Here is a 72,089-nt window from a genome sequence, read left to right on the forward strand (position 1 = left end):
CTGAAATTCCCGACTGTTGGGCCAAAGATATTTTCCTTTCCAAATTTGGCATTAAAATCGCATAGAATAATTTTAATGTCATGGACACGTCAACGGTCATATGGTTCTTCTAAGCCCACGTAAAGTATATCTTTGGTCTGTTCGTCATTGTCTTCAGTGGGAGCATTAGCGCAAATAAAGATGATGTTGAAGAATTTTGCTTTTAATCGAATTGCAGCGAGTCTTTTATTCACTGGGGTGAAGCTGGAGACCAGATGTTTTAATCTCCGACCAACTACAAATCCGCAACCAAACTCATGTTTTGTGTCATGGCAGCTATAATACAGTGCGTCACCTTAAGGTGTTGTTGTGACGCCTTTCCCATTCCATCGTATTTCCTGTATGGCAGTAATATCGGCCTTGTACTTTTCACGTACGTCTGCCTTCTGCACCTTCTCTGTAAAGAGTGCGAATATTCCAGGTGCAGATTCGGAGATCATGGTCCTTAAAACGTTTGCCGGGTTCGTCAACTTTAGAGGGGTTTGTTTTTCTTTTCTTTCCTTTTTTCATAGTAGTCTGTTTTTTCTAGTGGAGGAGGCCCAAACCCAAGTTTTTAACGTTCTTATAGGTGAACGCGCGGCACATGTTAGCTCACTACCTTTAACGCGTGTTAAAGGCAGTTCCCCAGGTGACACCACGGGGAGGTCAGTGTCCACTTGAAATGAAAGAGGGACCAAGATAAATCCTGGGCTTTGCCATGTTAAAACCGGTCAGGACCGTTCCTTGGTCACGATAGCTAGTATCATTTATACCCTTGATGAGGCTTCAGTGTTCCTTATTTCTTTCTATGTCATCATGGTAGAACAATATAAGGTAACAGCAATACCCAGTTGACTGAACTGGGCTGTAATGTTAGTGTCAAATGCCGTACGACATTTTGTATATTTTTTTCTATTTTCGGTGTATATTAGTGATATACATTTTTTTAAAGAAAAAATATATCATTCAGAAAAAAACTATTTCTCATAAAGAGTTCTTAATATCGATGAATGTAACCTCCTCCAAGTCCGAACGACGTGCCACACACTATAAGACCACTTATAGCGGCGGTACAACATTTGTTAATATGTGTGGTATTTGGTTAAATTTGAAAAAATAAAGCCCTAATAAATAACATGCCCTTTTTTGATTTCAAAACAAAAATATTGAAACAGCTTCTTCTTTTTCAATGAATTTTTAGCACATTTTTGCACGAATTCTACTTTCTGAGGAAATTATGCATTTAATGGAATGATACGGAAATATTCAAATTGAAAATGTAACGAATTTTCGTTCATGTTTTTTAAAATATTCAATCAAATGTGAATAATATTATTTTTTTAAATTCCAATAATTTATAGACTTTTCCATGTTTTGTTTACAAATACCTGTGACACTAACGTTACAAATAAAATCAAAATTATATGTGGTTGTTGTTGAGTTTTATTTGTTGTAGTATTTACTTTACCTTATTTGTTCTACCATGCTATGTCGTCATAATAGTCTTGCGCAGCGAGGTCAAATTAATTCAATTTTATTTTAAACATTTTGAAAATTAAGTAATTTTTGTCGGCTTGATACATTATACGATAAAAAAATACATTATAAGATATAAAATGGACAATGTTGTCCAGGTCTTAGCGGTCTAAGCCACTGCTAACCTATCATATCAACACTTCTTGATATGATATCAATAAAAAAACTTCCGAAATGGAGGGCATTACAACTCATGAAGGATGACCCCCCCCCCTTCGATTGTACATGTGTATGTGTTGAAAAAATGATTCCTAAATAAGACACTAGGGTGACTTGATGTAGAAAAAAAAAACTTCAAAAAATGTTTCATATCTACGTCTAGCCATTTACATTCAAAATATGCCTGATGAGCTGGCTTAAACCACCAGCGAAACGATCGTAGCATAGTAGCGTCAATACAAGTTGCTTAGGCCATGTTAGATTGATTAATTCAAAAAATTATTAATTTTTTTTTTCCGAGCTGACGATTGATGTTTGGGTATAAAAAGTTTCTTGTTGAAGAAGTTATTGACAAATAACTTCGGTGGAGAATATCCACAAACAAGAAACAAGGGAACTGATGAGATCCAGTGGCGTGGATCGAAACTATTGTATTGCCTGCCTTACCCCTTGGCGAACAATGCCAAATCTTTTCCACTAATAAAATAGTTGTTTTAAAATATTAAAACAACAACAATGGGATTAAGCCAGACTATTTTGAAAAAACAAAATTGCAAACGCTATCCCAATAAAAAAACGCCACAATGCTTCACATTAAAAAATTTTCGTAAATAATGGCCTTCGTCCAAAAAAGACAATGATAAATAAAAACGTTTACTATTTATGTATACATATACAGTTGTTTTCACTTGCTGCGTTTTGGTTTAGCTGCCCAAGTTCGTTTTTCTTGCATAGAGCAAATTTGCTATTTTATTTCAAATTAATTTAAGATAACTGCATTTTTGGCCTAAGTGCACAAACATTTTTGCAATTTTTGTATGTGCTGGTAAACGAAAACTACTGTATAGGTCGAATTGTGTTGTCAGTTTGTGATTCGAATGCTCGATGGACCCAATGTTATTATGGAAACACAAGGAGTCTTAGTGAGTGCATGTAAAACACTACCGTATAAATCAAATATTCCCCCAAATAGCTATTAATGAACCTCAAAATTAGACTAATGTAGCCCAATAACACTTCTTAGCTATTCTAATAACACTATGCAACACTGAAAATACAAACAACTTCTAGTGTGCATTTTTTGATAGAACATATTTAGACTACCAAAACCCTAGTAGGGTTTTGTCCTGTCAGATCCAGTTCGTATTTTATGGCCGCATCTAAACCGGGCTAAAATTACACTTTTTTGCATTTATCGGGCCTTTATCTCAGAAACGATTAGGAATTTGGCCTTGCTGTCTTAGGCAATATTGTAGCCCTGAACTAGTAGAATTTATCCTTTGAACAGACCATATAGGAAAAACTCCATCTAGGGCATCAAAATCTATAAAATATAGAAAATTTTACATAATTGCTGATATTCTGGTCAGTATCGGCTAAACTATTGGAAGTTGAACCAAGTAACCTTTTGCAAAAATCTTCCAAATAATGTTCTCAACAATTCTTTAGAACATTCTGAAACTCTAAAATATTTACTTCATGTTGTTTCAGCGGTATTTTGTATCATATCTTTTACAACACGTATTTCAAACACGGTTCACACCAACAGTTTATTTTCGCATTTCAGATTTCACTGCATTATTGACAACACAACAAAACATTGTTCCACAACATCCCATACGGGACAAGGGAGACTTCTCTCATATCAATGAGTGCACCCCGATTCATATTTAGCTCAATGATATGGGACCTACTGTTTATCGCCGAGTCCGAACGGCGTGTCCTAAGACACCACTTATAGAGAAGTTTTTCAAGGCTGAAATACTCAGGAAATGTCGCCAACATTACTGAGGGGTATTTTGCCACCGTTGAAAAATGTTTGGTTTTGCCTGGCCGGGGAATCGAACCACCGACCTTCTGCGTGCAAGGCGGGCGTGCATACCATTGCCCCACGGTGCATTATTGACATTTCTATTAAATCGTCGTTGAAAATGTACTGAAAACAACGGCATAGAGGCATTTTACAACAATGACATGTTCTGAAGAGTTGTGTATTACATTCCAGGGAATATTTTTCCAAAAGAAAATATTCAGAAAAAATTAACGGTTTTGGAGATACGGTGTGAAATGTATAAAAATTGTGGAATTTTTGCATATATTTTGAAATTTAAGGCAATAAATGTAGTTTTTCGAGTTCATTATTTCTCCAAATATTTTATTCTTGTTCTTATCTACAAATTTGCTTCAGAGGTCAGAAGAAGATTCGCATTGGTTTCAGAGATATAGCCTCGAATTTCTTTAAAAACTCAATATTTAGCCATGTTTAGATGGGGCCATAAAATCCGAGCTGGATCTGACACAACAAAACCCAACTAGGGTTTCTTATCGTTTGCGTCTGTACTTCCAAAAAATCCTCACTTCGAATTGTTTGCACAAGATCACCTTAAAAATGTTGCACAGTGTAATAAATAGAAAACATTGCAAGGTTGCGTTGTCTTTTCACTGACTTCAGCAATATGTTCCAATTTATGTATTTATACAGGTGCACTTTATCCAATGATGATGATGAGACTGGCACTATGAAGCCCCCATCTAGGTTTTTTTGCAACTATTTTATTTATTATTGTTGCTGCCGAACGTAAAATTAAGTAGACACACTTCTGCTCTTGGCGGTTACTTTATTGAGAGTGAATTCAATCATAATATTTACAACTTACATGCTAACTATGAGAACTTAATCTAGGTCTATGTCAGAGTGAGGCAGAGAAATTTTTGGATCTCTCTTGTGCTCTCAATGAGCGTAAATTTGTTGTTGCTCGCAACGTGTTAACATCTACACAAGCTGTGAGCGATAACCAATTTACCCTCACTTAGAGCACATTGGCTCTCTTGTGAGTCACAATGCCTTCCACTGGTCTATGTACTCGCATACTTATTTTTTACGTACTCGCATACTTACACTATGCAACACTGAAAATGCCAACAACTTCTAGTATGCATTTTTGAAAGTACATATTTAGGGTTTTGTCCTGTCAGATCTAGTTCGGATTTTATGGCCTCATCTAAACCGGGCTAAATCTACACTTTTTTGCATTTATCAGGCCTTTATCTCAGAAACGAATAGGAATTTGGCCTTGCTGTCTTTAGCAATATTGTAACCCTAAACTAGTAGAACTTATCTTTTGAAAAAAAAACACACAAGAAAAACTGCATCTAGGGCATCAAAATATATAAAAATATAGACAATTTTACATAAGTGCTGAAATTCTGGTCAGTATCAGCTAAACTATTGGGAGTTGAACCAAGTAACCTTTTGCAAAAATCTTCCAAATAAAGTTCTCAACAATTATTTGGAACATTCTGAAACTCTAAAATGCTTACTTCATGTTGTTTCAGCGGTATTTTGTATCATATCTTTTACAACACGTATTTCAAACACAGTTCACACCAACAGTTTATTCTCGCATTTCGGATTTCACCACATTATTGACAATTTTATTAAATCGTCATTGAACAAGTAAAAAAGTGTCAGTCGGCTTTGCCGACAGATATATACCCTTAGCCAATGTGAAGCGAAACTTTTACCTCCGGACAGATCGAATGTATTTCAGGTCTCTTCAGAATTTTGTGGCCCTTTTTGGACATTTGAACTTGCCGACAACAATGTGGAATAGGAATTAACTGCACTAAGACACAAATGTTGAACTTTTGTAGGGACTCTTAGGGAGGACCGATATGGGCTATTTTAGAAGTTAAACTAAATTTTGATAAAATATTAGGAGATCCAAAGCTTGGACCAAGTTGGTTGCCCCCATTCAAGTGATATTGTCCTAGCATTTTAGTGACATTTTTTAAATATTGGGGAGAAGTACCGAAAATTGTGGACCGGTATTGCCCATGTAACTAAGTTTGGATATAATATGACGAAGACCAATGTTGGACCAAATCGGTTAAACAGTTCGAGAGTTATCGTGTTCTCCGACCGCCACATATGGTGACGTAGGGGATTTTACACTTTTCGGGATGTTTTCACAAGAAATATGGACTTGCCCCTGAAAAAACTTTTACCGTTGTAATGGAGGTAACGAATGCAAATCGCTTCAACAAAAATCAAAGTGATTCGAGAGCAGGTCTTAAAGTGAACTTATCCGAAATTTTGTGTGAGAGGTACCAGAAGGAGTAGACAAATATAGTCCATTTTCGAACCTGATCTATATCTGTAGATATATTAGGATGTGCAAAGTATGGATTACATCGGCCACTCCCTTCAAGAGTTATCGTGCGCAACATTTTTCCGAACATTTTTGAAGTTTTGTGGGGGAGGTACCTGAAGGAGTGGACCGATATAGCCCATCTTCGAATTTAAACTATGTTTTGATAAAATATTACGAAGGCCAAATTTTGGACCGAATCGACAGATCCGTTCGAGAGTTATCTTGCGCTCCTACCATAAACAAGGTGTCATAGGGGCTTTTTGCACCTTTCCGGCCAATTTCTCAAGAAGTATGGACTTGCCCCTGATGAAATTTGTACCGTTGTATGGGGGGAAGTGAATACAAGTTGTTGCACCAGCCAGGCAGACGGACGGACATTGCTAAATCAACTCCAAATTGTCTGAAACACATTTCGTCCAAACATACTTGGGGTCTAAAACCATTATTTCGATGAGGCAAATTTTGCCCGTATGAAAGTGTATATACCTTTTCTAGCCTAAAGGCTGAGGGCATAAAAATGTACTGAAAACAACGGCATAGAGGCATTTTACAACAATGACATGTTCTGAAGAGTTGTGTATTACATTTCAGGGAATATTTTTCCAAAAGAAAATATTCAGAAAAAAAAAACGGTTTTGGAGATACGTTGTGAAATGTATAAAAATTGTGGAATTTTTGCATATATTTTGAAATTTGAGGCAATAAATGTAGTTTTTCGAGTTTATTATTTCTCCAAATATTTTATTCTTGTCCTTATCTACAAATTTGCTTCAGAGGTCAGAAGAAGATTCGCATTGGAATTTCTTTAAAAACTGAATATTTAACCATGTTTAAATGGGACCATAAAATCCGAGCTGGATCTGATACAACTAAACCCAACTAGGGATTCTTGTCGTTTGGGTATGTACTTTCAAAAAATCCTCAGTTCGAATTGTTTGCACAAGATCACCTTAAAAATGTTGCACAGTGTTATTTTATCATATTCAGTTACCGCACATCTTGTGCTGTGTGGTGCAAAGGCTGAACATACAAATTCAATAACTTCAATAGTTTTTAATACTTGGAACCTTAGATATTACGTCAATTTCTCACTCCGTTGCTTCTAAGATCATTGAATCCTTAATCCATAGATTCATTAACAAAAAAACTTTATAATCTCTCAATTAGAAAGCACTCAGTATTCAATTATGTTCCGGTATTCCTATCTTTAATATCTAAACTAAACATATAACAACATACGAATAAATCAATTCAAATTGTTATATTATTCGGCGTATTTATATTGAATACTTTTATGGGAAATTCGAAAATTGATAAGATTAAAATTATAAATAAGAAAATAGATAATAAATATTCTTGCAAAAAACGTCATAATAAATGCTTAGAACAGAAGTCAAGAGTAATTGAAAATAAATCTTATCGATTGACATTTGATTGTCAATTTATGCGTATTTCGGGAATAATATAGAACGAATAAATGTGCCTGTTCGATAACCTAGCAGGTAAAAACTATTTGCAATTTCTTGCAAGTACTTCTCATTTCCCTTTTTACTGAACAAGTTTGTTATCGAACAGCATTTTTTAAAAGTTTGTTTTCAGGTGACTGAAAATGTCAATTTTAGCGTTGAGGCTAAAATAAGATCCAAAAAGAAATAATATTTGTGAGGCTAAGGATATGGAAAGAGCATTTTCCAAACTGTTGGTATCCAATAGTAGCGAAGTCGACGAAGATATCACAGATCCAATCCCAGAAGATGGTATTGAATGTATACCACCCGGCCAAGATGAGGTAAAGACACCAATAAACCGGCTGAAGAATAATAAGGCAGCAGGAGCCGATCTGTTTAAAACCGGAGGCGACACGCTCAGCTAGTTAGCTCCATCTGGCAGGAAGAACGCGTACCCGACGAGAAAGGAGATACGACTTTATGCTCCAACTATAGGGGCATAAATCTTCTCCCTATCGCCTGCAAGATAGTATCAGGGACATTGTGCGAACGACTAAAGCCCATGGTCAACGAAATAATTGGACCTTACCAATGCGGCTTTAGGGTGCCACCGTGGTGCAATGGTATGCACACCCGCCTTGCACACATAAGGTCGTGGGTTCGATTCCCCGGCCAGGCAACATCAAAACACTTTTCAGCGGTGGCAAAATACCCCTCAGTAGTGTTGGCGACATTTCCTGAGTATTTCAGCCATGTAAAACTTCTCTACAAAAGTGGTGTCTTAGACACGCCGTTCGGACTCGGCGATAAACTGTAGGTCCCGTATCATTGAGCTAATATGAATCGGGGTGCACTCATTGATATGAGAGAAGTCTCCCTTGTCCCTTATGGGATGTTTGTGGAACAATTACTTACCAATGCGGCTTTAGACCTGGCAAGTCAACCATCGACCCAAGAGATGCAGATCGACACCTACCACCTTTTTGTCGATTATAAAGCAGCCTTTGACAGCCCGCTACGTTCAAAGGTATTCCATTTGGTATCCCCGCAAAGTTCATTCGGCTTTGTAAAATGACTATAACTGACACAAGATCTTCAATTAAAATAGGAAAGAACCTCTCCGAAGAGTTTTGTACCAAAAGAGGTTTCAGGCAAGGAGACAGCCTTTCGTGTGATTTCTTCAACATCCTGCTGGAAAAGGTTATACGAGAGGCAAACGTCAAAAGAAGTGGCACAATCTACACCAATAGCCACATGTTACTTGCTTATGCTGATGATATAGACATCATGGGACGATCAGTAAAAGAAGTAACTGATACATTTATGAAGTTCGAAGGAAAATCTGCTAAAGTGGTTCTGGCGGTAAACGGAGAGAAGACCAAGTTGACGGTGTCGACGCGCAATGCGTCCATTGAGCTCGGACCAACCGTTGAAGTTGGTTCCTATAATTTTGAGGTAGTAAAAGACTTCGTATACCTCGGCACCGCCGTAAACACAACAAACGACATCAGTTGTGAAATAAAAAGAAGAATTGTATTGACCAACAGATGCTACTTTGGCTTAAGTAAGCAGTTTAAAAACAAAGCCACCTCTCGTCAACCAAAAAATAACGCTGTACAAAACACTGATACTACCCGTGCTGATGTATGGCTCCGAGGCCTGGGTACTTGCGCAAGCAGACATGGCAGTGCTTGGTGTGTTTGAGAGAAAAATTCTTCGAAAGATCTTCGGACCAATCTGCGTTGACGGTGAATATCGACGTCACATGAGCCACGAGCTGTATCTGCTATACAACGACATCAATATAGTTAAACGTATCGAGATAATAACGATACAGGTGAATAGCAACATCGGCAAAATTACTATAGTCCAATGCTACGCCCCGACGGAAGTCTCAGATCTGCAAATGAAAGAACAATTTTACGATGATCTAAACCGAATTCTACACAACGTCGACAAAAAAGATATTCTTATCTTGATGGGTGATCTAAATGCACGTATTGGCAATAACAATTCCGGGTTCCAGAACATAATGGGCGATAAAAACACAGCCCGGGCGATAAAAACACCAATGGAGAATTGTTTCTGGAAATATGTTCAAAATTCGACCTTGCAATAGGTGGCTCCTTATTTCCTCATAAAAACTGTCACAAAGTAACATGGCTATCACGAAATACACGTGCCCCAGCAGAGAGTCAAATAGACCACTTTTGCATTTCCAAAAAGAATTTTAAAATGTTGCAAGACGTAAGAGTGCTACGAAGTGCCGACTTCGCCTCAGATCATTTTCTCCTAATAGCTGAACTAAAAATCACGCTCAGGAAACAGAAACGTCAATTCATAGCCACAGAACCAAAACGCCGCCCTTACAATACCAACAAACTTCAATCTGAAGAAACAAAGCGCAACTTCCTGACCGGGTTCTCAAATAAATTCCCGCAGACCCCATTAACGCAAGCGTCGAATATTAACATAGAAGATGAATGGAAGAAAATTAAAAACGCACTATGTGAGACTGCTTTTGAAATAGTGAACTTCCCCCGGAAAGAGCACAAAGAATGGTTATCCCAAGAATTTTGGAATCTCGTAGAGGAGCGACGTAAAGTCAATACGATATTATCAGAAAAAAATTCCCTACAAAAATCAGAACTACAAGCTAAACTATCACAACTTGTAAAAAAAGTGAAGAAACAAGCCAGAAACGATAAGCGAAGTTTTATAAATGGTATGGCTGCCGAAGCCGAGGCAGCAGCAAGTCGTGGAGACTTGAAAACAGTTTTTAACATTACGAGAAAACTTTCGGGGAATAAGCAATGTTCAAATATACCGGTTAAAGACAAAAACGGAACCATTCTCACAGACACAGACGCACAGCTTAAAAGATGGAAAGAACACTTTGAGGATATTCTAAATCGCACTACTGAACCAGCTACCAAGTCAAATAACGACAGAGGTCAACACAACACCAACAACCGCCCTGCGGAACATATAAATTCAGATATCCCCTCAATTAACGAAGCGGCAATAGCGCAATTAAAAAATGGTAAAGCAGCAGGTATCGACAATCTGCCTGCAGAATTCTACAAATGCGACCCTCAATGCGACCCTCAAGGAATGGCTTTAACACCAACGATATGCAAAATCTTTAATAGAATTATACTCACCCGCATACTTGACCCACTAGATAAATGTCTTCGCAAAGAACAAGCAGGGTTCAGGCCTAACCGTTCCTGTGTGGACCAAATAAATAGTCTACGATTAGTAATCGAGCAGTGCAACGAGTTCAACACGCCATTGTATTTAACCTTCGTCGATTTTGAAAAAGCCTTCGACGCTTTAAATAGAAATAAAATCTGGGAGGCACTTGAGAACAAAAGTGTCCCTACCAAAATAATAAACCTGATAAAAGCTCAATATACCAACTCAACCATGAGAGTTTTTCACAATGGTAAAATAAGCGAAGCATTCAAAACCATCAGCGGAGTTAAACAGGGATGTCTGCTTTCTCCTCTCCTTTTCATAACAACTCTTGACGAAATATTGTCATATTCATCCAATCAAAACAAAGGCATCCCCTGGAGGCTACATCATAACCTCGAAGATTTGGAATATGCAGACGACATCGTGCTACTTGCGACAAGCAGAGAAAATATGCAAACTTAAATTAATCAACTTTCCGAGCAAGCAGCAGCAAAATTCGGCCTGTACATAAATGCTGAAAAAAACGAAGAGTATGCTTATTAAATCAAACCAAAACCCTTCATTCTTTCTGAACGGGAAACTAATTGAAAATGTCAATAACTTCTGCTATCTAGGTAGCAACATCAACCCTAGCGGCGGAGCAAATGATGATGTCGACAACCGCATTCAAAAAGCCAGAGGTGTATACTGCAGCCTAAAAAATATTTGGAACTCTGGTGCATATTCTCCAAAAACGAAACTGCACCTTTATAATGCCTGCGTCAAGTTAGTACTACTGTATGGATCTGAAACCTGGCTAGTGAACGAAAGAATTAAAAATAAACTGCAAGTTTTCACTAATAGATGTCTTCGCAACATTTTAAAAATATGGTGGCCAAGGACTATCTCAAATGAAGACCTCCTACAACTGGCTCAGCAAGAAGATATTAACATACAAATAAAACGACGCAAATACAACTGGATCGGTCACACACTCCGTAAGCCTTTTGATGATATCTGCCATGAAACACTGAGCTGGAATCCCCAGGGTAATCGCAGCAGAGGACGGCCAAAAAGCGAAGAACCATTTCCAATGAAACCGGAAAAACATTCAATGAGTTAAGATACATTGCATCGGATAGAGTAAGATGGAGATTCTATGTGAATAGTTTATGTTCCTGATGGAATATGCTAATAAATAATATCGAGATGCAGCGATTGTGTTGGTTAGACCATATCATAAGAATGGGCGAAGATTAATCCGCTAAAAAGGCGTATAAATACGAACCGCTTGGCGGTGCACGCAGAATTGGCAGGCCAAGGAATAGATGGCGGAAACAAGTTGATGAGGAGATGAAAAGGCGCGGTATTCCAGAGTGCGAAGCAACAAATAGAGAGAATTGGAGATCTTTTCTTAGTTCGGCCTATGGAACAAATGTTCTGTAATGGGCCAGCTAAGTAAGTAAGAGTTTCTCTCTAAACCACGACAGATGAGGATAAAGAGAACATATGTTGTTGTTGCAGTCACGTTAACGTATATGGGTGATCTTCGCTGAATTCGAACCTTTTATTCTTTTGCCAGAGGGTGCCACCGTGGTGCAATGGTATGCACACCCGCCTTGCACGCTGAAGGTCGTGGGTTCGATTCCGCGGCCACTCAACAGCAAAATACCCCTCAGTAATGTTGGCGACATTTTCTGAGTATTTCAGCCTTGTACAACTTCTCTACAAGTGGTGTCTTAGACACGCCGTTCGGACTCGGCAATAAACAGTAGGTCCCATATCATTGAGCTAATACGAATCGGGGTGCACTTATTGATATGAGAGAAGTCTCCCCTGTCCCGCCTGGGATGTTTGTGGAAAAATTATATTATTCTTTTGCCAGAAATAACTCAAGTGATGTACTGATGCCTTTAGAAAGTGAGGCATAAGCTAGTCAAGGCCAAAAAAGTTAAAACCACCAGAGATGAATGGCGTGATTAGTGCTCAAATTAGGAACCCATGGAATGAAGATGGTTCAGCCAAGGAGATATAGCCGGCAGACAAAGATGGTATGTGAGCCATTGCGGAGAATAATGCTGGAGCAAATTCAATGAAGCAAGCAGGAGCAACAATTATAGAAAAAAGCCGTCGCCGAGTCCTCATTTTGAGGACAAAATTAAAGGTAATTCCCACTATGCGGATGAAACACTGACATTTAAGGAAGAGTCCGAAAAGAAACAGCGTGGCCTGGAAAAGCAATTGCGGAGTATTGAAAGTGCATTTAATGTGAAACAAAACCTCTATGAAGAGGTGAAGAAATTTTAATCAACGCGTAAAGTTATGTTTCTCTTCTTATTATTATATTATTGCAGATCAAAAAAACACAACAAGACATTAAGTAACCCTCAATTCAATGTAGTTTCATGTTCTTAACACAAATTTCAAAAAGTATTAGCTGGATGATTCTAGGTTCGATATTTTTTGAATCGATTTGATTCCCAACTATGAAGTGAAATAAAACAACAACATTATCCAAATTTCTAAGTATTTCTAATTAAAATCGAAAGGAATTTACAGAATTTAATAAGAAATACCAGTTTTGCCCTTAATCCATTCCAAATAGCTTGTAACACGTACAAAACCGGAAGGATAACCAGCGGTACAGCCAGCAGCAGCAACAAATGATGTAACACCAACTAAAACGTTGTTGGATTCCAAAACAAGAGGACCACCAGAATCACCTTGACAGGTAGAGGTACCACCGGGGGTCGAAACACAAATGGTATTATCCGTAACTACGGCACTACCATAGGTGCCAGCACAGACGGTATTGGAGATGACTTGCAAACGAACAAAATTCAAATTGGGCGAAACAGTAGAATCTAGAATTTTTTTAGAATGATTATGACACACTCAAAACTGATAAAACAGATAACTCTATACATACCATCCGAAGTACGGCCCCAACCCGAAGCTATGGTATAATCACCAGCATAGGTAGAATAAGATGATGAAATAGCAGGCAATTTAACGGGTTGTATAGAACTGCTGAAAGACACCGAGGGTATCTTAATCAAAGAAATATCATTGGACAAATATTGGGAATTGTAACCAGTGTGTTGATGGATTTCGGAAGATTCAACAGTATAGCTGACTTTGGGACTGGTACGAACAGTGCTGCCCAAGTAGACAGTAACACGCATAGCACCAGTGGTACAATGAGCAGCAGTCAAGACCCAATTTTGACCAATCAACGAACCACCACACCAAGACGAAGAGAGAAGACTCTTTTGCAATGATAGTCCAACCTGCCAGGGGAATTGATCTTCAGCAGCTGCATGACCATTTGTAATACGTCCACCCAAAATATCATCGCTGGCTCCAGATTTGGCATCCATCAAGGGGACGGGTTCCACTTTTGGTGGTGCGGCCAAAGCGCCGCCAATAAGGCACAATAATATAACCACGCTAGTCTTCATATCACTACTACTACGGAATCGTCGTTTGATACTAACATGGATTTTGACCACTCAACAATTTTTATACACACAAAATAATGTTCGAAAAAATAACCAATGCGAAGAAAACTCCTCATCAAGAAGTGATATAAAAGCACTGATTGCCAATCAAATGATAAGATAGGCAGGAATGCGAAAAATGGCTAATCATTTCTTTTCGTTTTTTCAAAAGACAATTTTAATAGATGTCTTAAATAAAATTCAGAATTATTCGAGGATCATATGAAAAGGAAAGTAGAAAACAAAAAACAACAACAACATACATTTTAATATACTTTTGAGCGATATCATTGCCTAGCATTTCTTCTTAACGCATCGAACAGTAGTATCAGTGGCCAAAAAGGGAAAATCTAAAAAAAATACTTAAGGAAAATGTTCTGTCAGCGAGGCAAGAGGCAGTGGCGAAACCAAAATAATTATCCTTAGTTACATTTAAAGCCCGTAGGGGTTACAAGAATCGTTGAGCTACCTAAGAAGGGAACCCCATCTTTATGCCTTTAATTGCATCCATGACTACATTTATAATACCAGGTATTGATTGGGGTCCGGCACATCCTTTTTATACCCTCAGCATTTATGCTAACGAGGGTATATACACTTTCATACGAGCAAAATGTGCCTCACCGAAATAATGGTTTTAGACCCCAAGTATGTTTGGACGAAATGTGTTTCAGACAATTTGGAGTTGTCCGTCTGTCTGTCTGGCTGGAGCGCACGATAACCCTCGAACGGATCAACCGATTCAGTCCAAAATTTGGCTTTCGCTATATTTCGTCCAAACTTAGTTTAAGTTCGAAGATAGGTTATTTCGATCCACTCCTTCCGGTACATACCCCACAAAAGTTCGGAAATGTTCGGAAAATTTGTGCGCACGATAACTCTTAATGGAAGTAACCGATTTGGCCCATACTTTGCACATCGTGAAATTTCTACCAGACTTAAATGAGGTAGTAACATGGACTCAATCGGTCCACTCCTTCGGGTTCCTCCCACACAAAATTTCGGTAAAGTTCAGTTTAGGACCTGCTCACGAATCGCTTTGATATTTTGTTGTATTCACTGTCTCCCATACGACGGTACAAGTTTCATAAGGGGCAAGTCCATAATTCCTGAGAAAATAGCCTGAAAGGTGCAAAATGACAACGTGTGTAGTTGTTGGAGCGCACGATAAATCTCGAACGGATCTGCCAATTCGGTCCAAAATTTGGCCTTCGTAATATTTTGGGGATGGGGATGACGTAGGGGATGGAAGATACCAAGCAACGTTCCTGACCGGCTTTAACATGGCAAAGCCTAAGATTTATCTTGGTCCCTCTTTCATCTCAAGTGGACACTGACCTCCCCGTGGTGTCACCTGGGGAACTGCCTTTAACACCCGTTAAAGGTAGTGAGCTAACATGTGCCGCGCGTTCACCCATAAGAACGTTAAAAACTTGGATTTGGGCGTCGGGTTAGTAACCCTCCCCTAGAAAAACAGCCTACTATGAAAAAACGAAAGAAAAGAAAAACAAATCCGTCAAAAGTTGACGACCCCCGCAAACGTTTTAAGGACCATGATCTGCGAATCTGCACCTGGAATGTTCGCACTCTTTATAGTGAAGGTGCAGTTTACGCATTGGCAGATGTACTTGAAAAGTACAAGGCCGACATTACTGCCATACAGGAAATACGATGGAATGGGAAAGGCGTCACAACATAGCTGCCATGATACAAAGCATGAGTTTGGTTGCGGATTTGTAGTTGGTCGGAGGTTAAAACATCTGGTCTCCAGCTTCACCCCAGTGAATGAAAGACTCGCTGCAATTCGATTAAAGGCAAAATTCTTCAACATCAGCTTTATTTGCGCTCATGCTCCCACTGAAGACAAGGACGAACACACCAAAGACATTTTTTACGAGCGCTTAGAAGAAACTTATGACCGTTGCCCTGCCCATGACATTAAAATTATTCTAGGCGGTTTTAATGCCAAAATTGGAAAGGAGAATATCTTTGGCCCATCAGTCGGGAAATTCAGTCTCCACAGTGAAACATCTGACAATGGTATGAGGCTGATAGACTTTGCAGCTGCAAGAAACATGGTAGTTAGCAGTACCAGATTTAAGCATCTCCATATTCATACGGGTACCTGGCTGTCGCCAGATCAAAGAACAAGAAATCAAATTGATCATATTGTGATAGATGGAAGACATTCATCGAACGTGTTGGATGTACGATCGTTCCGAGGCGCAAACATTGATTCGGACCACTACCTTGTTGCGGCAAAGGTACGTACCAGATTAAACGTAGCAAACAAAGTGCGAACAGACACAACACGGAAGTTTGACATCGGTAAGCTGCAATCACAACAGATAGCCACAGCATATTCCACTCAACTGGTCCAACTGCTTAATCAAAGCACTCCTCGTCCCGACAACATATCAGGACAATGGCAAAACATTGCCCACTCCATGCAAACAGCCGCAAAATCAGTACTTGGATACCAGAGACCTTCACCAAGGAATCCATGGTATGACCAGGAGTGTCGTGCTGCTAACGAAAAGAAAAATGCGGCATATAGGGCTACTTTACAATCAGTAGCAACGCGTAGCGCACGAGAGAGGTATCGGGAGAAAAGGAGAGAGGAGAAACGTCTTTTCCGCAGGAAAAAGAGAGAGATGGAAAAGCGGGAGTGTGAACAAATCGAGATATACAGGAGACAGAATGAAGTCCGAAAATTCAACCAAAGAGTGAAACATCAAACTGATGGCTTTGGAACTGGCACATCCTCCTGTAGAGACCAGCAAGGTAATCTGGTAACTGATACAGATAGTGTGCTAAGGATATGGAAAGAGCATTTTTCCAAACTGTTGGTATCCAATAGTAGCGGAGTCGACGAAGATACCACAGATCCAATCCAAGAAGACGGTATTGAATGTATACCACCCGGCCAAGATGAGGTAAAGACAGCAATAAACCGGCTGAAGAATAATAAGGCAGCAGGAGCTGATGGCCTACCAGCCGAGCTGTTTAAAACCGGAGGCAACACGCTGATAAGGTGTATGCATCAGCTAGTTAGCTCCATCTGGCAGGAAGAGCGCGTACACGACGATTGGAACCTGAGCATCCTGTGTCCCGTCCATAAGAAAGGAGATAAGACTTTATGCTCCAACTACAGGGGCATAAGTCTTCTCCCTATCGCATACAAGATAGTGTCAGGGATATTGTGCGAACGACACAAGCCAATGGTCAACGAAATAATTGGACCATACCAATGTGGCTTTAGACCTGGCAAGTCCACCATTGACCAGATATTTACCCTGCGCCAAATCCTGGAGAAGACCCAAGAGATGCAGATCGACACCTACCACCTTTTTGTCGATTATAAAGCAGCCTTCGACAGCCCGCTACGTTCAATGGTATTCCAAGCAATGTCTGAATTTGGTATCCCCGCAAAGCTCATTCGGCTTTGTAAAATGACTCTAACTGACACAAGATCTTCAGTTAAAATAGGAAAGAACCTCTCCGAGGAGTTTTGTACCAAAAGAGGTTTCAGGCAAGGAGACAGCCTTTCGTGTGACCTTTTCAACATCCTGCTAGAAAAGGTTATAGGAGAGGCAAACGTCAAAAGAAGTGGCACAATCTACACCAATAGCCACATGTTACTTGCTTATGCTGATGATATAGACATCATGGGACGATCAGTAAAAGAAGTAACCGATACCTTTATGAAGGTGGAAGAAGAATCTGCTAAAGTGGGTCTGGCGGTAAACGGCGAGAAAACCAAGCTGATGGTGTCGACGCGCAATGCGTCCGTTGAGATCGGACCAGCTGTTGAAGTTGGTTCCTATAATTTTGAGGTAGTAAAAGACTTTGTATACCTCGGCACCGCCGTAAACACAACAAACGACATTAGTTGTGAAATAAAAAGAAGAATTGTATTGGCCAACAGATGCTACTATGGCTTAAGTAAGCACTTTAAAAACAAAGCCACAACTCGTCAAACAAAAATAACGCTTTACAAAACACTGATACTACCCGTGCTAATGTATGGGTCCGAACCCTGGGTACTTGCGCAAGCAGATAAGGCAGTGCTTGGCGAATTTGAGAGAAAAATTCTTCGAAAGATCTACGGACCGATCTGCGTTGACGGTGAATATCGACGTCGTATGAACCACGAGCTGTATCTGCTATACAAGGACATCAATATAGTTAAATGTATCGAGATGCAGCGATTGCGTTGGCTAGGCCATATCATAAGAATGAGCGATGATGAACCCGCTAAAAAGGCGTATAAATTCGAGCCACATGGCGGTGCACGCAGAATTGGCAGGCCAAAGAATAGATGGCGCAAACAAGTGGATGATGAGATGACAAGGCGCGGTATTCCAGAGTGCGAAGCAACAAATAGAGAGAATTGGAGATCTTTTCTTAGTTCGGTCTATGGAACAAATGTTCTGTAATGGGCCAGTTAAGTAAGTAAGTAAGTAATATTTTGTCCAAACATAGTTTAAGTTCGAAGATAAACCATGTCGGTCCACTCCTTCAGGTACCTCCCTCACAAAAATTCAAAAATCTTCGGAAAAAATATGCGCACGATAACTCTTGAAGGGAGTGACTGATGTAATCCATACTCTGCACATCCTAATATATCTACCAGATATAGATCAGGTTCGAATATGGAATATATTTGTGCACTCCTTTGGGTACCTCCCACACAAAATTTCGGATAGGTTCACTTTGAGACCTGCTCTCGAATCACTTTGATTTTTGTTGAAGCGATTTGCATTCGCTACCCCCATTACGACGGTAAAAGTTTTTTTCAGGAGCAGGTCCATATTTCTTGGGAAAACATCCCGAAAGGTGTAAAAAGCCCTATTTCACCATATGTGGCTCTCGAACTGTTCTACCGATTTGGTGCAACATTTGGTCTTCGTCATATTTTATCCAAACTTAGTTTCATGGGGCAATACCGGTCCCCAACTTTCGGTACTTCTCCCCAATATTTAAAAAATGTCACTAAAATGCTAGGACGATATCACTTGAATGGTGCAACCAAATTGGCCCAATATTTGGATCTCCTAATATTTTGTCAAAATTTAGTTTAACTTCTAAAATGGCCCATATCGGTCCTCCCCAAGGATACCTCCCCCACAAAATTTCAACATTTGTGTCTTATGCTAAGTTTACATTTACGAAATCCACTCGATTTCAACTGTCAATTCCATAGCTCAAACGTCAAATGAAATCTCATCTGGATTTCATCCCAGCAAAATGTTCGATGCCAAAGATGACATTCAATCATGGGTGCAAGTGATCTAGCATGTCATCTTTTTAGCATCTTCATTGATGAATTTTATATGAGCGTGGACCCCAAAAGATGACGTTCTTTTCTGGATCCTAAGCATGTCATTTTAACCAATGCGTTGACATGTCATTTCCACCAATGCTTTGGCATGTCATTTCCACCAATCATTTGACATGTCATTTCCACCAATGCTTTGGCATGTCATTTCCACCAATCATTTGACATGTCATTTTAACCAATGCTTTGGCATGTCATTTTCACCAACCCCTTGGCATGAAATTTTCATGTCTTGTTTGGAAAATGGAAATGCTGTATTGAAATATGGTTTTCATGAAAAACAAAACACTTTATTAATTCAAACGAACTCATGACATAGCTACAATTAGTTTATCAGTTTAGTTTTTCAAAAGTTTACATCCAAAATTGCAATGTAATCACCACCGCTGCAACGCAAAAGATTACTTCCTCCGTTCTCCGCAACTGATATTATTTCATCTTACAAAAGGTTTTTTCAATTATCTTCCCATCACCAGTTCAGATTTCAACATGGACTCCAAATGCACTCCTTTGAGTATTTTTATTTCGTAAATTACTTTTATTTTATAATTTTGTTATTTTATAACAACATTTTGGTAATTTATACTCTTTTGTTTAGTGACGGAAATATGTATGTAGGGATCTACAACCCGGCGTGCTTTAGGGATCACTAAGAACAAAATGTAACGAACGGGGAGGAGAGACTTTTTATGGAAAATACCATTTATGCTTAATTAATTTATTTTTAATTGTTTCTTTCCAAAAGTAGTTTCTTCTTTATTTTCAGATTCTTGTTCCTTTTCGTTTCGGACTTTTTTTCAAATTCCAAGAAGCGAGATTTGATTGATTTCATTCTATGTCAAATTCAGAACAGTCAAGGGAACTTTTAAAATAGCAATGTGTGCAGTCCGATTCTATTTTAGCTCGATTGTTCATATAATACCAATTGTTTAGAAGTTTTAGTTGTTTGATATGCAGGAAATGTAAGACAACATCACGACGACAGTTCTAACAACTTTGGTCTGTTCCAGAAACTGCAAGAATCTACTTATTTTTACTACGATAACAATTTTTCCTTTATGTTATCGGAAAAAATAGTAAAAATTAGTAGATTTTTGCAGTACTGGAACATACCAAAATGAAAATAAACAGGTGTTTAAATAAAAACACAAACATCATCTCTATTGGATCGATGGAATGGGTACAAATGCCGATGAAAAGATCGGATCTTTCACGACTTCCTTTGAACCAATGCAAAAGATGACATGAAATCACGTCATCGCAAAGAACCCCTTCCGCCAAATTTTGCTGGGTATGGATTTGACAGTTGAAATCGAGTGGATTTCGTAAATGTAAACCAAGCATTAGTGCAGTTAATTCCTAATCCACATTTTTGTCGGCAAGTTCAAATGTTGAAAAAGATCCACAAAAATTCTGAAGAGAATTGTTGGGAGAGTACTGTCCCTTTGTTAAACAACGGCTGACATGGCTCTCATTTGGATTTGTTATTCTCTGTTGTTACGACAACGTGCAGGCGTGTACATCAACGGATGAAAGTATGAATTCACATTGGCTGAGGGTATACCTCTGTCGGCAAAGCCGACTGACACTTTTTTACTTGTTATTCTCCGAAATGTATCCACTCTTGTTTGTCTTTTGAAGAAATGTGTAGGGATCAACCAACTGGTTTTTTATCTGTAGGCATCTCTACAGCAACTGCTTAAAAAATGTATCGAACGGATTGCATTTTTCATAACTCTGTTGGACTACATCGAAAGATGTTGTGAAATCATAACTCCAATTTTACAACTTCCAAATTTTTTGCTGGATAGTATTGTTTGGGCTTGAATGGCAACAATGGGTGTTGAAATCAAAGAAAAGTGCAAACACTTTTGTTCTATGTCCTGATGTTTTCCTCTATCAGGGCAACGCAGTTAATGACTAGTCTAATATGGGGCAAGCCTGGCTGATACAGGACTTTCCATATGTCACTAAATTGTTTGTACGTACTCTAGATATAACCCTTAATGATTTTTCATAGTAATTTTTTGGAAACGTATCCCAATGCTATCATCTTCTCTAGATCGATATTTTCATGTAAAAGATGTTTGAGTATTTTATTTCAAATTACTCTTACCTATGCCTAATTATATAAATTTGAATTGCCCTTTTATTGCTCGTATTTGCATTCCAATGATAAACTTACACATTCATATGTCAAAACGTTTTTTTTTATTGGAGTAGTTCAAATTCCGTAAGTCCATATTTACATTAGGCAATTTGTCGATGAGAGAGGGTGTTGAGAGGCAAAGCGTTACCATATGCGTCAGCTCCCTCTCCTTCAAAGTGACAATTGCCGCAACGAAAATCACCTTATGTAAATATGTACTAACTGTTTTTTAATTATATTGAATATTGTTATGGAGTAGTCACAACTCAATCAAAAAGTTTTTTAATAAGATTTTTTATATAACTTATTTTACTACAATTAATTCTTAAACTTTGTAAGTTTTGTTTGGAGTAGTTGAACATCCCTCCCACTCCTTCCTGGAGTAATTTTAATTCATGAATTTTAAATCAAAAGTTTTCTGTAAGGAGATGCAAATTTATATATTTTTACCCTTTTTTATGATAGTATTTTGTTTTGATTGAAATAGGTTAACACCTTTCCTTATTAATTTTAAGCTACTATATTGAGTCATGCTATTTGTTATTTTAAATTCAAATGTAGTATGCAGCCCTAAGGCTGAAGGACTGGGCATTATAAAATGGAAATAAATTGAAAATAACTTCAAAAACTAGAAATTTCTAGCAAAATTGCCTACAAAGGGACATAATTTACAATCATGCCAAAATTACGTCAGGAACATCTTTTTTCTATCGGAATCATTGACAAAACTACTGAAGACGATAGGGAACCAATTATTCCACCATCCTGATTACTAAAATTGCATAAACAGCGAAAAATTTGGAAATGAATAATCGATTATTGTTATGCATCATTTCCAATGCTCAAATTAAAAATGTTCATTTTTTGTTTTCCGGTAAAATTTTAGTATAACGGTGCAACTCAAGAAATAAAATGGAAGAGGAACCGAAATGTACTAGCCACTTTCGAAAGCAATAAAATTACGCCAGGAAAATCATTCCTTCTGTCGGAATCAATGAAAAAAACTAATGAAAACGTTAGAGAACCAATAATTCCACAAATTAATTACTAAAATGGCATAAAAAGCCAACGATTTGGAAATTATAAATCGATTATTGTGTTGCATCATTTTCAACGCTCAATTTAAAAATGGACTTTTTTATTTTCCCGGCTGTTCGCCAAGGGGTAAGGCAGGGAATACTAGTTTCGATCCACGCCACTGGATCTCACCAGTTCCCTTGTTTCTTGTTTGTGGATATTCTCCACCGAAGTTATTTTTCAATAACTTCTTCAACAAGAAACTTTTTATACCCAAACATCAATCGTCAGCTCGAAGTATAAAGGTGAACAAAGAAAAACCTTCAATGCGAAGTTTTTCTTTGGCAACCTAACACAACTCCGACGAAAGTGTTTACGAAACAAACTAAACCTTTTCCCACTGCTATGTGTCGTAGAATTTCAACGAATGCACATAACAAAATGCTGTTGGTAACTAATCGCTGCCAACCATACAAACGGTGGCAGTGTTTCTGAAATCGAACATTGGTGGCGTCGTTTTTTATTGGGATAGCTATTACAATTTTGTTTTTTCAAAATAGTCTGGCTTAATCCCATTATTGTTGTTTTATTATTTTAAAACAACTAATTTATTAGTGGAAAAAGGTTTGGCATTGTTCGCCAAGGGCCTTACCTTGTTGGCAGTTTGTATGGTTGGCAGCGACTAGCTACCAACAGCATTTTCTTATGTGCATTCGTAGAAATTATACGACACATAGCAGTGGAAAAGGTTTAGTTTGTTTCGTAAACACTTTCGTCGGAGTTGTGTTAGGTTGCCAAAGAAAAACTTCGCATTAAAGGTTTTTCTTTGTTCACCTTTATACTTCGAGCTGACGATTGATGTTTGGGTATAAAAAGTTTCTTGTTGAAGAAGTTACACTGTGCGACACGAAAAAATTAACCACATTCTGACACCGCAGCGTGATAGAAGACGAAAAATAAGAAGACACGTGTCTCGGCGTTTTTCCCTGTTACTTCGAATTTCGCGGTTATGGGCCCCCAAAGACCTGAGGCCTTGATGTCAAAAAGGACCATTTTGTCAGGCTCATATCTTCTAAACCGCTAAGAATTTTGGTTTACTCGTGGAGGCAAAATTGTAGATCTCATCTTAAAGAATAATAATTGTGAAGACATAAAATCCATTCAACCTTATCTTCAAGGTCAAAATCGTTAAGCTCAAGTTTCCGTTATAATTTTTTTCTCAGATTTTGGCCTACAGATATCAAACCGATCAAATTTGAATCAAACAACCAACTACAAAAATGTACCTTAGATCTCAATAAACAACTTTCTAGAACATACGAACACTGTATAGACGGTTCTTAAAGGTCAAAATAGCAAAACAAATGCAATTTTTATTTTCTTTTTTCGGTTTCTGCTCCATAGAAATTAAACCATTTAAAATTCAAGAAAACATTCAACCACAATAATGTAGCGAATATATCAGTATACAACTTTGTGGAACATCAGAGCCCACTACGAACTGTTCTTAAAGGTCAAAATAGCAAAAACCTTTAGAAAATATTCGATTTTTATACTTTTTTTCTCCGATTCTGGCCAAAGATACCGAACCGTTCAAAATTCAAGAATACAAGCAACTACAAAAATGTACCTAAGATCTCAGTTAACAACTTTCTAGAACATATGAATGTTCTAGGAACGGTCCTTCATGTTCAAAATTCACTAACGATTATATTATGGTTAATGCTCAGGTCTGGAAATAACAAACTGTTCAACACTCTAGAAAATTTGAAAGTTTTGCTATTTACGGACCTGACCAGGAGAGAATGGGTAAAACTAATGGAATTTGAGCTTTAATTTCTATGGAGCAGAAACCGAAAAAAGAAAATAAAAATTGCATTTGTTTTGCTATTTTGACCTTTAAGAACCGTCTATACAGAGTTCTTATGTTCTAGAAAGTTGTTTATTGAGATCTAAGGTACATTTTTGTACTTGGTAGTTTGATTCAATTTTGATCGGTTTAATATCTGTAGGCCAAAATCTGAGAAAAAATTATAACTGAAACTTGAGCTTAACGATTTCTACCTTGAAGATAAGGATGAATGGATTTTATGTCTTCACAATTATTATTCTTTAAGATGAGGTCTACAATTTTGCCTCCACGAGTAAACCAAAATTCTTAGCGGTTTAGAAGATATGAGCCTGATAAAATTGTCCTTTTTGACATCAAGGCCTCAGGTCTTTGGGGGCCCATAACCGCGAAATTCGAAGTAACAGGGAAAAACGCCGAGACACGTATCTTCTTATTTTTCGTCTTCCATTACGCTGTGGTGTCAGTATATGGTTAATTTTCCATGACACAAAAAATTACACACAGTGTTATTGAAGAATAACTTTGGTGGAGAATATCCACAAACAAGAAACAAGGGAACTGATCCAGTGTCGTGGATCGAAACTAGTATTCCCTGCCTTACCCCTTGGCGAACAATGCCAAACCTTTTTCCACTAATAAATTAGTTGTTTTAAAATAATAAAACAACAACAATGGGATTAAGCCAGACTATTTTGAAAAAACAAAATTCTTCAAAATGTGAAAATAGGTGTGTTCGTTTACTTAACAATTTTTACAAGTCCAGTAACTTCTTGTAAACGACTAAAGGCCTGCGTACATAAGCTGCCTTGCCTGCTTACCTTGATTTCTTCTGATAAAAGAATAAAAAAGAAATGGGCAACCCAGTTCGACATTTCCTCGGCCTTCTTTATTCTTTTGCAGAGCAGCTTATGTACGCAGGCCTTAAGGTTTTTTGCATTGTACTGTAGAGTAAACGAACAACATCCAGTAATGTCATGTTCACACGAGCGTTTCAATTACGTTGTTCGCCTGTCGAACGACGTACACGAATTAACCCGTTTCCACGACACCATTCGTAATTAACAGAAACATAAACAAAATTTCCTTCATTTTTGCTTCCGTGTTTTCACGAAAATTTGAACCGAAATACATAAAATATACATTAAATGAATAGGAAAAGCAATAGACTTTCCTTCAAATGTATCTTCCATATTTAACTACACAGATTTCATTCATTTTTTTCATAAATTCTGAATAATTTTGTATTTTCAATATATTGTTACGAATGTAACTGATAGGTTTAAGTTAATTTAGTTTAATTTCCGTTAATTTAAAAATTTGAATTGTAACGTAAAGTTTTTATTATGCAGTTACTTTATTTAAGCAACAACAACTACCATGTAGAACTCTCTTCATTATTCTAGTTGTTACTTTACCTTTTATTAATGTGTTTTTGTTTGTTTTGCCATAATCATGTAATTATCGTTTAGTTGTCATTTCTTATTTCTTGCATTTGTTTGTTGTTGTAATTGCGTCATTACTGAGCTTGTCTTCTTGTATGTATGTGAGTATGGTTGTTCGCTTATGGGGTTTCTACAAGGTATGTTTTTTACATAACGACTGTCACTTTTTACAAATCTGAATTTTGTACACATGGTGTGAACCATACAGAAATTTCAATGCATGAAAGTGTTATGTGCATACATATGTATATTTTTCGAATAGAACGCGCTCTATTCTCGTCTGTACAACCAATGGTAAACAGCTGTTTTGTTTGTACGCGATATAAATAAAGAAAACAACAGAAAACGAATGAAAAATAATATTTTGCCGTGCAGAAGGAATTACATATGGGCGAAAAAAATGAAAGTTGCTATGCATGAATATGTAAAATACAGACCGTGTAAAAACCGCATTAGTGCGAATGTGCGTCTGTGTGTTCGCTGCACAGATTCGAGATGTTGCCAGATTTTGTGGATAATTCTAGACCAAGGAGATTTTGGTTATAAATAGCGGAAGGAGCGGCAACATTGAGTGAGTTGTGTTTTAAGCGTTGAACTGAACAGATCGGTTAAAGAAGTGCTGCGTGCTAACTAGATACAAGCTGTGTGCTTAGTAATTAAAGTCGGTTCCGAATAAGTGTAATAAAGTAAATAAAGCATTGTAGAAACGTAATCTAAAATGAACCCTGTTTATTTGGTACAAATCGTATCGGGGAATAAAACAACGTCTACACGGAGATTAGTTAAACCTAATTCCGTAACAATATTTTGATATGTTTCTATTTTAAAAATTAAAGAGAAAGAGACATGTCAAAACAATATTTGTGTATACAGACTTTCAGTTATTTGTTTCCTTTTTGTTTCTGATTTTTACGTGATTTTGAACTAATGGACAAGAAATGTGTGTGGAGTTAAGAAGGAAACACAACCATCTTCCTTCTGCATCTGTATAAAATGTTTAGTTCATTATTTTTCATTCATTTTTTTTCCTTTTCTCTAAAAATGTTTGTGTTTTCAAAAAATTTTTCAATTTTGAATTTATAAATTCTCTCATTTGTTAGGGATGGGACATACTTATTCGTCGTTCAGAGAGTATTTCTAATCGAACAACGTAGAAAAATCGTCGTTCGTTCATAGAATTTTTTGTGGGGAAATAAGTAATTTATTCGTAGTTATGGGTCGAACAACGAATAGAGAACGAAAGACGTACCGTGGAAACGGGCTATAACAATTTGTACAAATTTTGAGTAAACGAACACACATAAGCTCTGTTCCAGAACTAACAAGTTTTTACAATTTTTACTTTTACACATTTTGCGTTCCCGTACACAAAATTTATATGAAAATCGTTTACGACTTTTACCACTTTATAAAGTACGGGAACAGGATAATAATGTTTGTTCACGTTTTTTAAACAATTTATTCACAATAACAAACAATATGGCAGATTGAAATCACGACGCCTGCGTTGTAGGCCACCATATAATTCCATCGTGGTGTACAATCTACTTGAGGTAAGAATAAATGTAAAGCATTCATTCTTGTAAATATTTACAAGGAAACATAAAATTTGTTGCTAAACTCGATTGATGTAAATGCCCTATTAGTTGTAACCGGCGTCAATGCCAACATCGCTCGGCTTTGTTGTGAAATTATCAGCTGACGATTTTGCCAATTTCTCAACATTCGTAAACAAACGATTTTTGTTCACATAGTAAACAGAATACAGACGCCATTTTACTTTGTGCTCATGTTTATCGTTTCGTTTTCTTTGCACCCAATCCAATTGAACTAGTTCGTTAGTGAACACAGAACACACACAATTCATTTGCAAATTTATTTTTCTTATTTTTTGCACGAGAATTGAATTAAAGACGATGGTAATAATTGGTCAAATTGCTCCCCCAACTGAAGGAGTTGTCTTTACATCAGACAATGTAACATTGAGAATAGAACAGAACAATATTGGCAAGGGAAATGTGTATATTTCACAAAGGTGAGATGTCAATGTTCGTCGGGCTTTTGTTTTCTTTTTTCGGCATGCTTTTGTTTTTTGATTTTGTTAGTTCCCTTATGTGGAAACCGGCCAATGAACCCGATGGCATATCGATATCATGGAAACGCATTGGTGTGCATGGTACTGCCAGTGTTCCAGCCAAGTGCATATGTTTTGTAATTGATCGTCACATAAGATGGCCAGGATCATCGGATGCTACTACTAATGGTAATGGGGAAGCTAAAACCACTACAAATGGAGATGGTAATGGAAATAGTGCCGACGAGGAAGACGACGGTGAAGAGGAGGAGGAAATCTTTGAAGATGCTGAAGAGGATCAGCTAACAGAATGTTGGTTATTGCCCGATGATGTTAATATTGTGGATACAATGTATCAGGTGGGTAAAAATGTATAAATATATGAATAATAATGTTTAATCCTATTTTTTTAGGCCATGACTGAATGCCAGGCCTTACATCCCGACTCTGATGATAGTATATCTGGTGATAGCGACATGGAATATGATGAAGAGGATGGTGATGGGGAATTTGATGATGCTGGTGAATATATAACCACTGGAAATGGTGATGGTGCCGCTGTTGATACCGCTTGTACGGGTATGCACAATTTATCTGTTGATCAGTTTGCCGATGCAGAAGAGTGAATGAAAAATGATGGAATATAAAATAAAGATAACTTTTTTGTACACGATACTTTTTTCCAAATTGACTAAAAGTCATAATTTGGTCGTCATATTGCATTTCTATTGACTGATCGATCGCGATATATTGTAATATCATAAAAGAGAAGAAAATTTATATATAATCAACATTTATATGAAATCATTTAAAATAATCAGAAACAAAAAACACACAAAAATGAAAAGACTCTTTATATAAGACCTCATCATAATAGTTTTAAAACTACTCCCCAATAAAATATACAATAAATGAATATGGATACAAATTAGATTTTTGTTGTAATTGTTTATAACCCCCCTAGGATTAAATGCTATTTGTCTGGGACCCCACAAAGGAACATTCTTGGTTAGCGTAAAATATCCTGACCATATCCCAATCACCATCTTGTGGGTAGGCCCGACACATCCAGGCACATCAGGAAGGATATCCACGCTCCAGAGGAAGAGGTCCAACAATACAGGAGGGACCCCCTAGATCAACAGGACATAAGAAAATATAGTGCGAATAAAGACCTCTGAGTACATCCCCCCTCTATCGCAGCTGAGGAGCGTCAGCTGCCAAGACAATCCAGAGTAATTTTGGCTCAACTACTCTCGCGATATTGCAGTCGCCTAAATTCTTATTGGGCGGAAATCTGCCCAGTATGCGGCATGGGCCCGCACGACACAAAACACCTTTTCAACTGCCCCGCCAAACCTACTCATCTAACTCCAGTGGATCTGTGGGTACATACATACCATCGAAACAGACACTTTCCTGAAACTGGAGATAGACCCTGAGCCAGATTGAGCAGAAGAACGAACATACAATAATAAACACTGTTACAACAAAAACTGTCTCCTACATCAATTAAATTTCAAATTGAATAATGCCGCATATCGTATTACGGCTGACTTCCGTATTGTCAGTTGCTTAGTATTTATACCCTCAGCCTTTAGGCTAAGGATGGTATATACACTTTGATACGATGGAAATGTGCCTCATCGAAATAACGGTTTTAGACCCCAAGTATGTTTGGACGAAATGTGTTTCAGACAATTTTGAGTCGATCTAGCCATGTCCGTCCGTCTGTCTGTCTGTCCTGCTGGCTGGAGCGCACGATAACTCTCGAACGGATGAACCGATTCGGTTCAAATTTTGGCTTTCGTAATATTTTACCCAAACTTAGTTTAAGTTCGAATATGAGCTACATCGGTCCACTCCTTCCGGTACCTCCCCCACAAAAGTTCGAAAATGTTCGGAAAGTTTGTGCGCAAGATAACTCTTGAAGGGAGTGACCGATTTGGTTTATACTTTGTATAGGGAAAACTTTCTACCAGAGTAATATGAGGTTCCAATATGGTCTCAATAGGTCCACTCCATCGGGTACCTCCCACACAAAATTTCGGAAAAGTTCAGTTTAGGGCCATCTCTCGAATCGCTTTGATTTTTGTTTTAGCAACTTGTATTCACTGCCCTCCATACAACTGTACAAGTTTTATCAGGGGCAAGTCCATACTTCCTGAGAAAATAGCATGAAAGTCGCAAAAAAACCCCTATGACACCGTGTGAGGTGGTTGGAGCGCAAGATAACTCTCGAACGGATCTGCCGATTCGGTCCAAAATATGGCCTTAGTAATATTTTGCCCAAACATAGTTTAAGTTTGAAGATAAGCCATATCGGTCCACTCCTTCAGTTACCTCCCCTACAAAAGTTCAAAAATGTTCGGAAAAAATTTTAGTACGGTAACTCTTGAAAGGAGTGGCCGAATTGGCCTATACCTTACACATCCTAATATATCTACCAGACATATATCAGGTTCAAATATGGACTATATTTGTCCACTCCATCCGGTACCTCCCACACAAAATTTCGGATAAGTTCACTTTAAGGCCAGATATCGAATCACTTTCATTGTTGTTGAAGCAGCTTGCATTCGCTGCCTCAATTACAATGGTAAAAGTTTTTTAGGGGCAAGTCCATACTTCTTGAGCAAACAGCCCGTATAGTGTAAAAACCCTCTATGGCACCATATGTTGTGGCTGGAGATCCACTTCCATAACGGCCAATGTCGATCCATTCCTTTTAGTATCTCCTCCGCAAAACTTTTGATCTTTAATCCTTATCAACATTTTTGTCAGTTCAAACGCCCAAAATTTTTAAAAACCCCTAAATACATACATACGTTTAAAAAAAATGTTTCAATATATACAGGCTGAGGGTATATCTCTGTCGGCAAAGCCGACTGATACTTTTTTACTTGTTTTTTTTTACTATTCACCTTTTGTTACCGTTGAAAGTTACCAAAATCAGAAACAGCTTGGAACACCTTTGAATTTTCATGCTGTCGCACCCTTAAGGATTTGACGTAAGGAGGATATCTGGGTGACAGGGAAGTTCTAGGTAAAAATCTATAAAGGCCTGGGTACATTAGCTGCCTCGCCTCGCTTGCCTGCTTCATTTCTGACATTATAAAAATAAAAGAATAAAGAAGGCCGAGCAAATTTCGAACTAGGTTGCCCTTTTCTTTTTTAATCTTTTATCAGAAGCAAGCAAGGCAAGCAGGCAAGGCAGCTTATGTACCCAGGCTTAACTTTTGAAAAACTATTAGTAAGTGCTGCTTAAGATATTTTCGAGAAACATTTAAGATTATTATTGGAAATAGTTGTTGTGGTCCTAATTATAATTTATGTATTAGTTGCTTCCTTAAAAAAATGGCGTAAAATCTCTAAAACGATTTGACAGAAATTTTGAAAATAGTAGTATTTGTTCTAAAAGTAATTCCAATTCCATGAAGGTCTATATGAGACAGTTCCCTAATAAAAGTTATAATGTTTTTCTTTGGCAATGGCCAGAAACCCAATTAAGTGATTTAAATGGCTTGTGGGCATTATAACAATCAAAAGGAATATGAAATTGGTCCCAACTTCGGAACAAAACGGGTATACACGCGCACACTCTATTTTTTATTTTATTTAATTTTCTTTTTTTAATTTTAGCCGGCCTTCGGCTACATATTTTTGGAACTGGCCTATATCTCGGGAAGTATGGACTTCCCAGAGATGGTATATATATTGTTGTGTTCAGGACCTACCTGTGGTAAAAATTTCAAAAAAATCGAGTGGGCGCATGTATTCCCGTCTTACTCGTATGCCCCAACTTCTTAATATTTCTCTTTAACGTGGGCAAACCTATGCTTCCTGCCATAATGTTCCTAAAGCCCTAAAAAGTCTTACAGGGACCAATTAATATTACTGATCGAAATGATAAGTCCCGGTGCACACTAGAGTGATTTCATTGAAAAAATTGCATGAAATTATGCGTCTCTAGATCGACTTCCATAGTAGAGTAAAATGTTGTGTGGGACTAAGTATAGAAAGGAGTGACTACGTCGGCTATTCCGTCAAGTACTTGATTCTTTTTTTACTTGCTAAGATGCTAATATTGTCCCTGTACTTCCCAAATACATCCGACAGTGCCTAAACTATATTACACAACTTAAGTCCAGTAGGACGAATACGAAAAAACTATACATTTAAAAAATGTTGAATATGTGCTTCTACTTACCGTAACATTTTTGAAGCACGTACGAGCTGCCAGCAAAGGACCACAATTCTAAAACATCAATTATCACACAGTTATTTTTATTTTGTGACTTCTTTATTAAATTTAATTTGCATTTATTTTTCGTTAGAAAATAATAGCTTTATATTCTGACGTATTGCAAATAAAAAACAACAAAAAATACACAACCATAAACACGTCTGCATTTTTATTGCCATTTAATTCTCATAAATATTAAATATTTCGTATATTTCCTTTATTATTTACACAAAATTTCATGTGAACGAGGAGAACGAAAGCTTTACATTTTCTAATAACCCGACGTAACTGACAAGAAAGGCGCGACGTTAAAAGTAAATTTTTAGCGACTTTGATATTCCGGTATATGTTGTTAGGGCACACTAAACACGAAAATACGATGGAAACAAAACAAAAAAAAACACATTTGCATTTGAAAAAAGAAAAGTTCTAGGACAGAGAAGCCAGTCCACAGTCGATACGTCTGAAGAGCTGCTCAACTAACAGCGATACGTCACGTAGTTTGGTGACTGTGTGGGTTCGAGTCCTTGGCTTTCCTTTTTCACTTGCAAAAAGCTTAACTCTAAACGAGAAAATTAATAAAAATCATTAAAAAATAATATTCGCCTTAACAGGCAAAATTTCAAAAAATTAAGGCTGGTTTATATTCATGCTCCGAAATCCTGAAGTACACCCAGCTGTTTACACAGGCATAGTATGCCTGTTCCAGAACCCGCAAGAATCTACAAATGTTTACTACGATAGATTCATGCAGTTCTGGAACAGAGCTACTTATTTTTTGTTGATTTCAAAGTCGATGTTTACCCTGCGTTTACACATGACAGGACAGTTGAGTTCTTGTATTGATTGTCAAAAACCCAAAACTTGCCTGTGTGACGTAGGCGTCCAGACAACTGCAAAAACAGTTGCAAAATTATGAATGAAAATCATCAATTCACTTTCGCTTTCCATTCACATATTTTGTTTTTGTACATATTCTTTTGTTTTCAGCTCATTTGAATTATCATCTCACTTCTCTTTCACAAAAATGTCAAAAATTTGTTAACCCTACTGTCAGTGAAAAATTATGGACAGAGTTGAATCATGATGAATCAGAGTTGTATTTGAAGACAGACTGTTTGGTGTAAACGCCTATTTAGACTTTACTGGGAAAGAAAATTGAGTTTATGGGCGAGGGAGTAGAGAGGAATAAGAGGGGGTACACACAAACCTGTATTCGCAAAATTCTGTTTTGTTTCTTTATTCTTTCATTTTATTTACTCCGCCAGCAAATAAACAACAACGCATATATGATGAAAAATAAATTGAAGGGCGAAACCTATAACTCTGCGTGTTGCGTGTGCGTTTAAAAAAACAAAAAATTATCTGTAAAAATTATGGTTATATCACACCATGTGCTTTTTCACATGTATGTTGTCACTTTTGGTATACTAATATACTGACCAGCTGATGTCATACATGTAAAAAGCATATGGTGTGATATAGCCATTATTTATAGTAAACATATACCTATGTATCATGATGAAATTATAAGGTGGCGTAAAACGGCCAGCTGATTGGTTTCAATCTGTCAAATATTTTGTTATTGTGAATAAATTGTATGAAAACGTAAACAAACATTTTGACATATTGAAGAATTTTCGGCCAAAATAGAGTTGTTGTTGTGCTACTTACGTGACCTGTTAAATAGATCTTGCCTACGTATTTATTTATTAAATTTTTAATGGAATTTAAAAGCAATATCGCCTTAATATTGCCATTGCATGATCAAACGAGAAAATGAGTGCGAAGAAGAATCAGAAAATTGACACAAACTTTAGCTGTGTTCCTTTACTTACCTGAGGTTACCATTTTAACCATTTGTTATCATTTTTAACCTGCAAAGCGTTCCTTAACCCCGAAAAGTGGCAAAACTGGAAACAATTTTTAAGAGAGTGAGAGGGGAGAGAGAGCGAAAATGGCTTTCTCTTCTACCACAGGCTGTCAGCAAAATTTCTGCAGGTAGAAAATGGCAGAACTGACTTTTCGACTTTTGTTTAACGATTATTTCACAAAATGGACGAAAAACCGAAGAAAAAGTCGAACACTGACAACACTAAATTAAAAACTTTGAAATAAAAGACGAAAATTGATTTTTTATGTTTTTTCTGACATTGCTGCCAGACCTACCATTTTTCCGTTCCTTTACTTTTCTGGTAAAAATGTTCATGAGAGAGTAATTTTGAACAATTTTGACACTTTTCTCTTTTACCACTCTTACCATTAAAAAAGTAAAGGAACAAAGCTATTATTTGCGTGTCTAAACTGCAAGGAAATTTTAAAAGAAATTGAGAAGAAAATTTGCCACTCCAGTTTGAACGTATAAACACGGACAAACATATCACAATAATAAAGGTAGATGCACAGGTGATCGAACATGCATTTTCAAAACAAATTGTTGTAAATAGAATTTCTCATTAAAAATAAGCGAATATATAAAGCTACTGCTTTATGTAGAAAATTAGACACAACATATGAACAAACAAAACATTTTTATCATTGAGATATAATTATTAGAAATTTTTATTGCTTAAAGTGGTTTTCTAGAACCCGCGAAATATGTATGTAGTACTACTTGCACTATTTTCTGCCATTTTTTGTTTCCGCACTTTTTGATCAAATGGGGAAGCAATTTCTAATAATTCGTTTTTGCTAATTCATCATTAAAGTTCGGGAAAAAATTTAGCTCTGTTCCAGAAGCAAGAATCGGCTAATTTTACTACTTTTTATACCCTCCACCATGGTAGAATAAAGTAAAGGTAGGCCACAGCTAACAGCTGATTACAATTTTTTTCTTTTATGGCCTAATCTGTCAAAAGCAGGGTTGACATTTTGAACTGTTGTTGACATTATGCAATCATAAAGGTAGATGTATCGCTGAATTGTTCCAACAAAAAACTTCTGCTGTAACACTATTGGTCTGTTCCAGAACTGCAAGAATCTACTAATTTTTACTATTTTTTCCGATAACATAAGGAAAAAAATGCTATCGTAGTAAAAAATAGTAGCTTCTTGCAGGTTCTGGAACAGAGCATATATCTTAAAATTGAAAACAAGGACAAAAAATGTGTATTCACGTGGCAAAATAAAATTGTTAATTTTTTAGCAGAACTTACGAATGAACATCGGATGCCAGCAATCACGATGTCAGATTAGCCAAACTTGTCAAGTAGAAAATAAGTGAATGACATTTTTCACTGTCATAAGTTTGGGAAGAACTTTTGCTATTTTTGGAACACTTTTCCAACAAGAATATTCTGGAGGCTAGCTAAAGAAATGTTTTTACACTATATGGCACTTTTAACATATAAAAAGTGAAGCTCTAAGTTCCATATGTTTTCGTAATACGGGATAGCTATGCAGCTACATCTACCATTATTATTGTACCATGCCATTTGACGTTTTAAGCCATAGCTGCAGGGTGGCATTTCTCAGTGATTTTCATACCTGGCCTACCTCTACTTTATTGTACCATGCCCTCCACCATATGGAGGCATGGTAGAACAAATACAAGGTAAAGTTAATACTACAACAAATACAACTCGAACAACAACCACAAAGGAATTTGTTTTTGTTTGTAAACCTTAGTGTCAACGTAAATGTAAACAAAACAAGGAAATGTCCATAAATTATTGGAATTTAAAAAACTAATAATTTTTCACATTTGATTGAATATTTTGGAAAACATGAATGAAAACTCGTTAGATTTTCAATTTGAATGTTTCCATATCATTACACTAAATGCATAATTTCTCGCAGAAAGTAGAATACTTGCAAAAATGTTTCGGGTCGCTGGTAATTCATTGAAAAAAGAGAAGCTGTTTCAATTATTTGCTTTTGAAAACAAAAAAGCACATGCTTATTAGGGCTTTATTCTTTTCAAGTTTAACAAAATACCACACATATTAACAAATATTGTACCGCCTCTATAAGCGGTGTTTTAGTGTGCGGCATGTCGTTCGGACCTGGAGGAGGTTACATGTCAATGATATGAAGCCGTCTTTATGGGAAATAGTTTTTTTTCTGATGAATAAATTTGTTCTTCAAAAATATTTATCCCTAATATACATCGAACATAGAAATAAATACATAAAATATCGTATGGAATTTGACACTAACACTACAACCCAGTTCAGTCAGCTGGGTATTGCTGCTACCTTTTCTTGTTCTACCATGATATGGAGGGTATAATTAAATTTGTCATTCCGTTTGTAACGCATCGAAATATTCGTCGGAGACCCTATAAAGTATATATATTATTGATCAGCATAAAATTCTAGGTCGATTTGACAATGTCCGTCCGTCCGTCAGTCCGTCCGTCTGTTGAAATCTAGATACAGCTCGCAATTTTAAAGATAGAGAGTCAAAATTTGGTACAGAAGTTTTTATTGCTTGCAGGATGGTTGGTATTGAAAATGGGAGATATCGGTCCACGTTTTGATATAGCCCCCATAGAACGGTACCTCCCTATTTTCGGTATATTTAAGGTTTTAGCTTCATTATCCTACCAAAATGGCTGAAATTTGGTATGTAGTCTTCTTTAGGGGTATAAAACTTTCCTCCAGAATATTGTCGGTATCGGTCCACACCTTCATATAGCATCCATAGAACGGTACCTCCCGATTTTCGCTATTTTTATACCCTCCACCATAGGAGGGTATATTAAGTTTGTCACTACGTTTGTAACTACTCGAAATAATCATTGTAGACCCCACAAAGTATATATATTCTTGATCAGCGTGCAATATATATCGATATAACCTTGTCCGTCCGTCTGTCCGTCTGTGGAAATCACTCTAGCGTCCGAACGGATTGACGTAGGTTGATGAAATTTTGGGAAAATATGTTATATTTACGTAGGACTTTTGGTATTGAAAGCGGGCTATGTAGGTCCACGCTTTCGTATAGCCCCCATACAAAATGACGCGTCGTCGTTTTAAGGAATTTTTAAGATATTTGGTCCATTTTACCACCGAATTGGTTGTAATTTGGTACTTTGTGTCTCCAGAGGCCAGAAAAAATTCCTATCAAAGTTGGGTTATATAGGTCCACGTTTTGGTATAGCCCCACATAAGGCCCCTTATAAAGTACGCGTCATTTTAATATATTTTGAATGTATTAGACCCATTTGACCAAAGAATCGGTTGTAACTTTGTATTTTGTGTTTCCAGAGGCTAAGAAACATTTCTACCATAAAATGTTTATATAGGTCCACGTGTTGATATAGCCCCCATAATACAATATCTCCCGATTTTCGATATTTTGAACGTTTTAGCCTCATTATCACACCGAGATGGCGGAAATTTGGTATTTAGTTTTCTTTAGGCGTATAAAACTTTCCCCCAGAAACTTGTAATTATAGGTCCACGCCATCATATAGCCCCCATAGAACGGTACCTTCCGAATTTCGGTATTTTGAAGGTTGTGGCCACATTAATCCACCCAAATGGCTGAAATTTGTGGTGGAGGGTATAAAAAGTTCGGCCCGACCGAACTTAACGCTTTTCTTACTTGTTAAGGTTTTAGCTTCATTATCCTACCAAAATGGCTGAAATTTGGTACGTAGTCTTCTTTAGGGGTATAAAACTTTCCTCCAGAATTTTGTCGGTATCGATCCACACCTTCATATAGCCCCCATAGAACGGTACCTCCCGATTTTCGGTATTTTTAAGGTTTTAGCCTCATTATCCTACCAAAATGGCTGAAATTTGGTACGTAGTCTTCTTTAGGGGTATAAAACTTTTCCCTAGCATTTTGTCGGTATCGGTCCACACCTTCATATAGCCCCCATAGAACGGTACGTCCCGATTTTCGGTATTTTGAAGGTTTTAGCTTCTTTATCCTACCAAAATGGCTGAAATTCGGTACGTAGTCTTCTTTAGGGGTATAAAACTTTGCCCCAGAATTTTGTCGGTATCGGTCCACACCTTCATATAGCCCCCATAGAACGGTACCTCCCGATTTTCGTAATACTGAAGATTGTGACGTCAATATCCAACCGAAATGGCTGAAATTCGTTATTTCGTCTTCCAAGAGTTATAAAATATTCCTATATCCTCATAGAAGCGTTCTTCTTGTTTTTCTGTATTTTTTAAGTTTTAGCTTTATTATCCTACCAAAATGGCTGAAATTTGGTATGTAGTCTTCTTCAGGGGTATAAAACTTTCCCCCAGAATTTTGTCGGTATCGGTCCACACCTTCATATAGTCCCCATAGAACGGTACCTCCCGATTTTCTGTATTTTGAAGGTTTTAGATTCATTATCACACCGAAATGGCTGAAATTTGGTATTTAGACTTCGTTGGGGTACTCAAACTTCCCCTTTAAATTTGTCGGTATAGGTCCACGCCTTCATATAGCCCCCATGGAAAGGCACCTCCCGATTTTTCGTATTTTGAAGGTTGTGTCTTCAATATTCCCCCAAAATGGCTGAAATTTTGTATTTAGTCTTCAATATGATATAAAACTGTTAGCCAGAAATATGTCTGTACAGGTCCACGCTTTCATATTGCCCCATTTCTGACTAAAATTCGTCGGTATAGGTCCACGTTTCGATTAGCCCCCATAGAACGGTACCTCCCGATTTTCGTAATACTGAAGATTGTGACGTCAATATCCAACCGAAATGGCTGAAATTCGTTATTTCGTCTTCCAAGAGTTATAAAATATTCCAGAAGAGTATTATCAGTATAGGTCCACGTCTTCCTATATCCCCATAGAAGCGTACTTCTTGATTTTCGGTATTTTTTAAGTTTTAGCCACATTCTCTTACCGAAATATAGGAAATTTGGTATTTAGTCTTTTTTGAGCCTAAAAACTGTCCGTCAGAAATTTGTCGGTATATATCGACGTTTTGAAATAGCCCCCATAGAATGGTGCCTCACATTGTTTTACCGAAATTGCTGAAATTTTCATACACGAAAGGAAACTAATTATTCCATTTAACTTCAATACAACTTGTGGTGGAGGGTATAACAGGTTCGGCCCGGCCGAACTTAACGCCGTTCTTACTTGTTTTGGTAACATAATGGAAAAAAATTTTATCGTAGTAAAATTTTTAGGTTCTTGCAGGTTCAGGAACAGGGGCTGGATTCTTGTTCCATGAATATTTGAAATGAAAAACATTTTCATTATAATTTTTTTCATTTGACATTATTTTCTTTATAAAATTTTTCATTTCACATTTTCATAGAAAGAGAATTGATCCCCAGAGCAATTAATTTTTTACCTAGTTTACAAACTTTAATACTAAATGTTTTTGTGGGTTCAAAAAAATTTGGAAGTTGTGCATCTGGAGTTATGATTTCATTACATCCTTCGATGCAGTCCACACGGAGTTATGAAAAATGCACTCCGTTTGATACATTTTAAAAGCACTCGCTTAAAGATCCCTACAAGCGCAATCCAATTTGTTGATCCCTGTAAAAAATGTCGCAGCCTTTTTTTCCAAATAAAAAAAAAGAATGTCTAAAATTCTAATAATTTGTTACAAAATAAAGAAATGCAAACTAATGTTGTGAACTTTGCGGTAATTCACGAGACGGAAATTAGTTTTGGAGTGGAGTTCATCTCGAAATCTGAACTGGAGTGGGATAAGTGTATAAAAACCCTTTGGATGCACGGAAGCCAGATTTGACGATTTATCGTCATTTTGACGATTTTTACCCAAAAAATTACGATTTTTGGATATTTTGCTAATACGATTATTTATTATGAATTTTAAAATATGAATTTGTAAAGGCCCCCACTTATTTATCAGTCTGTGCCGTCAGTCCGATGAACCCTTTATGTATGTGTGACTGACAAGTGTGTAGCACGAACCATCAGTCAAGTCTAAAAATTTTGAGTTTCTCCTCCAAAAATGAATGAATTCTACGTTTTTTGTGTTCCAACACCAACATTATTTTCTGTTTTTCAAAATTATTTATTGACAATTTGAAAATAAACACAATTCACCCAGACTGATGGGGGTTCATTTTGAAATCAAAACTATTTTGATTTTCATCAGTCTTGAAAAACTCACACATACATTCTCAAAATTTCAAAAATTTACACATACTACCATAAATGCTGGCAGTCAGACTGACTAATGAGTGGGGGCCTTAAGGACTGACCAAATATTCGTAGTTGATTTTAAAAATTAATTGTAAAACCATAATCACATACATACAGCTGTGTTCAAAATAATAGGAGCATGGTTTAATAAGAAAGGCATGGTAGAACAAATACAAGGTAAAGTTAATACTACAACAAATACAACTCGAACAACAACCACAAAGGAATTTGTTTTTGTTTGTAAACCTTAGTGTCAACGTAAATGTAAACAAAACAAGGAAATGTCTATAAATTATTGGAATTTAAAAACTAATAATTTTTCACATTTGATTGAATATTTTGGAAAACATGAATGAAAACTCGTTAGATTTTCAATTTGAATGTTTCCATATCATTCCACTAAATGCATAATTTCTCGCAGAAAGTAGAATACTTGCAAAAATGTTTCGGGTCGCTGGTAATTCATTGAAAAAAGAGAAGATGTTTCAATCATTTGCTTTTGAAAACAAAAAAGCACATGTTTATTAGGGCTTTATTCTTTTCAAGTTTAACAAAATACCACACATATTAACAAATATGGTACCGCCTCTATAAGCGGTGTTTTAGTGTGCGGCATGTCGTTTGGACCTGGAGGAGGTTACATGTCAATGATATGAAGCCGTCTTTATGGGAAATAGTTTTTTTTCTGATGAATAAATTTGTTCTTGAAAAATATATATCCCTAATATACACCGAACATAGAAATAAATACATAAAATGTCGAATGGAATTTGACACTAACACTACAACCCAGTTCAGTCAGCTGGGTATTGCTGCTACCTTTTCTTGTTCTACCATGTAAGAAAGGTTAGCCAAAGCTTTATGTCAATTTAAATTTTTTCATTCGAGTATTCCTAAAACTTCAAAACAATATACACAAACTGTGTATGTGTGTGTGGTGTTTGAATAAAATGCCAAACAATTTTAAAAACAATCGAATTCAATGATTTTTAAAATTATTTTTGGAACATTTGTATGGAAATAATTCGTCAGGTTATCATTGAAACAAACATTTTATCATATCCACAACTTGATTATGCGGAGAAACATTGGTCCTTCATTCATTTTTCGCGGTTTTTATAAAATGCTCAAAATTGGTGTTGTAAACAAACCCACTTGTTGCTTAATTTTGAAGTTTTAGGAATTCAGGAAAAACAAGGGTTCTATAGATTTTTTTCATTTAAATCTACCTCTTTACTTATACCATGAATAGGAGTCATGGTAGAACAAATACAAGGTAAAGTTAATACTACAACAAATACAACTCGAACAACAACCACAAAGGAATTTGTTTTTGTTTGTAAACCTTAGTGTCAACGTAAATGTAAACAAAACAAGGAAATGTCTATAAATTATTGGAATTTAAAAAACTAATAATTTTTCACATTTGATTGAATATTTTGGAAAACATGAATGAAAACTCGTTAGATTTTCAATTTGAATGTTTCCATATCATTCCACTAAATGCATAATTTCTCGCAGAAAGTAGAATACTTGCAAAAATGTTTCGGGTCGCTGGTAATTCATTGAAAAAAGAGAAGATGTTTCAATCATTTGCTTTTGAAAACAAAAAAGCATATGTTTATTAGGGCTTTATTCTTTTCAAGTTTAACAAAATACCACACATATTAACAAATATTGTACCGCCTCTATAAGCGGTGTTTTAGTGTGCGGCATGTCGTTCGGACCTGGAGGAGGTTACATGTCAATGATATGAAGCCGTCTTTATGGGAAATAGTTTTTTTTTTCTGATGAATAAATTTGTTCTTAAAAAATATATATCCCTAATATACATCGAACATAGAAATAAATACATAAAATGTCGAATGGAATTTGACACTAACACTACAACCCAGTTCAGTCAGCTGGGTATTGCTGCTACCTTTTCTTGTTCTACCATGAATAGGAGTGCTCATTCACACCAAGGGAATAGTCGAATAAACATGGCTAAACTTACCCATTTTGGTTTATTTTGAATTTGTTTAACATTGTTGACATCCCAACAGTTAATTCATCAGCAGAAATGTGGTAATCTGTTTTAAATTATTTACTGTTTACACCAACATTATAAATCGCCTTCAAATTTGTTGTTCAAAAAAATAGGAGTGCGGAAGAAAAAGGACAATAAAAATATTTTTAATTGAGTTTTAGCATGGTTTAATAATAAAGGTTAGCCAAAGCTTTATGTCAATTTAAATTTTTTCATTCGAGTATGCCTAAAACTTCAAAACAATATAAACAAACTGTGTATGTGTGTGTGGTGTTTGAATAATATGCCAAACAATTTTAAAAACAATCGAATTCAATGATTTTTAAATTTGTTTTTAGACCATTTGTATGGAAGAAATTGGTAAGATTTGCATCGAAACAAGCAGTTTATCATATTCACAACTCGATTATGTGGAGAAAACTTAACTCTTCATTCATTTTTCGCGGTTTTTATAAAATGCTCAAAAAATGCAGTGTAAACAAACCCACTTGTTGCTTTTATTTTGAAGTTTTAGGAATTCAATTCGTGGTGTCACCTGGGGAACTGCCTTTAACACCCGTTAAAGGTAGTGAGCTAACATGTGCCGCGCGTTCACCCATAAGAACGTTAAAAACTTGGGTTTGGGCGTCGGGTTAGTAACCCTCCCCTAGAAAAAACAGCCTACTATGAAAAAACGAAAGAAAAGAAAAACAAACCCCTCTAAAGTTGACGAACCCCGCAAACGTTTTAAGGACCATGATCTGCGAATCTGCACCAGGAATGTTCGCACTCTTTATAGAGAAGGTGCAGTCTTCGCATTGGCAGACGTACTTGAAAAGTACAAGACCGATATTACTGCCATACAGGAAATACGATGGATTGGGAAAGGCGTCACAACAACACCTAAAGGTGACGCACTGTATTATAGCTGCCATGACGTAAAGCATGAGTTTGGTTGTGGATTCGTAGTTAGTCGGAGACTAAAACATCTTGTATCCAGCTTCACTCCAGTGAATGAAAGACTTGCTGCAATTCGAATAAAAGCTAAATTCTTCAACATTAGCTTTATCTGCGCTCATGCTCCCACTGAAGAAAAGGATGAACAGACCAAAGATATATTTTACGAGCGCTTAGAAGAAACATATGACCGTTGCCCTGCCCATGACATTAAAATCATTCTAGGCGATTTTAATGCCAAAATTGGAAAGGAGAATATCTTTGGCCCAACAGTCGGGAAATTCAGTCTCCACAGTGAAACATCTGACAATGGTATGAGACTGATTGACTTTGCAGCTGCCAAAGACATGGTAGTTAGCAGTACCAGATTTAATCATCTCGATATTCATAAGGGCACCTGGCTGTCTCCAGATCAGAAAACAAGAAACCAAATTGATCATGTTGTGATAGATGGAAGACATTCATCGAGCGTGTTGGATGTACGATCGTTCCGAGGCGCAAACATTGATTCGGACCACTACCTTGTTGCAGCAAAGGTACGCACCCGCTTAAACGTAGCAAACAAAGTACGAACAGACACAACACGAAAGTTAGACATCGGTAAGCTGCAATCACAACAGATAGCCACAGCATATTCCACTCAACTAGCCCAATTGCTTAATCAAAGCCCTCCTCATCCCGATAACATATCAGCGCAATGGCAAAGCATTGCCCACTCCATGCAAACAGCCGCAAAATCCATACTTGGATACCAGAGACCTCCACCAAGGAATCCATGGTATGATGGGGAGTGTCGTGCTGCCACCGAAGAGAAAAATGCGGCATATAAGGCTACTTTACAATCCGTAGCAACGCGTAGCGCACGAGAGAGATACAGGGAGAAAAGGAGAGAGGAGAAACGTCTTTTCCGCAGGAAAAAGAGAGAGATGGAAAAGCGGGAGTGTGAAAAAATCGAGATGTACAGGAGCCAGAATGAAGTCCGAAAATTCTACCAAAGAGTCAAGCATCAAACTGATGGCTTTGGTACAGGCACATCCTCCTGTAGAGACCAGCAAGGTAATTTGGTAACTGATACAGATAGTGTACTCAGGATATGGAAAGAACATTTTTCAAATCTGTTGGTATCCAATAGCAGCGAAGACGACGAAGATACCACAGTCCCAATCCCAGAAGATGGTATTGAATGTATACCGCCCAGCCAAGATGAGGTAAAGACAGCAATAAATCGGCTGAAGAATAATAAGGCAGCAGGGGCCGATGGCTTACCAGCCGAGCTGTTCAAAACCGGAGGCGACACGCTGATAAGGTGTATTCATCAGCTAGTTAGCACCATCTGGCAGGAAGAACGAGTACCCGACGATTGGAACCTGAGTATCCTGTGCCCCGTCCACAAGAAGGGAGATAAGACTGTATGCTCTAACTATAGGGGCATAAGTCTACTCCCTATTGCCTACAAGAGTGTGTCAGGTATATTGTGCGAACGACTAAAGCCAATGGTCAACGAGATTATTGGACCATACCAATGCGGCTTTAGACCTGGCAAGTCCACCATTGACCAGATATTTACCCTGCGGCAAATCCTGGAGAAGACCCAAGAGATGCAGATCGACACCTACCACCTTTTTGTCGATTATAAAGCAGCCTTCGACAGTCCGCTGCGCTCAAAGGTATTCCAAGCCATGTCTGAATTTGGTATTCCCGCAAAGCTCATCCGGCTTTGTAAAATGACTTTAACTGACACGAGGTCCTCAGTTAAAATAGGAAAGAACCTCTCCGAAGAGTTTGGTACCAAAAGAGGTTTCAGACAAGGAGACAGCCTTTCGTGTGACCTCTTCAACATCCTGCTAGAAAAGGTTATACGAGAGGCAAACGTCAAAAGAAGTGGCACAATCTACACCAACAGTCACATGTTACTTGCTTATGCTGATGATATAGACATCATGGGTCGATCAGTAAAAGAAGTAACTGATACCTTTATAAAGGTCGAAGGAGAATCTGCTAAAGTGGGTCTGGCGGTAAACGGTGAGAAGACCAAGTTGATGGTGTCGACGCGCAATGCGTCCATTGAGCTCGGACCGACTGTGGATGTTGGTTCCTATAATATTGAGGTAGTAAAAGACTTCGTCTACCTCGGCACCTCCGTCAACACAACAAACGACATCAGTTGTGAAATAAAAAGAAGAATTGTATTGGCCAACAGATGCTACTTTGGATTAAGTAAGCAGTTTAAAAACAAAGCCACATCTCGTCAAACAAAAATAACGCTCTACAAAACACTGATACTACCCGTGCTGATGTATGGCTCCGAAGCCTGGGTACTTGCGCAAGCAGACATGGCAGTGCTTGGTGTGTTTGAGAGAAAAATTCTTCGAAAGATCTATGGACCAATCTGCGTTGACGGTGAATATCGACGTCGCATGAACCACGAGCTGTATCTGCTATACAACGACATGAACGAGTTAAACGTATCGAGATGCAGCGATTGCGTTGGCTAGGCCATATCATAAGAATGAGCGATGATGAACCCGCTAAAAAGGCGTATGAATACATGCCACATGGCGGTGCACGCAGAATTGGCAGGCCAAGGAATAGATGGCGCAAACAAGTGGATGATGAGATGACAAGGCGCGGTATTCCAGTGTGCAAAGCAACAAATAGAGAGGAATGGAGATCTCTTCTTAGTTCGGCCTATAGAACAAATGTTCTGTAATGGGCCAGCTAAGTAAGTCCCAATTTACATTAGGCGAGTTTACTTGCGGCAATTGTCAGTTTGTGGGTGAGAGAGGGTGTTGAGAGGCAAAGGGTTACCATATACCTCACCTCTCTCTCCATCAAACTGACAATTGCCGCAAGTAAACTCGCCTAATGTAAATTGGGACTAAGTAAGTAAGGAATTCAAGAAAAACAAGGGTTCTATAGATTTTTTTCATTTAAATCTACCTCTTTACTTATACCATGAGTTTTAGATCAAAAGTGTCTATATTTTAGTTGACAGTAGTGAATCCAATAGATTTTATGAGATTTGATGGCTGTTGGAAAACAAAAGTTCTTTGGGAGGTAGCCTAAAAACAGGTGATTGTCCTTGCAGCGATTTTTTCCATAAATTGAGCACTTATTGGGTAACTCAATGGATTTTGTAGACAGAACTTTAGTGATTAGAGTTTTTTTATGCTCTGACTGTTATCTCGAACAATATATAATGATCGGTATCCCAGAAATTTGTGTATTTTGATCCTTGAGCCAAGTTAAAGCCAGTTTCCGTTACCTCTTTACGTAAGGATCGGCTAAAAAAAAAAGCGTATCTATAAGGCATTAATTTCTCAACCAAGTGATGTTTTGAGGTCCTTAGCATCTTAACTGCACGCAGAATTCATTATATGGTTAATTTTTGAATAATTGGATGACTGGCACATATGAGATATTTTTCAAAACGCTTTGTTGAGAAGGAAACTTTAAATACAAACTTTTGAAGTTGGCCTAAGATTATTTTTATTAGGTTTTGCATCGTATAATAAACAGTTTTCTAATGAAAATAACCTAAATGAAGTATTTTTGAATGAAAAACGTAAGCTTATATTGAAAAATATATTACGGCGTATACCAACCTTAGTGCAATCCCAGCCTGCCTATCACTAAATGGTTCAAAGTACATTTCAACCGTTCACGTTTTAAACATTTTTTGAATAGAAGCGAAACTGATTGCATATACAAGGTTGGCATCCTAAAGACTTTTAAATGTTATTTGGTTAGGGGAATAAATTCCTTATAGATACGATTTTTTGGACGATCCTTGCCTTAAGGGCTAATGTAAACTGTCCTTAAACTTGGCTCAAGGATCAAAATACATAAATTTATGGGATACCAATCATTATATATTGTTAGAGCTAACATCCACAGCATCAAACAAATCTAATCGTTAAAGCTTTTGTCTACAAAATCCATTGAGTTGCCCAATAAGTGCTCAATTTATGGAAACAATTTCTGCAAGGACAATCGCCTGTTTCTTGGCTACCTCCAAAGGACTTTTGTTTTCAAACAGCAATCAAATCTCATAAAATCTATTGGATTTACTACTGTTAACTAAAATATTGACAATTTTGATCCTAAACTCAACTAAAGCTATTTTTATCGTCCTTTTTCTTCCACACTCCTATTTTTTTGAACAAAAACTTTAAACACGATTTATAATGTTGGTGTAAACAGTAAATAATTTAAAACAGATTGCCACATTTCTGCTGATGAATTAACTGTTGGGATGTCAACAATGTTAAACAAATTCAAAATAAACCAAAATGGGTAAGTTTAACCATATTTTTTGACAATTTTCTTTTTTTGTATGGGCGCTCCTATTATTTTGAACGCAACTGTACATATGTTTGGGTGTATATGCAAAGGCATTTTTAACAAGAACCAAACTGAATTCAATGGACACAAGCAGGTGACGATATATATAATTGCACTGCTCCAAAATCTGCAAAAATCTCCTATTTTTTTTGGCAAATTTATAAAAGATCAAAAAGTCGAGATTTCAACAATAGTAGATTCTGTTCTTTGCAATTAACTGCGATAAATTTATATCGAGCTTTGTGCAGAAATTTTAAACGTTTAATGGATTTGATTTTTAAAACAGTTTTATTGATTTCTTGACATCCTTAACGAATTTTCACATTTTGTCAACAAGAAGGAAAAGTGAAAATTGGATTAAGAATTTCGTGAACTAAAGCTTTTGGAGGACACGTTTGAAAATATTGAAACGGAGTTATTTCGCATATATTTTTTCAATAAGACTAAAAAGTTTACCCGGCGTTTACAAATGCCAGTATTGGCAAGACAATAGCAAAAATACAAACCTTTTTCATAAATACATTTGTAAATTTTTAAATATGTATAGAGAAAATTATGAATGTATTGGTGAAAATGGTTTGTAACTTTACTATTGTCTTGCCAATGCTGTCTGTGTGTAAACGCCCAGTAAAAGAAGATAATGGTAGGTATTACCACATTCGTCAGCAAATGTTAAACGTGTTTTCAGCCAAGTAGATCTTCACAAAACGAAATATGCATCGAAATTCTCTTTACACGATATGTTTTTTACATATGAAATGTCACCTTGCATACACATTTTAAATGGGAGAGGTGACAACTCATATGTAAAAAACATATCGTGTAAAGTACCCATAAGGATTCAATGTTGGTATACTTAACAAAACAAATTGCTTGACATATTGATTAAACACGACATGTTAAGAATGTTAATTTAAAAAATTTATTTACAAAATCGTTTAATTAATCATTTAATTTAATACTGATTTGAAGTAAAAACATGTTTACTAACTTAAATAACCAATTTATGTTTATATTAATTGAAAATATATTTAAATATAACTAAATGTTCCCATTTTAATTTTTGACGATTTTATACAATAGAATTGATGATTTTAATTTTAAAAATTTTCATTTTGACGATTTTCCATAATAATAATCTGACAGTCCTGGTCACGATTAAATTTAATGGAGAGTTTTTATAATTTATGTTAGTGTAATAAAGTTCTCAATATTCTTGTTTTACACAAATAATAAATGAATTTTATTTATTTTGGGATACTTTGCAATGGCTTGCATTTTTATAGCATCTTTGGACTGCATTTAAACTCAATCCAAAACACTGCGTCCAATGCAGTGATTTGGATCTAAAATGAACTGCATCCCAGCTTTGTGCTGTGGAAGCAAAATGGGGTGCATCCGAGCTGCGCGCTCTCTTGTAAAATTTATAAGTGAATTCATAAAAAAGATGTACTTCAACGGCACTTGTACTGATTAAACTGCATCCACGGATGCATATTTACAAGTTTATTATTAAGTCGGATAATCTTCTTCCTCCGCCCAAAATAATACGCTATCCATTTCAGCGAATTCACAGACGGCATCAGACCTTGCTTTAATATATTTAATGGCCCGGAGGGTTGCCTGTCCTTTGCATCGTTTTCGGAATTTGGAGAAAAACAGCTCAATTGTTCCATGGGTTGTAAAATTCAGTAATTTGGTGTTATGCCTTCGTAATAACACCTCTAAACCTCGCAGGCTTCTTAAACACATTTCTTTGTCCGGCCATTCAAATAGGCTTAAATAAGCGTACACTCTACTTAATGTGCGTTTCTTCTCTTCCCAAGTGGAACCTTCATCCTCGGCGAATAATTTGAGGAATGGTATCATAGCCTCTATAAACTTCCTGGTGGGTCGCAGGGTTGTGTCTTGTTGTCCTCGTTCTTCTTCCAGACGTCGCACATGTGCAAGAGCATTTGCATTAAAGGCCTCGATGAAATGTTCCAATTTAAAACGATTGTACTCGTATTTACATTCTAGATTGTACAAATGCTTTATAAAATCTTTGATGTGAAGCGGACGCATCATTTCCCCTTCATATGTTATATTAACACCCACGAATGCCCGAAATACGCTGTACAAAATGTGCACTAGGTCCACGCACCAAATAATGTCGCGTTGTTGGTCAATGTAACCTTTTGGTAATGCAACTTCAGACAGAAGTGCTAAGTGTTCGGATGCCGCATCGCACACATTAAGGACAATCGTTACTCCTATCCTATGCGCTGTATCATATACAATATGAATACATCTTCGAATTTCTTCTGTAGTATACACTTCTCTTGTCAAAATTCCGACTAGTAATTCCCAGTTGCCGTACACTCCAGATAATAAGAAGGCGTATCCTTTTTTTATTACATCGTCATCCAGTTGTACGGCACCAAAGCTGTGTACGCACAGTTTTTCGGCGTTTGATTTTCTATTAAAAACTTCAACAAGCTTTGTTGTTGTTGTTTCTAGGAAACCCATTTCGCATTGTGGGTACACGCCTTGCTCAACGCATTCTATGTCGGGTGTCTTGAAGTCCATATGTTTTCTTCTTTCCATAACATATCCGGTCCTGGATCCCAAAACCTTCAGTGCCAAAGCTTTTTTTGCGTCATCGTTGAATGGCGGCGTGATGTTTTCTAAAGATAACTCGTAGCTGATTTTCTGAATGCTCATTTTCACTAAATTCTTGAAATACTAATGTAAGATGAGAAGAGATCAGACAACGAAGCGAATCGATTTTTTCGGCGGCGGCGGCTCATCACATGTAAGCCCGGCGGCGGCGCATTGCCAATGTTGTTGGCGGCTGAATTTCGGCGTGTTATGAATATGAATCAAAAACCAAATATGTCATTAATACTACGTTTACATTTACGAAATCCACTCGATTTCAACTGTCAATTCCATTGCTCAAACGTCAAATGAAATCCAATCGATTTCAGACGAGTTTTCATTTGACGTATACACAAAGGAATTGACAGATGAAATCGAGTGGATTTCGTAAATGTAAACATAGTATAAGATGGCACAATAATTCAGGTACAGCGGCAAAAACAGCTGGTTATCACACTAGTTGTCAAAATTGATTATTGTGAATAAAAACACATACAAAATGTAAACAAGCTAATCACAATAATACATTATTGTGACCAAATTTGACGTTTGGTATGATTTGATGCAAGATCTATTTAACAGGTCACGTAAGGCCATGTTTATATTATAGCGTTTTGCAGGGTTAACCTTCCTTATAAGGATTTGTTTGACGTATATGTAATGGAATTGACATTTAAAACCCAGTGTGTTTTCTTAAATCTGGTTATATATAAACGTACTATTAGTAGCACAAATACAACTCTGGTTTTGCCAAAAATTCTTCAATATGTCAAAACGTTTGTTTACGTTTTCATACAATTAATTCACAATAACAAAAAATTTGACAGATTGAAACCAATCATCTGGTCATTTTACGCCACCTTATTATTTCATCATGGATTTGATGTAACACCTTCTTATTCCACCATGGTCATTAATAACAAGATAGGTGACAGATTATGGAAAAATGAAAAATATTGGTCTGTTCCAGAACTCCAAGAATCTACTAATTTTTACTATTTTTTTCCGATAACATAAAGGAAAAAATCTTATCGTAGGAATTTTTAGAGAATATTTTTCCAATAACCACTACCTCTGGACTCGATCGAATCGAATCACGTAATTAGGCCTCTGTATACACAAATATTATGCCTGTTCCAGAACCTGCTAGAATCTATAAATAGAAATACATAAAAATATATTGAAAATAGTACAATTTTCAGAATTATTGGAAAATATGAATGAAAATGGTATGGTGGTATGACAACAGCTGTTCGAATAAAATCATTTTATAAAAAAATATTTTTGTTGTAATTTCCCCAATTTGTTATCTTTTTCCTCTATAAAAGCAAAGATGTCAATATTATAAGATAGGAAAAGTCAATTGTGAAAAATTAACTGTAGAGGGAGTTAACCTCTGTTGCTACGACATCATAGCAACATTCTGTTAAACGAAAACTGTTACTCATTGGAATATTGACAAGAAAAACATTAAAACTTAAGTTTGACGGCATTCGCTTTTGATTTTTTCATTGAATAAACAATAAAAAAGTAAAGAAATAAATTTCAGCCACGAAACACAACGTTAATGTTTTCTGCCGCGAGAAATGGGTATCAAAAACGATTAGCATTGCTGTTATCAATTCCAGTAAGTTGTGTAGCCATCTGTAACCAAAATGTGGAACTATTAGCATATGTTTTTGGAAAATGCATTTGTTCGGGTCTTTATTGCTTTACGTCTTTGACAAAAGTTTTCATTTCACATTTTCATAGAAACAGAATTGAGCCCCTGGGTAATACCCCGTTTATATATAACCGGATTTAACAAACCGACTGGGATTTAAATGTCAATTCCACTGCTTATACATATTTCAAACAAATCCTTATAAAGAAGGTTAACCCTGCAAAAAGCTCTAATATAAGCAGCATATAATTGTGCCATGGGTTTAATAAAATATAAAACATACATTCAAAGGAAAGGCTATATAAGACACAACATGCAAGATGTAAAAATTACTCAAGGGAGACCCTGAAAAAGGCACTCAAAGACTGCATATTACTGTTCGGGAAACCAGTTTTTCGTATTTCTGCAGAATATGGCAATCCAAATGAGACTATAAAGGCCTGGGCACATAAGCAGCCTTGCCTGATTGCCTTGCATTCCTGCTTCATTTCTGACATAACAAAAATAAAAGGATAAAGGCCTTGGTACATAAGCTGCCTCGCCTGCTTACCTTGCTTGCTTCTGATAAAAGAATAAAAAAGAAAAGGGCAACCCAGTTCGAAATTTGCTCGGCCTTCTTTATTCTTTTATTTTTATCATGTCATATATGAAGCAAGAAAGCAAGGCAATCAGGCAAGGCAGCTTATGTACCCAGGCCTTATAGAAGGCCGAGCAAATTTGGAACTTTGCCCTTTTCTTTTTTATTCTTTTATCAGAAGAAAGTAAGCAGGCGAGGCAGCATATGTACCTAGGCCTTAATCTATTATTTGAAAAAAGTTCCTACAAAGGTACAAAAAAAAAAAAAGAGACAGGAGGAAGACAGCAAAAGACACCAAAGCCAAAAAGCAGTACCACACACCATGAATAGGAGCTTATGCTAAGTTTACATTTACGAAATCCACTTGATTTCAACTGTCAATTCCATAGCTCAAACGTCAAATGAAATCTCATCTGGATTTTATTTGACGTTTAACCCAGATATGCCCAGCGTCCTATATATAGGACACACAAAATTCTTGCTAATTTGATATGTTATGTTTATTAAAGTACCGTTTATTTTGGTGATATACTCAGTACACATCTGTAGCTCTTGGGATATTATGTGATTCCATTATTTTGAGCTACTATTTTTGAGTTTTGAGGTCTAGTTCATCGAAGTTGCCACCGATCGCTTAGTTTTTACAATGATTTGCGTTATGACCGATTTATTATTGGGTAATTTTATAACGAAAACATACACGATGTGGAGCCTACTACGAAAAAGCGTTAACTAGATGCCGAAAAGGTGTCTTTGGACTATATGTCAAATGTTTTGTGTCATAACTCCCAGTTATATGATAAAACCCTGTGTCCAAAAGAGGCCTCAAAAACCACTTTTTTCAAAAAATTTTTAAAAAACATATGAACATACTGCTATTATTTCGCATTTGCTTCTAAAATAATATAAAAATACTTTTAAAATGATCACGATCAAGCAATGAGCATATCTGGGTTAACATATGGATTTGACAGTTGAAATCGAGTGGATTTGATAAAACGACTATTGAATATTGATGCAGATAACTAACGATATTCACAAACAAAAATTATAGACTGAAATGTTTTATTGAACGAAAAAGAGCCAAAGAACGAAGTGAAAGATCCGGATCTTTTTGGTGAACGGAATGAAAAAGATCGATCCGCTCAACGAACGAGATTGCCCAACATTATCCATAGCTCAAACGTCAAATGAAATCACATCTGAAATCCATTGGATTTCATTTGACATTTATACTATGTTTACATTGACGAAATCCACTCGATTTGAACTGTCAATTCCATTGCTCAAATTGTTATTGATGTAACACTTTCTTATTTCACCACGATTAATGTATATATTTAATTTAAGAATTTAAGAATTTTTCATTTTTCTTGATATTCCCTTTTTGCCATCACCGTTTAGTACCACTCACAATAGTCAATTGTCGACATACAACTCTGATTTTTGGCGAATTGATTTTGCGGCGAAACCAAAATGGAGTCAAAAATTAATAATGGCGACGGAAAAGACGTCTTGTAAATATTAAACAAGAAAAAAGTGTTTTTAAAGTGAAAATTAATAAATATTTCGTGTAAAATCCAACGAAATAACAATTTCTCTGAATGCCCTATAAATAAAATACATGGATGTTCAAGGGTATTCACTAAAAAACATAAAAATTACGGCGGCAAAAGTTTTTCTTGTCTTTTCGTGGTAAATTTTTGGGTAGTAGAAAGAAAGAGAAAAATGTAAGAAACGTCGATAATAAAAAGAATAAAGACCACAAAAACGAAAGAAATCAAATCTCAAGTAATTACAGCAAGAAAAAAGATTGCAATACACAAATGTTGGCGAAAAGAATATACAGTTTATAAAGAAAAAATGGTAAAGAATATAAGTTTACAGTGAAAAGAACGTTTTTTCTTCGCAATAAAAAGAATTAACAAAAAAATAAAACAGAAACGGTATGAATGGTCGGTCGTCGGTTCAATCGGTCTCAGCCGCAAGAAGGAGGAATGAAACGAGTGTTTTGCTGTATGAGTGAGTGTGTGTGTTTTTGATGATGTTGTTAACTATTCGCTTGCTGCTTGGTCCGTCTCCGTCTCCTCGAATATCGTGTGTAGTGTTGTTGTTATATGGAAGTGAGTGTGTAAGGAAAATCATCGGAAGAGAGAAGGTGGCTCTGACGGCCAGTACTTCACTTGCGATGTGAGTGATTGAATTGTGATTGGCCAAGAGGAGGGCTAGCAAAAATAAAACCAAAGAAAAAGAAATAAGCAATTGTAGTAATAAACCGAAAACAATATTGCCCTCCATGCATGCAAATGTATAAAAAATCTTTTAATTTATCATCAGCATCGTCGTTCGTCATTACTACACTATGCACATGTGTGTGTATGTGACGTTGTGTCATGTTTTTTGTTGTTATTTGTGCTGCACAAAGTCAAAGTGAAAACAAAAAATCTCGCAGAGAGAGCATTGAACAAAAAGAAAAATACCAAAAATTGTTCATATGTATTTGTTGTTAACAAAAAAACTAATGGCGGGAATTTGTAAGATGGTTACAATAAAGAAAAAAGTTTCTACTTTTACTTAACCAATTGCCGATTTCATTAATCATCGTCGTCACCACTATCGTCATCGTCATATGTTAGTTAAGAGCCTGAGGAGGAACTAATTTACATTTGTTGTTTACACTTGCAAATTGTGAGAAAAATTGCATCGATTTTTTCCATATTTACAAGAAAATTCCATTTAGTTTACGGCGAAAATCGCACATTTCATTAAGAAAAAAAAAATGTAAAACTAAGAAGAAGAAAACAGATTACCTTTCTCTGTTCGTATAGTGTGTGCACCTAATGAATATATTTACATCTCCTGAGAATTGTCCTAATGTGTGACCGTGTGTGTGCGAGTGTGATTGACGGAGGAGGAGAAGGCATCACAGTGCTGATCAATATAGTGTAATTGTCATTAGTGTTGTTATTGTTGCTGTTGCCGTTGTTGCATGTGTAAAGCAGAGGGGAGCGAAATGGGAAAGGTTTAATAACCGTTGATTAAACATGTGTTGGAACATAATTAGTGTGAGAGAAGAAAATAAATAATAATTGTCATTTTCCAATTGATAATCAGTAATCGTTTTTAATTGCGAAATTCCTTAAATTTTGTACTGATCTTGGTATATTTCGTGTTCCCCACTTAAGACATTTATTATGCTTCTTCTTCTTTTGGTTTTTCATCTTCTCCCCCGTCTCACATCATGTTCTTCAATAAAAAGAATTAATGTGATTTGTGGCGAAATCAACACAAGAATGACGGCGAAGTGTTAAATGCAAAATAATAAGAAGAAGAGTGCATTGTGTGAATGTTTTTGTCTATTGTGAATTGTTCACAAAATTAACAAATGTAATAGTTTTTAAACACTTATTGGCAAAAATTGCAATATAATCCATCCACACACAGAAGTTCATGTCGTGCAACAATAACAATAGCAACAATTTGTTTATATGCAGTTTATTTCACTAAAACAAACACAAAAAATTTGACACAACCAACACTATTGTGAATGAGATATTGACACTAGTGCAAAGATTTTCGTTTGTGGTACAAAATATACACACAAAATCATTTGTGGGAATGGACAACGGCGGACGACGAACGGTGGCGGCGTTGAATAATATTAGTGCACAGAACAAGAAGGCGGAAATTGCAAAGCAAAAAGAGCAAAGAAAAACGAAACGACACACACAAGAAACAATAGAAAAGAAAGTCTGTTTAACAAAATACAACAATTAAGAAAACGTAAAAATACAAATTGTCTAACTAACCATTCTTCTGCCACGACAAATTGTCTGTAATTTTTCTTCTAGGAAAAGCAGCTAAAAATTATAAAATTTTCCAAAAGGAATTGCAATGCCTTGTACGAAGTGAACATTTTTTTGATGTCTTAAACACATAAATATTATTAGAATCTGAAGCACACGCCTTTGCGCACAATTGCACCGTCAAATGAAACAACCACCTTACAGCAGTAGAAACAGCAGCAGAAGCAAATCGCATCAATAATCAACCAACCAACAAACTAACCCGTCAAAAGTAATTTTAATTCCACAGTAAAAAAAAACTGAAAATACTCCAATACAAAGTATTCATATCTGTGGTAATACCAACATTGGAATTTAACATACTCACAAAGACTTTGTAGCTTTTTTTTTGTCAATGCCGTGTGTGCGGGTGCATAGCATTGAACTCTCCCCCCATATTGACTCCCTCCCTCCTGCTAATCTCAACGACTTGATGATATTGATGTTGACCCAATCTTCTTCTATAAATATGTAGTAAGTATCTTAATATCCATTTTACACCTATACAGCTCTACAAAATTCACTTTTCTTTACATTGTTTCAGGACTTAAGCAATATTTAATTCTAAACTAATCATCATCAACAACAATTTATATATCACAAGAAGAAAAATATAAAACAACAAAAACTAAAATCTAGAAGAAGAAGCATCACAGGAGTTGGAGTGGAGTATTACTAACTGACCAACTTTTCTAAACTCACACAACAAAACAACGGCAAATATTGCTTAGTGGTACTTCTTTGCTTACGAAAAAAGCAAAAAATCCCAGAAGACGAAACAAAAGAAAAATAATTTCAATTAATAAAGGAAACAACGAAGAAGCCACAATACATGTGTTTGCCGCTGTTTAAATCACTGGAATTATGTCACAAAGAGGTAAACGCGGCAATCATTTGCATCATCCAAGACTTGATGTTGAACCACAGCCACCACCCACAAAAAGACGTAAAGGGCGGCCACCCAATAGCGGTGGCGGTGGTGTTGTGGCTGGCAGTAGTGGCAGCAATGTCGGCGGGGGCGGCAGTGGTGGAGGACCTGGTGGTCCCGGTCTTATCCCCAACTATAATCCTGCCTTCGGCGCTGGTGCCAGTACCAGCTGTAATAGCGCATTAATATCAAGCAATACAACATCAAATGTCACACAAATTGATACCGACAATCCAGCAACAGCAGCAGCAACACAAGCTTCAACAACATCCGCATCTGGAGCAGCAGGCGGTGTTGATGACTTAGCCATGTGTTCCACAAGCTCTAAAGCAATGGGCAGTTGTTCATCATCGGCAGCAGCATGGCAGGCAAGATCGGTGTCTGACATCAAAATGTCTAGTATATATAATCGAAGTTCAACGGAAGCACCAGCAGAGCTTTATCGGTAAGATTTTCTAAACTAGAAATATATATTTTTCAATTTTCTAATGGTTCTTTTCAATTTACAGCAAGGATCTCATAAGCGCAATGAAATTACCAGATTCTGAACAACTGGCTAATTATGAATATCTAGTGGTTACCGATCAATGGAAACAAGAATGGGAACGTGGTGTACAAGTACCAGTTAATCCCGATTCCTTGCCTGAACCATATGTTGAAGTATTGACTGAACCCATAGTGCCACCCGCTCATGACTTTAAACTGTAAGTAAATATTTCTTTCTGTGAATTACCTAATTGCATTTTTTCACGGAGATGGGTCTTAAAAGGAGAACAGGTGGGAATGGTGAAATGGGTCTTTGCAGACGAGTGGCATTCTTTGTGGAGGACCAAAGAGACGTAAGGGTGTCTTTTATGGACTAAGAGAAGGAAAGTCTCATAGATGAGCGGAGTGATTTTATATAGATGAGCAGGAGGATGTCGCTACAGTGATGAAAGAAAGGGAGACTTTTAAAAAGAAGTAGATGGGAGTTTTTAAAAACCACACAAAAGCAAGCCTTTTTAGACGAAGATAAGGTAGTCCTTATGTGTGTACAGAAGGCGGTATTTTTAACAAGAATGTTGGAATCTTTATAGAAGAGCAAAGAAGAGTTTTTATAGAGGATGAGAGAGGTTATTTATAGAATAGCAAAATGAAGTCTTTATTGGTGAACAGAGGAGTGGTAGAATATAAAGGAGGCTGTTTCCGTAGGCCACAAAAATGTCTTAATCGATGAGCAGGAAGGAGTCTTTATATAAAGAGATGAAACTTTATAGGTGAGCAGAAGGGAGTATTTATACGCGAGATGGAGTCCAGGAAGACGAGACGATAAGGAAATCTTCATAGACGAGTACATGGGGTCTTTAGAGATAAGCAGAGTGAGTGCAGACAAGCAGAGATAATCTTTATAGACCAATAAAGTCCTTATAGAGCGACAGAAGAGATTTTATGGATAGACAAAATACAGTATTTTTATTCCATGCATTTGGGACCTTTTAGAAAAGACCACAAGGTAGTGACAACTGGAAGGGAATTTTTAGAACCAATCAATAAAGAGTCTGCATGGACAACCATAACAAAGGTTTTATTTGTCAAGAAGAAGTATACTAAGTAAGCCATTACAAGTTTACCCTTATAGGGAAAAGTATTTGAAGACCAGAATAGAAATGGCCGTTTAACAAAATAAAGGCATTTGTACCACATTTGAAATTGAAAGGTTTTTGAGCAGAGAGAGCTAATGCATTAATTAGACCATTTAGATTCCAAAGTTTGACCTCTTGAGTTTTAATTTACAAGCGTTCTATATGCACTAGCACCCATATAACCTTTCATACAGTTCCGTAACATGTCTCTAAGCAACCAATTAGCAAAAATAATTTTTATATCCTCTACTCTTAGTCCAAAAAACCGCTTCCTGCGCATAACAAAAGACGACAACTACTCACCAGAACTACATTGTCTAACAAATGTGGTTGCTTTAGCTGAAAATTCCTGCGCCTATGACATTGATCAAGTCGATGAGTCGTGGCTTAAATTATACAATGCCGATCGTGCACAATATGGTGCTCCCTTTGCCATAAGTGAAACTCAATTTGAGCGTGTTATCGAAGAACTGGAGGTAAGAATGAAGCCGCCTAAATTAATTTAGCTATGCTAACCTATGTTTGTTCTCTCTCGCTCTATTTCCCTTTTAGGTACGATGTTGGGAACAAATTCAGGTTATATTGAAAAATGAAGAAGGTTTGGGTATTGAATATGATGAAAATGTCATATGTGATGTTTGTCGATCTCCTGATTCGGAGGAAGCTAATGAAATGGTTTTCTGTGATAACTGCAATATTTGTGTGCATCAGGCTTGTTATGGCATTACAGCCATACCATCGGGTGAGTAGTGAGCCCTAATGGAAATGCTAAATTTGTTTTAATATTTCTCCCTTCCGCTTTTTGTCGTGGTAATGTCCGTTTTTTAGGTCAATGGCTTTGTCGAACATGTTCGATGGGCATTAAACCGGACTGTGTACTCTGTCCGAACAAAGGAGGTGCAATGAAATCAACGAAATCGGGCAAACATTGGGCTCATGTTTCATGTGCCCTTTGGATACCAGAAGTCAGTATTGGGTGTGTTGATCGTATGGAACCCATAACGAAAATATCCAGCATTCCACAAAGTAGATGGTCTTTGGTATGTGTTCTGTGTCGAGGGCGGGTCGGCGCATGTATACAATGTTCCGTAAAGACATGTAAGACCGCCTATCATGTAACGTGTGCTTTTCAACATGGTCTGGAAATGCGGGCCATCATTGAGGAGGGTAACGCTGAAGATGGAGTAAAATTGCGTTCATATTGTCACAAACATAGCGTCAGCAAGGGCAAAAAGGAGGCGAACAAAGGCAGTTCGAGTAGTGGAAACTGCAAGAACAAAATGGGCAATAGCAATGGTGGTTCGGGTACCGAAGATGATGATTGCAGGCGACGTAAGAGTCGTAAATCGGATATGACCTCAGAGGAACGCAATCAGGTGCGAGCAAGAAGATTACAGGTAAGTTCAAACAATAGGCTAAAGACGATAACAAAATCTTCATCATATGGTTCTTTTTGTGGAAACTTTGCAGGAGGTTGAATCGGAATTTGATAAACATGTCAATATAAAGGATATCAGTTGTCATCTTTTCGATGTAGATGACGAGGCCATTGAGGCCATCTACAATTACTGGAAATTAAAGAGAAAATCTCGAAATAATCGTGCCCTTATACCACCAAAATCGGAAGATGTTGAAATGATTGCCCGCAAACAGGAACAACAAGATATCGAAAATCACAAATTGGTGGTCCATCTGCGGCAAGATTTGGAGCGTGTACGTAACTTGTGCTATATGGTTAGTAGGCGTGAGAAGTTATCACGCTCTCTTTTCAAGCTACGCGAACAAGTTTTCTATAAACAAATCTCAGTGTTGACTGAGGATACACAACGGGCACGGGATTCAAACGAGCCCAGTGATGAACAATTTAAGAATGCCGTCATTTATGCAAATGATGGACCCACGCTTTATGATCGCTTCTATTCGTCCGGTGATCGCAACAAACACCCGAATACACAGTACCAAAGTTTAGAATATATTCTGGAAAAACTACTCGGCAATAACACTAAGCATGGACCAAAAAGTTCGAACAAAACGACGACGACGCAGCACAGTAGTAGAGCTTCCACTTCGCCAACAAAGCGATTAAACAAGTCATCATCTTCAGGTGCAGGTACCTCAGGAACAACAGCAACTTCTACACAACAAAATTCCTCTTCTGCAGCGGCATCAACAACAAAGTCGCCTGCAAATAAAAAAGTTAACAATGGTGCTGTGTCGGTGGGAGGTGCTAAAGCCTCAACATCATCTGCAAATATTTCAGGATCTGCAGAGAAAGCCGCTGTTGGCGCAAGTAGCAGGCGACGCAGTTCAACAGGTCTTGACAAAAACACAAAACCAGCAGGGTCAAACGCCACAACTGGAGGTACCACTACCAGGCCTCGTGTCAGCAATACCAAAACACCACCCAAATCTGGAAAACAAAGAGCTTCCAAAAGTTCAGATGAGAGTTCCAGTTCATCGGGTAGTTCATCCTCAGACGACGATGATGACTCATCCTCCGACAATGGCTCATCATCGGGCAGTGGTAGTTCTTCAGGTTCCGAAAGTGCTACAAGTTCCACGGAATCGGCAACATCATCGTCATCAAGCTGTGATGAAAAATCACCCCGGGCTGCTGGCAAATCATCAGCACCAAAGAAAGTGCAGCAAAACAAACGTGAAAGTTATTCTCGCTCACTAGAAATGCGTGCAAAACAAAGAAGAAAGAGCACGGCAGCTACTGAAACAGTGTCGCAAGTTGAAACTAACGAAAAGAAATCAGCCAGTGCTGTTGAAGCTGCAACAACGGTGACATCTGTAAAGCCAACCCGCAGTAGTGAAGTTAAAAACTCTTCTGATGTTGCAACTGTGCTCTCCAGTTCCAGCGATATTGATAATGAAGCTGAAACAGCCAAGAAAAATAAATCATCGGCATCGTCAGTACCTGTCAACAACAAATCCCAACAACAATCAAAGAACAACCAAACTGGGGCATCGTCATCTTCATCTGCGCTTAACAACAAGACAACAACGTCAAGTCGAACAACAAAGAAGGAGGAAGACGACGACGGTAACTCATCATCCTCATCGTCTTCAAGCACATCGTCTTCAAGTGATGAAAGTTTAGAACTGATACCCGCTAAAAAGAATAGAAAAGCATTACCGGTAGAAGCCAATGTCAATGCTACAAACGAAGGCGGACAACAGCAAAAATCCAGGAATGCTGCTGGTAACCGTAAAGTCATTGAGCAAATCTACTCAGATTCCGATGACAGTTCTTTGGAGTCTTCGGACAATAAAGACAAGGAAGAGGAACGCACAGCCGAAAGCAATGTAAGCGATTCACAGAATCAGCAAACGATACGAACGAAAGCGGCCATGAAGGAGTTTACACTGCACCAGCAACAAACATGTGGTAAAATACAAAAAGACAGCAGCATCTCTTCCGCCACGTCGAAATCTCTATCAAAGAGCACCACATCAATTGCGTCCAAAGCAAAGGACAAGGGAGATAAAACCACATCAGTGGATAGTAACAAGCGAAATAGCACCTCTTCTTCGGACATTGAAAAGCAACTAAAGTTTCCAGCCGATTTATTGGTTGTTCCTCAACGTCAAGCGGCCAAAAAGGCGTCCGAAAATATGCGTTCCACAGGTGTTGTGGTGGGAGCTTCTTCTTCCAGTTCTGTTGCATCCAGTACGAGCTCACAACAGCGTGATTCGTCAACGGCGTCTGAAACAAAGAATCGAGATGTAAGTGTCAAAACGCAAAGAAGTGCTGATGGAACAAAATCTTCTGCAGACGAGAGATCGGAGAAAACAAGAAGTAGTGCCAGCAAAGCGGATGAAAAACCAAGTGCCAATAAACGTGGTCGTCCTCCAAAGAATCTTAAAGACAATATGTCGACGACAGCATCTTCAACAGATACTAACAATACTAGTCAATCTTCAACGTCTACAAGTCGCGCAAAGGAGCATCAATCATCAAGCAAAGCTGATGTGGAGGCAAAGAAATCTTCTTCTTCCGCGACGTCGTCAGCAGCTGCAAACGAACCTGAAAACAGCACCAAATCTTCACCTGCTACTGACAAAGTATCACAACCACCATCACCGGCTCCAAAATCTGCTACGAATTCGTCGTCGTCAACCGATGCCGTCATAAAATCGAATATACTTGTTGCCTATGTTCCACAGCGGCAAGCAGCAAAGAAAGCAGCGGAACAGCTTAAGAACAGCATTAAACCTTTGGTGACCAATGCTGATGTAAATACGATGGCGTCAATCACATCTGGTGCAACAACGGATGATAAGGAACGTTTAGGTAGCAGTGATAAGGATTCCAAGATGAAAACTCCCGAAAGTCGAAAATCAATGCCAACGCGACGTATGTCAGTAAGAGATCCAACTCTTTCTGGGAAAGAGAAGCAGGACATTTCAACAACACCGTCAAAGCCAAAAGACACAACACCAACGAGAGTGGCAGCATCGCCCTCACTCAAGACACCAGTCCCTCTTCAATCACCGTCATCCGTTACAGTTCCTTCGGTTGCTGCTGGTACTGTCTCTGCTGTTGGGTCTGTTACAGACCTGACTACAGATTCAGCCTCAGCATCAGTTTCAGTAAAAGATCCAACGCAGTCTCCTGCTGCAACCCTTACAAAAACACCAACAACAAGTAATAGAAGACGTTCCAAAGATGAGACCAACAGTGCTATTGCGACAGTGCCACCAAGTCCATCGACAACGGGAACAATTGCGCCATCGTCGACACCTACACCGACGACAACAACAGCAACACCCAAACGTGTGCCAGCCATGGATAAAAAGAGGAAAATTTCTGTTACATCCAGTTCGGCCAGTGATACAAGTTCCTCATCTTCGTCCTCCGATGGAAGTGAAGATAGTTCCAGCAATAGCGATAGCAGTTATTCGACTTCATCATCGGATGATGATGTTAGCGAACCCGAAGAAAAAGAAACGACAAAACAACCAACAGCCACGAAAACAGCAACAACAGCAGCAGCAGCGGCAGTCAAAAGGAATCTGCGAAAGTCACTTGACAACAGGCAAACGGCTGGTGAATCTGCACCCGCCCCGGCACCTGAGCCGGCAACATTACCTCCACCTGCCACCACCAAATCATCTCCCAAAGTGTCACCACAAAAACAACTTAGACGCAATACCAGCACTACAAGCACAAGTAGCCTGGCCACAAACAGCGATGATCAACAGCTGTCGGACACTAATACCAGCAGCATACAAACGCGTCGTAAATCAGCATTAATCGAAGAAGAACGTGCCCTTAAGAAGCAGCTTAACTTAGATAAGAAATTGGCATCGGATATTGCGGCCATGGATAGCGCAATACCAACGCCCACATCACCTTCCCAAAAGTCAAATGACTTATCATCATCCTCGCCACTCAAAACAGCATCATCATCAACTCTATCTAGTCCTTCTCCTGCCGTGCAAGATGTTAAACAAGATGAATTACTGCCGCCTACACCAATGGAAGTCATTGATGCAACTGCGGCAACAACAACAAAATTACCAGAGACTGGAAATCTGGAAATTTCTGAAATGCAATTGGACCTAGTCCACGATAAAATCACAGAAACGCCCCAACAAAGTCAAGCAATAATACAAGAAGCACTAACAAATACTCTCCAGCCCGAAATAAGTCAATCTCCAAAAGCAACTCCAAATCAAGCCGGAAACGATGTTGAAATTGTTGAAAAAGAAAAGCTACAGGAAGACGAAAAACAACAAAGGCAGACAAAAACTCTACTGCAAGCGGAGAAAACAAGTGGAGAAAGTGAAAGTTCAACTGTTCTTCCTCCAACCGTGGACAAATCTGCTGTAGCTGGTGTCGTTAGTATGGCATGTGCCGATGAGTGTTCTGAGGTACCCATGGACATTGATGAAGAGCTGACAACAGCACCGACGAACACGGCATTGCCACCGGGACCAGAGCGATCTCCGGTTAAAATTGATGAACTTTTAGTCGATTTAGATGATCGTCCACCTGCCGCGCCTATGCCAGCCTCACCCCCACCAGCTCAACACTCATCTTCGTCAACATCGTCATCATCTTCAACCGATGACGAACTTTCAAATGCTAGCGATGATGAGCATAAAACGCGTAAACGTAAAGTTCGTAATAGGCGTAGACGTACACGTCCCGGCAGTCCACCAATGTCCGCCGAAGAGGAACATACCCATCATACCCAGCATTTGTTGAACGAAATGGATTTAGTTAGAGCTTTGGAAGAGGAGAGGAAAAATGAACAGGCTGCTGCCAATGCTAGCAGTGGAAAATATTCAGCTTCCTCATCTTCGCCTGCAGTGGCGGTTATTGCTCCAGAGCCACCTGAAATTATAGATTTGGATTCGAATTCTAATTCGGCGGAAGGCATTACAGCGGTCACCACCCAAAAGGAAATAATGCCCGTAGAAGATGTAGCAAAATCTGTTCACAATACACCCAAAGCAGACAATTCTGTTGTGGTTCCCGATAGTTGTGATGCTGTAAATCTGCTTAAAGAATCTCAAATCTCGCCTGCACCACCGGTAACAACGCCAGCTACTCCTGCATTATCATTAATACCACCATCCAATTTGGACTTGCCAACAACGATAAATAATAATGTCGTCAACACTCTTAATTCCACAGTAGCGGCAACATCAGCCCTAGAAAGTGCTCATCATCCAATTGTGGATACAATACTCGATTTGGAGGACAATGCCCAAAAGAAACAGCAAGAGAAACAACAACAGTTAGGATTCTCTGCCAATGATTTGCTTGCATTTGGTAGCCATGCGGTAAGCCAGGTCTTGGGACAACAAAGTGAGAGCTTAACTAGTCTTTTAACTGGCGGCAGTAGTGGTGGTGGCAGCAAAGAATTGGCCACCGAGGATAGTAGTCAAGCAACAATGAGCCTTTTGGAAAAACTTAGGAAAACCAAACGTAACCGCAACGAGGAACCCAAAGAACCGGATCTCATGTTACCACCACCGACACCGGCCATACCTTCGGTGTTTCCCTTTCACAATGCCGCTGATCCTGAAGATATCATTCATGTACAAAAGGAGAATGCATTGTCAGGTTTGGATACTCATTTCTCCGGAACAGATAATGGTTCGCAACAAACACCAGGTCCCCTGGATGCAGGCAGCAATAATCTACAGCAGGTAATTGGTTCTTCTCCCAATAACGTTGCAGCTGCCGGCCCAAGCAATGGATCTTCGGTTATGACTGCAGCCTCAAACAAAGATGCTGGTCTGAGCTTGTTTGGAAGTTTAAGTCATGGCACAACGGTAGTTCCAGAGGCGAATACTCCTGGACAACTGCCGCAATTGCCCAGCAATGCTTTGAATTATCTTGAGGGTAACGGCAATGAATTGCAACAACCACCAACACCGCAACAACAGCAGCAACGGACACCTCAAATGACACCCATATCTCCCATGCAGCAGCAACAACATACACCAACACATCATCTTCAGGGCCAGGCAGGGACTACTCCAAATTCAAATTATAATCAACAACAAGCCCCACTTACACCCACTCAGCAGCAACAACAGCAGACTTCCTCCAATGTGGCTGAGCTTACCTCGCTCATACAAAAGGAATTGGCTTGTTCCGCGCTCGGCAAATCCATGGGCATTGAAAGTTTTGGACAAAAACAAACCCCGCAACAACAACAACAACAGCCTTCAATACACAGCAATAGAATGTCTTCCAGCTCCAATTCACTAACAACGGCCAGCGCAACACCCGACTTTGTAGATTTACATGCTGCTGCCGCGGCAGCTGCAAAGGATAACCTCGATTTTACCAGCTCAGCTTCGGTGGGCAGTAATAAGTTGGTGGTAGATTGCGATTTTGATGAAAACACTCGTATGCAATCGCCCTACACCATGCCCAGAGAGCACATGTGGAATGAAAATGATTTGATAGCAGCCAGGCGATCCACTTCGCCCAGTTCTGTTTCGGAATCCAATGATCAGGCACCCACTTTAGATTTACAACAGACTCCACAGCAGCAGCAGCCGCAACAACATACACCAGTGCAGCAACATCAAATGCCTGGCGGTGCTCATGTACAGCAAAGTCCTCACATGCAGCAGCAACAACAAGGACCAATGCCTCCGAATATGCTGCAAGCCAACCCTAATGCCATGAACAACATGCAGAATGTAACCAACTCCTCGCCAAATTGTAAAAATAGCTTCTTTAATGCCCTTAACAATTTTGGTCTGGGCTCAACAAACTATGGCCAACAACAACAACAGCAGCAGCAACAGCAATCGCCCATGGTCAATGGCATTGATTCCATGATGTATGGCCAGCAAGGATACAATTCAACACCTGCCACAACCCCTACTAGTCAAACAACTCCACAGCACCAACAACAGCAACAAATGCCACCCATTATCCAAGCCGCTAGCCAACAGTATAACGGTTCCGTAACAGGGATGTTCCACGATACCACAAGTGCAGCGGCAGCTAATATGTCGAGCATGAATCAAATGCCTTTTGGCACAAATGTTGGTTCAGCCAATAATGCTGGTGTAATGTATCCCGCTGGACCGGGTACAGGTGCACAACAACAATCGTCACGTCCCAGCAACGATATTTTCGGTGCTACAGCAAACAATGCAGCCATTGGAGCTACAAATACCTCTGCCGGACAGTATGGCGGTGCTGCTTTCACGTCTTCCAGCCACAATCTTGCATTGACCGCAGCAATAGTTGGAGTTTCTGGACCTGGTAGTCTACTAGATCACACTTCGCCGCGTCAACAACAACAACATCATCACCATCATCAAATGCAGGCTGCCCAACAACAACAGCAGCAGCAACAACAATTCAATTTAACTTCACCCAGCAATGTCAATGCCGGAGTGCCACCCGGGCCATTTAATAATCTGCACATGAATAATTGTGGGCCAGATGGAATGTTGACACCAAACCAACAGCAACAACAGCAGCATCCATCTTCCACTCATACGACACCCACCAAAGGAGATTCTCCCTCAAAGGGAAGTCGTTCATCGGCGCGCTACAATCAACAAGGAGGACAACAACAGCATCCACGCAATTCACACAAGTCTCCACAAATTGGTCAGCACAAATCGCCCGGTAAGTCACCACGACAAATGGAATTGCTAAGTAAACAACTGCAACAGCAACAACACGCTTCGTTGGGTCAAGAATACTCTACCGGAAGTGGCAAGGCGCCGAAATATGATCCAATGACCCACACCCTGGCAGGAAAGCCTAGACAACGGGCACCAAGGGGTACTGGAGCTGGATCACGGGGTCGTGGTCGAGGTAGGGGACGTGGTCGCGGTGCCAGTGTTGCCAATTCCATTATACCTACCTTGCCTCTGACCATGAACGACTATGTCAGCTCTGACAATTTGGTCGGTACACCCTTCGAGTTTAGTTATGAGGAAGAAATGGCCACACCTGGTATGGAAAATCTCCAATCGTTAAGAGATCGTAGACGTTCGTTCGATTGTCGTAATGCCCATAACGCTGATGCCCAAAAATATCGCAGTCCTGGCAGCTATAAAGTTAGAGGTGGCAACAATAACATGTTGCCCTCTGGAGCGAGTGGAAATAACCAAACCTCTGTTACTTCGGCCTCAAATGCCAGCTCTGTAGCAGCAGTCAATGAGTCATCATTGGTCAATTGTGGCAGCTCTTTGAAGAGTTCCAGCAGTAGTTCAAACCTGCATTCCATTGTACAGCCTATGTTACCAGGGCCAGTTGATATGCGTACCTACAATCTTGGATTTGAACCCCAACATTCCAGTGCTTCACAAGAAGCTTACAATAAGAATTTATTGGGAGCTTTTGATTCGGGCACAGCAGATCAAACGCTGTCTGAATTCGACGAAGAAGATGAAAGGGAATTCCAATCGACCCTAAGAGCCACTGGAACGACAACATCGATGAGTACACAAAAACCTGCGCCTGTTACACCTACCGCTGGAACTGGAGGAACAACAGTTCCGGTGAATACCTCAAACTCGTCCCTGATTACGCCTAACAATAGCTTGGACTCCAACAATCTTAAGGCAACAACTGTGTTATCAGAAACAGTGACGGCGGCAGCGGCTGCAGTTGTATCCACAAACACAAGTCTCATCTCCAATACTACCTTCACCGAAACATTACAGACTTCAGCTATTTGTGGCACATCTGTATCATCTGTAGCAACAGCAGTAGCTGTGGCCTCAGGCCTTGAACTCAGTAGTGGTAGTGTGAATACAACAACATCTAATCTAACCTCCACGACAACAACAACAATATGCTCTGCAGAATTGGTCAATGACTTGCAAACTTCAATGGAAACTACCTCAGAAGATGTGTCCATTGATTCGGATACCACCTTGACCACCAAGGCCTCTCTCTCGGATGCCCGTAACCAGTTGAAGTTGAAAATTAAAGGTCCTCTCGCCTATCCTGATATGTACAATAGCTCTTCCAACTTGACTCACTCCCACTCAACGGCAGCCCAATCAAGTATGAGTAATGTCCAGTCCATGGTGTCGGCCACAAACGTAATAAGCGCCTCAGTCAGTGGTAGTGGTACAAATTCACGTCGTATGCGTAAAAAGGAACTGCTCAGTCTGTATGTGGTTCAAAAGGATAATCATGGTGATGACTCCTCTTGCGGTTTACCTCCAACCGACTCTAGTCTTATGTCCAACTCTTTGGAAGTGACTCGCAAGACTGATAGTGTTTGCAGTGAGGTGGATGAATATGGTTCTGAGGCAGCGGGTGGTACGACCACTACGTCTTCCAGCAAACGATTTAAGAAAACATCCAGTCGAGAATTGCGCTCACTGGACTCGATGGCGGGCGATGGTGACTTGAATGCCTTGGGCTTATCATCAGGAGCCGATGGACGCAGACGTAGTGCTTGTTCATCGGGCAGCACAGAAAACAATGGTAAGTCAGGAGCAGCAGGTAGTGCAGGTAAACGACGTGGTCGCAGCAAGACAGTAGAAGGTGCCGACGAAGAACCGGCACCCAAGCTAAAGATCAAAATCCGGGGACTGGGTGGTGGTGATGGCAATGTTAGTGCCACCACAACAGTGGGCAGTTGTGAGACAAGTTTTAATAGTCACGAAGTTTCAAGAAGATCTGTAGCATGTCCTCCCAAGAAACGTCTTACCTCCAATTACACACCCACACTGGAAGCCTTGATGCGTGACTCCATGAATTATCGTGATCAGGTTATGCAAGAATTTGGTGGCGATGAAGAGGAACGCACAAGACGTTCGGCCAGCAACGTAGGCGCCTTGAAGTCCTATGCCGAAGTGAGTCCCCCACCACCTGCCAAAAAAGCCAAATCTTCAAAACCCAAAAAGGAGAAAAAGGAAAAGAAACGTCACAAAAACCGAGGCGATACTGATGATAATGCCAGCCTTATATATGGTGGTGGCTTAAACAGCAATAGCATGACCACAACGTTAATTGAACAGCCCGTAAGTGCATCACCAGGAGATCCACCAAAATTGATTTTGCGCATCAATAAACGTAAAGCCGAATCTACAGCCACCGATACGAGCCTCTCCTCGCCAGCCACTGGCCTCAATACTGGTGGTCAGTTGAGTATCTCAAATCCAGTCGATGAGCCACCTGCGCCCCCCTTACGTCTAAAGCTGGCACGTGTATCCGATGGCGGAGGTTATGTCATTGGAGATAAAAAACGTAAAAAAAGCAAGAAAAATATCTCACCCGCCTCTACAGAAGAATTGACCACTACCAATACCAATTCGAATACCAGTTCAGCAGCAATGCAACCCATGCCCCATAGTCTCGTTGTACCGCACACAAATACCAGCTCGGATTTTGCTAAATTTGCAGAAGATGCAAATGCCAGTGCCAGCATGAATTCACCACATGTGGCCACATACAGTCACTACAGTAATGAACCCGCCTCTTCGCTTATCTTACGTACCGGCGAATCGGATGTTGCCAAAGATTCAAGTACACCATCACCGTGTCTGGTAATTGATTCATCGAATACGGCAAGTTCTATGCACGATCCAAATGGGCCGTGTAGTAATGCCGATACGAATCGATCCCCCGTAATTACCCCAACACCAATGATGCATCATGGCTCAATATTGGGAGCGGTGGGCGCCGGTGTTGGTGGTGTTGGCGGCGCTTCACATTGCAATGAGAATAGCAATAGCCAATCATCATCGGCTCTTAGTAGTCACACACATTTGAGTCATTCAAATTCCAATTCAATGATGAGCGGTGGTGGTGTTAATGCTGGTGGCGGACAGCAACAACAACAACAGCATCACAATAACAATAGTAACAGTAATAACAGTGGCAGTAGCGGCGGCAGTGGTGGTAATAATTCGAGTGGTGGCAGCGGTTTAATATCATTACCCAAGGATTGCGAAGTTAGATGATGAAGGCGTTAGAACAAGTAAGCAAATTGACCACTTTCTCCCGCTCTAGACAAGTCAGCCAGCCAACCAGCATACCCCTCCAACATCAACATTAGGTGTTGGATGGATGGATCGATCAACCAAACGAACGAAGAACCAATTATGATCATCACTTAGATGAAGAAGAAATTTTCTATTCCAAATTGTTAATATATCTTTAGGCTTAGATTAGATTAGGCTTAAAACATGCCTAAAAACATACACACAGACACAAACAAACAAGTTGTATATAGAGAACGTATAGAATTGTGAAATTCACACCCCCCCTATTCTGCCTCGCCCCGCTATTCGCTCCCTCCTGTCCTCCCCTATTACCTAAAGGTATGAGAGTGATGTGTTGTTTTTCTTTTTTTTCATAATTTAAAGAATTATTTAATTTTTATTATTTTCTAAAATTGTTTTAATTAATTTATTTGTTCAAAATGTTGTTGTGTAGTATATGAAAAGAGTGAATTGTGTGGTATATATATATATTTTTAATGTATTCTATTGTCATAAATGCAAAAGGGAGGGAGGCAGTTTGTAAGTCGCTAATTTGTGAAAAAAGTATAAAACATTTTAATATTTTTTTTTGTACTATAAATTTGTAATTATTTAATAATTTTCAAGTAATTTGTTACGAGATATTAGATATTAAAAAATTCTATGGCGATTTGAAGATGATACCCAATGAATTACTGGCAACCTAGTGTTTGAATCAAACAAAAGTTTTTATACAATAATAGTTTCTTTGATTGTATTTCATTGAATTTCGCCTTCTAAAGGCCATAGATGAGCACGCTGTAAATGACATGAAATCCGTGTTGCCTTCCTTTTGCATTTATGATGAT

At 38.2% G+C, this 72,089-nt stretch overlaps 3 protein-coding genes across 10 annotated transcripts in view; 2 read left to right on the forward strand and 1 right to left on the reverse strand.

Moving 5' to 3' along the window:
• Positions 1-13,005: 13,005 nt before the first annotated feature.
• LOC141404227 (serine protease 1-like) lies at positions 13,006-13,989 on the reverse strand. Its single transcript, XM_073987610.1, has 2 exons — positions 13,425-13,989; positions 13,006-13,359 (listed from the first exon to the last, which is right to left on the reverse strand). The coding sequence occupies exons 1-2, from the start codon at positions 13,954-13,956 to the stop codon at positions 13,058-13,060; spliced, it is 834 nt and encodes a 277-aa protein (XP_073843711.1). The 5' UTR covers positions 13,957-13,989; the 3' UTR covers positions 13,006-13,057.
• Positions 13,990-27,562: 13,573 nt separating this feature from the next.
• icln (chloride nucleotide-sensitive channel icln) lies at positions 27,563-28,798 on the forward strand. Its single transcript, XM_073981466.1, has 3 exons — positions 27,563-27,831; positions 27,902-28,229; positions 28,284-28,798. Exons 1-3 carry the CDS (start codon positions 27,713-27,715, stop codon positions 28,494-28,496), a joined length of 660 nt encoding a protein of 219 aa, XP_073837567.1. The 5' UTR covers positions 27,563-27,712; the 3' UTR covers positions 28,497-28,798.
• Positions 28,799-53,863: 25,065 nt separating this feature from the next.
• rno (PHD finger protein rhinoceros) overlaps positions 53,864-72,089 on the forward strand; it is a 23,305-nt gene continuing 5,079 nt past the window's right edge. The window contains exons 1-8 of one of the 8 annotated variants that reach the window (XM_073986861.1): positions 53,864-54,129; positions 56,251-56,718; positions 56,789-57,617; positions 57,682-57,876; positions 59,051-59,270; positions 59,347-59,536; positions 59,623-60,191; positions 60,265-72,089. The exon at positions 60,265-72,089 is cut by the window's right edge and continues 5,079 nt beyond it. In XM_073986861.1, coding sequence (XP_073842962.1) covers positions 57,109-57,617; positions 57,682-57,876; positions 59,051-59,270; positions 59,347-59,536; positions 59,623-60,191; positions 60,265-71,220 — 12,639 coding nt within the window. In that variant the 5' untranslated portion in view covers positions 53,864-54,129; positions 56,251-56,718; positions 56,789-57,108 and the 3' untranslated portion in view covers positions 71,221-72,089. Of the gene's footprint in view, positions 54,523-55,979; positions 56,150-56,250; positions 56,719-56,788; positions 57,618-57,681; positions 57,877-59,050; positions 59,271-59,346; positions 59,537-59,622; positions 60,192-60,264 lie in introns of those variants that run through there. The other 7 variants (XM_073986857.1, XM_073986859.1, XM_073986858.1 and 4 more) reach the window with 7 other exon arrangements.

The sequence above is a fragment of the Musca autumnalis genome, unplaced genomic scaffold (assembly GCF_047663935.1).
Source record: "Musca autumnalis isolate F117 unplaced genomic scaffold, ASM4766393v1 scaffold_4, whole genome shotgun sequence".
NCBI lineage: Eukaryota > Metazoa > Arthropoda > Insecta > Diptera > Muscidae > Musca > Musca autumnalis.

Bases quoted from the DNA above. Each gene is read 5' to 3' on its own strand.
- LOC141404227 (XM_073987610.1), bottom strand. From the start codon at position 13,956: ATGAAGACTAGCGTGGTTATATTATTGTGCCTTATTGGCGGCGCTTTG. The intron at 13,360-13,424 runs GTATGTATAGAG...AAAAAATTCTAG, and splicing joins TTGGGGCCGTACTTCGGATG to ATTCTACTGTTTCGCCCAAT.
- icln (XM_073981466.1), top strand. From the start codon at position 27,713: ATGGTAATAATTGGTCAAATTGCTCCCCCAACTGAAGGAGTTGTCTTT. The intron at 27,832-27,901 runs GTGAGATGTCAA...TGATTTTGTTAG, and splicing joins AATGTGTATATTTCACAAAG to TTCCCTTATGTGGAAACCGG. The intron at 28,230-28,283 runs GTGGGTAAAAAT...CTATTTTTTTAG, and splicing joins TTGTGGATACAATGTATCAG to GCCATGACTGAATGCCAGGC.